We start from the raw sequence: 72089 nt of genomic DNA, 5'->3' as shown, positions 1-72089 counted from the left end.
CAGGAAATGCAGCTTTTAGATGGATGAATTGCTCACCCAAACAAAAATGGATTTCACTTTATAAAGAACATGAGGATAGTGGTATTGGAAAAAACAGTTTCAATCTTTGCTACCACTCCCAACCATATTGACAGAGATGGAAAAAACTAGACCCAAGAAATCTGATTTATTTTTTCAAGTACTGGAATTAAAATTTGAATACAGGTCGCTATAACTCTAGTCTGTCACTGCACCTTTCTCAGGGTAGGTGAATCCTCCACAAGATTTATAGTTGAAAAGACATTAATATTTGTGGCAGAAAAAGGTTGGTGTTCACCAATATTTGTGCTGTTTTTCCTGAGCAGCCAGTGATACATTTCCCATCCTCCCTCGCATCTGGTGCGTGTGTGAATGTTCTTGCAAATGAAACATAAGTACAAATGATGTGTACTGCTTCCAGATTCAGATAATTAAGGAGTGTATGTGCCTTCTCTATCCTTGCTCTTTGTCTATTCAACGCTAATGTTTTAAAGGACAATCATGACGACAACATGTTCCAGAAGGCATAGTCTGCTGGGTGTGTGAATGACTTTGCGGAATAGAAACCCCACCCCCAAATTCCCCATGCCAGAGTCCTTGCTGAAAATAAGTTTGAATTTGCCATGTTATCTGACAGAGAAGTAGATTTGGGGTTTGGAAACTGAAATTTTGGAATTTATCTATTATTGAAGTTAGCAGACTAATAACATAATAAAGAAAAGAAATGAAGTGACTTTTGTGGAAATCAGGCCTTCATAAGAGAAAAGGAATTTTGGGGGAAGAGGACCATTTCTTTACTCTCCAGATAGGTCATTTACTCTTCCTATTCTAAGCCTGGTCCTTGTGGAGACAGGAAAAATCTTACTGAAAAGGAAAAGAAGGTCAGAACAAAGTGAAGAGAAGAAAAAAAAATACAGAGTCAATTAAAAGAAATTCACATTTTAATTAATGAAAAATAATAGAGTATGAGAATAAAGTTAACTAGCAGAGCTTCCTTGGTAACTTTGCACGCAGGTATTTTTAATGTAGCTAGTTCAAATTGAATATGTGTAAGTATCAAATATACATGGGATATCAAAGACTTTGTACCAAACAAAATACAAAATACCTCATTAAAATGTTTATAAGTTTGAATATTGGATTGAATAAAATGCACTAATAAAATTAATTTTGCCTCTTGCTACTAGGAAGTTTAAATTACATAGAGGCCATTATATTTGTGCTGGACAACACAATGTTGAGAGATTCACAGGGTGTTTCATTTGTTCCTTCAGAGTGGGGGCTGGGGACCAGATATACGATGACAAACACTTGTCCAGAGAGGCAACTTTGTCAAGAAAATATGAAAGGAAATGAGAGATCAGATTGTCCTAATAGAATTTAAAGCATATTATTTATTAAATGAATGTACAAATGAATAAAGAGTACCTTTTCAAAAATACAGTTCAATGACTCTCCATAAAAGGCAAAGAAAACAGACTCTCCCCATCAAAATTTTAAAACACCACTTTGTTACATTCTGTAACCAACATTCTGTGAGTCTTAGAGCAATTTAAAGTCATTATGCCTCGGTTTCCTAGTATTTAAAATAGTGAATATTACATTTGCTTTGTTTACATAATTATGACAATCAAATTTGAAAACACGCATTAAAGCACTTTAAGAAAGCATGTAAGTGCGCTTCTATGGTAAGAAAGAAAATATCTGCAAATTAGGGGATTTGATATCTGAACTGAGAGAATACACCTCTTTCTAGATAATGTTTGAGCTGACAAGTGAGTACATTTGAATGATTTAATGGACATTTAAAAAGTTTCTTTTCTTTCTAAATCATATTAAGGATTAAATTAGACCTTTATCTTAAAACAGCAATACAACTACTTCTATGATAAAACAACATTTTAAAAAAGTGACAACATACACTTTTAGCTTCAAATTTGTTCTCTGTCCCTTCAAGCTTATTCTATCACTATATAAAACTAAGCAATGTAATATAGAACAATTCTCAATAGCCAGGTAACTTACATTTGATGTAAGCCTGATATTTTAAAACTTATAACAGTACCACATTGCATGAAAAATTATATATACAATAAACATATAATATATGCATATTCATATATATATGAATTTTTGAATGGGAAACATATTTTAGGTCTTAGAGAATATATCCCACAAGTTTTTGGGAAAGAACAATGTCTTTTTATTTCTGTATCTGCAAGGCTGATCTCAGATTTTGAGTTCTAATTTTATGTCTACTTTTACAGCCTATTGAATTATACCCCTAGTCACTGGCATTTTATGTTTCCATTTAATATAAATAATTGCATTTCTGCTTACTGTATGTTTCTTTTATTCTGTCATTCTTTGCATAAGTGTAATACAACTAATGTATAGGTATGAATGTGTCATTTTCCCCACACAGCCTTCAAAACTTTATTTTTTAAATGTCTAATCTTTGTTAATTTGATAGGTTAGATTAGCATTTTATTCAGATTTTGAGTTGCATTTGTTTAATTACCAGAGTCTAAACCTATTATTTGAACTAACTGGCCACTAAGCATATTTCTTTTATTTTTTACCTTTGTCTATTTTAATGTTTGTCTATCATTTTATTATTTATCTTAAATACATTTTATATGGAAAAGTTATCAACTCTTTTCCATCCCATAGACTTCAAATACTTTTCCAAATATGTCCCTATTTTTGTAACTTGTTTTAATCATGTCCTTACTCATATTGGAGTTATACTACTGGTACTTGACTCATGGTCATTTAATTAAAGAGTACATATTTTACTTCATCGGCTTTGTATGCCAGGTTATACAATGCAGTAGTCTAAAGGGGGCTTGGGTGATAAAATTCTTGGGTTCAAACCCCATCCCTAATATCCAACTGCTGTATGATCTTATGTGTGTTGCTTAACTCCTTCTGGTTTTAATTTTCTAATTTTAAAAGTGAAGGTAGTAATGCTGATGCCTTTATAAGAGGGCTATTTTAAGGATTAAACATGATAATACAGGTAAAACTAGAATAATGTCTTAAACACAATAATTAGTCATCAAGTGATAGCTGTTATTGTTATAAGAAACTGAATTATCATGGATATAAGAGTCAGTTTCTCATCTCTCCACTTTGTTACATTTGTTATATCTGAGGTTTAAAGTCATGGGCTGGGAATCACTGAAACACACAAAGGAAGAACACCAGATTGTTCTTTACTCAGGTGTAGATTATCTTACGATTTTGTAGAAATGTTACATAACTTATATATGCGTAAACTTCTTGAGGTCTGGGATTGGATTTTCTGCTCTCTATGCCCCAGAAACCTCACACAATATTAGGCAATATTAGAGGTGACCCATGATAACAAAACACTAATAAGAACCAGCTTCATTTCTGAGGATTGGCATAGTAATGGCAGGTCCATGAAAGTAATGTCTCCTTTTAGTGCTGCTTTTCTTTAGGTTCTAAGAGAAAAGAATTAACAAGTACATTTTTGACCATATCTGAGGATCTCCTGGTGTGTGAGAAGTTATTTTCTTAGTGAAACATAACTTTTCTTTTATTTATGTTAAGTTTGAAATTTTCCATGTTGGGCTTCCAAAATAGCAATTATTTTCAAAAAGATGGATGGCCATTCAATTACGTCTTAGCAGGAATAGAATAGTTTGCCGTTGTGTGCCATTGATGCCCTTTTATCACCTATAATATCTCCCAAGTACTTTGTCTACAAAGGACTAAGCAGCTGTGCACAATGGAAGAAGCTTGAGCTCTGATATCAGATAAGCCTGCAATTGATTTTGAGGTCAGACATCTGTTAACTGTGTGACATTAGAAAATACTTACATTCTCTGACCTCTAGTTTTATCTCATATAAAAAGGGAATCAGAATACCCACCTTACTGGGTTGATATGAGAATTAAAGATAATGCATGGTAAGAATGTAGTATGCAGTAGGTGCTAAATGAATGATAGCTAATATCAATATAAAGACTAAAATTTTCATACATTCATTTTCCTCAACTGTTTCCAGGAAAGTAATGAATTACTATATGAGAGAATAGTCTGACATATTTTTGTGGCTCCCAATGGCATCACCAAATCTAATGATTAGTGATGAAGAGAATGAGATAATTTAGTCAAAAATTTAATCAGCCCTGCATTAAATTTTATCTATGACACTGATTTTAGGTAATTATTTAAACTTTCTGAGTACTATTTTACCATCTAAAAATGAAAATAATAGAAGTATCTCATAAAGTGTTTTGTTATTTTAACACCTAAAAGGGGTTGGTACCATTAGTCACTCCCCTTTTAGGTGTTAAAATGATTAAATAAGATAATACATTAAAAGCCCCTAGCACATTTCCAGTCATATGAGCGTTCAATAAAGACATACTTACTGTAAGCTGGAGACCAAGTCATTGGAATTTCCTTTTATATGTCTACTTGTCTCCTTTTGTATGTCTAAACATTTTTAAAAAATTGTTTGGATTATCAGTGGCGTTTGAACCAGATCTACTCCATCTGGAAGAGGTGCTCAGTAAAATAAGACTGAGACCCACTGGACTGCAGTCTCAAAAGGTTAGGCATTCCAAGTCACAGGATAAGCCAGGAGGTCAGCACTAGATACAGGTCACAAAGACCTTGCTGATAGAACAGCATGAGGTAAAGAAAATGGCCAAATCCCACCCAAACCAAGATTGTGAAGAAAGTGACCTCTGGTCATCCTCACTGCTCATTATACTCTAATTATAATGCATTAGCATACTAAAACACACTCCCACCAGCACCAGGACAGTTTATAAATGCCATGACAACATCAGGAAGTTAACCTATATGGTCTAAAAAGGGGAGGAACTCTCAGTTCCAGGAATTGCCAACCCCTTTCCCAGAAAACTCATGAATAATCTATTTTTGTTTGTTTAGCATATAGTCAAGAAATAACGATTAAAACAGCCAACCAGCAGCCCTTGGGGCTGCCCTGCCTATGGAGTAACCATTTATTCCTTTAATTCTTAATAAACTTGCTTTCACTTTACTCTATGGACTCACCCTGAAATCTTTCTTGCATGAGATTTAAGGACCCTCTCTTGGGATCAGAGTTTGGACCCCTTTCTGGTAACAGGGTGACATCAGTGAAAATGGTGAATTTAAAGACTTCTGAAAGCCTGTCCCTCCGTTAAATCAGCAATAAAAATCCCTGAAAAAAAAAAAATAGTCAGAATCAACTTTTAAAAACTTTGGAAATTAACCAAAGCTTTGCAGCAACCCAAGTCATATTTAGTCAAAAAAAGAATGACTATCGGTAAGACCAGTGAGATTTCTGGTGTTTTAACTTACACGAGTCCCTTCTCCAAATCCCCAGCTCTGTGGTAGTCCTGAGTATATCAGCTCACGTTGCCGGTAATACCGGGAGAAATATCAATCTCATTATTTGAACCCACTCAAACTCACCTCCTGCTAAACACCTCTCCATTGTGGGTGGAGTAGGTCACAGAGTTTGCTGAAGTGTTTTAACATCTCTAATGGGTCAAAGAAGACATCACAGAGGAAATTAGAAAATACCTGAATTGAATGTAAAGTAAAACACAACAAAATAGATACAATGCTAGTGCTAAGAGGTTAATCTATAGTTGTAAACACCTACAGTAGCAAAGAAGAAAGATCTCAAATAAATAAACCTAAACCTCTACCTTAAGAAACTAGATATGACAGACTGAACGTAGTGGCTTACGCCTGTAATCCCATCACTTCGGGAGGCCGAGGGGGGCGGCTTCGGGAGGCCGAGGGGGGCGGATCACCTGAGGTCAGGATTTCCAGTCCAGCTGGCCAAAAAGGTGAAATCCCATCTCTACTAAAAGTACAAAAATGAGCTGGCCATGGTGGCGGGTGCGTGTAATCCCAGCTACTCAGGAGACTGAGGTAAGAGAATCGCTTGAACCTGGGAGGCTGAGGTTGCAGTGTGCCGAAATCTGCCATTGCACTCCAGCCTGGGCGACAAGAGTGAGACTCCGTCTCAAAAAACAAACAAAAGAAACTAGGTAAGAAAAGCAAATTATGTTCAAAATGAGAAAAAGAAAGGAAATCATAAAGACTATTATGGGGAAAAAATCAGTGAACTTGATGAAAAATATTTAAATGGCATTTTTATTGTTGGCACAGTATGAGCAAAACAAGTGGTTGACTGAATGTGATTTAATCTTCCACTTTTCTCCATTTTGGCACCATCCAGAGACATCCATAATGAATGTAAAGCAATAGGATTAAACAGGTCATAAAGGACAACAAAAGTCTTGCCTTTTTCCTCCGCTGGAATGTATTTTGCCTCTAAGTGAGAGTCACTTGCATTTCAAACTTTCCCTCTAGCAACTCAGGTTACTCAAGCTTAGATTTTCTGCTTCTCAAAGGTGACGTTATTCCAAGAATCTCATTAAACTTACCTGCTACAATACTGATTGAAAGTCAAGTAAATCTGCCTAACACTAAAATTTAAAAAATAAAGAAAACCTTTCTTGAGAGTGCTCAGGTTCTTAGTTGTATATTTTAAGAAGGTAGAAACTAGTATATGGGCCAACACAATACCCTTTATAAAATGACTATGGATTAAAATGTTATTTACACAGCACCTGTAATAATTTTAAATAAAATAATATTTTTATCTGAAATGAGTGAAGGGGAATGTACTGTCTATTTGCTTCCAAGTAGATGCTGGGATTCTTAGAAAAAGTCCCCCTTCTGTTTCCCAGTTAGCAATTTGACATACCAGAAATCACAGGAGCTGTGGCCTTGGTCATGTCACAAAGGAGACCATGAAGAGCTGGTCTCCATACCCCAGGCCATTTAAACAGTTCCTAAGTAAGTAGTTCTGTTACAGATAAACTGAAATCTCAATGCACAGACCTAAGAAACTCTGATATTTTAAAGATCTCTTTAAAAAAGCAGCCCTTTATTAAAAATTTACACCTTGGCAGGTACTGTCTACCCTCTAGAAATAACATCATCCAAGAACTTAAAAACTATCAAGAACAAGCTTTTCATTCAAGGTTTTACATTTATAGGTTTTAAACATATCTCTCATACTTTGTTGTCTCCTTCCAACATTTATTCATTCAAAATAAATGAGCTTAGAATAAACTATATATGCAGAAATATAAAGATAAAATGGACTTGCCATTAAGAAATTCACATTTTAGTAGATGTGTCAACAAATGACTAGAAAGCTATATAACAAGTTCTTTAATGGAACTATGGAACTATGAACAGAGTGCAAAAGAAACACAGAGAGTGGCTAACTACCTGCAAGAATGTGTCAGAGCAGAGATGGGAATTGAGCTGGTTCTCAGAAAGGTGTGAGCATGGCTGGGCTCCCCATCTGCCACTCTACTAATTATCAGGATTGATTTGTTAGATTGTGTGCAGTTCAGCACTGTCCCCTTCTTCCCACAACACAAATCTCCCCAGTAAACACTAGAGGCTTTTCTGTAGAAGAGAATAACATTCTTAAATAAAGGGAGATGGTTTTTGAAATGATGATAGATTAATACATGTGTTTCTACATTAGAAAATTCTCTGAATATTCATTTGAAAGTTGTATTGAATGATTCCTCAGGTGAAGAAGAAACAGATGGCCATTCTAAGTAGAGAGAAATATATATGTATTTCTCTTAAAGATTACAGAGAGAGGTAATAAAGGACAAAATAATTCCACTGGGCTTGGTAATCGAGAGCCCACTATAACCCACTATAAAGGGAAAGAGACAGAGTTAAAGGTGAAGGACACAGGTTGTAGGCTAAGTGTACAAAGACAGGTTGTCAGGTCCTTCTGTGACAATGGGAGCGAAACAGGTTTTATTTAAGGGAGATATGCAGTTAAGTTTGATTTTTGCAGAGATAATCATCTGGGCAACATAGGAGGTGGACAAAAGTAAGAAGGAATAGTGATGAGATCAGTTAGGAAAGGGTTGCCTTGAGGCAAGGGCAAATAGAGACATTGGCCAGATAGTAGCAATATTAACATAAAAAGGCAACTGGATTCAAAACTCTGTGGACTGGGTGACACAGGATTTGGCAACTGATTCACTGATATGGGGAGATAAAGCGGAGTCTATCCCAGACAAACTGGTGGCTATTAATCTAGGATAGTAAGTGAAAGATAAAAGAATAGATTGTGAGGGATGATGGGACCATAGTGTCGGACACAGAAATTGTTAAGTTTTAGGGGCAAGAGTGAGACCTGATGGTACACAGTAGGAAATTGAAAATATGAACCTGGAACTTCACGTAAAATTTGGAATCAGAAATCCAAATGTAAGAAGGCACAAGCATTCACAGGGTAGCCACAGTCATGGTTATTTAAGAGAAAACATAGAAAAGGAATTTAGAATGGGACAAGTAGAAGATCCAGCACAAAACTGGGGAACAACATTTACCTGGTGGCAGAGAAAGAAAATCCAATGAAGGGAATGAAAGATATCTAGTTAGAGATATAAGAAAATATAACTTCCCTTTAAAATGATTTTATCCATGGATTAAATCATTCTACAGCATTTATTATATACTTACTCTATGCCAGTTACTTATGAGGGCTGGAAATAAAATTATGCATAAAAAAACACATTTACTGCTCATATAGAGTTTACATATGTGTCTGCAAGGGAATGATGAATTCACATTTGGAGAGTCTTAAGGTGTGTAAAAAATAGAAAGGTCTCTATAAAAATATATAAAGACAGAACAAAAAAAATCTATTTCTTAAGAGACAGACGAAGAGGAAAAAATGAGGAAGAACTTTATAAAGGAAAGAATACAGATATAGAGGAAGAACTAGGAGAAATTGGTTCCCATAATATGAAGGGATTAAAGCCCTTTGTGAAATAGTGTGTTAATGAAAACACATAATCAGTGGGAATTGCTAAAGTGGAGGTTATTGGTAACTTCAGAAAGCAGCTATGATAAAGAGAAAGCAAAAATGTAGATTATTGAGTTGAAGGAGAATAGAGAAGTATGGCAATTGGACATATGTATTTGTTTCCACACCTTTCTGAATTCATATTAAAAAGGTTTTTAAAGAGGCATAAACCCACAGAGAATGAGAGAATATGTGAGAATGATAGCACCAATATTTGGTGACTAGAAAAATTCAGATGAGTGGTAGTAATTGAGCTTATCGGAGAGAGTTGACACCAAACCTGCTGGATGCATAGAAGTTTAAAAACTGATGTGGTCCCTAGATTTGATTATCTAGAGAAAGAGACATGGTGAACAATACAACATAGGGGTGTCCCTGCAAAATAAAGAATGTGGATAATTCTGTAAGAAAATTGATCTTATTTCCTCAGCAAACAAATATCAGTAAATAAAATAAATGTAGAAGAAATTGTTATAGATTAAGAGATAATTAACAGATATGTGTGGAATTTGTCTGGATTGAGACATGGACAAAATTTCAAACTCGCTTAGGAGATGATTAGGGAAATTTGAACACTGGATAGGTATTTTGTGATTTTTAAAAAAATATTTTGTAGATGTGTAATTGCTACGGTGTTAATGTTTCTAAAAGAGTTTATCTTTTACAGTAACATAGTGAAGTGTTTCTGAGTGAATAAGTTTGTGATTTCCTTTAAAGCACTCCAATAGTTTTGGTGGTGGGGCAGGGCAAAAACTGGGATTTGGAGAAAATAGATGAAAAAAGATTGGTTATATATTGATGATTATTAAAACAGGGTGCTTTGGCTGGGGTATTTGATATTTTTCTCTCTATGGTTGTGATTGATATTTTCATAACAAGAGATTTTAAGAAAGAATCAAATAAAATTATCTGAAATATACCGATAAAAATTGAGAGATGAGAAATTAATTGGGCTATTACTCTTTCTTCAAAAATATCACTAAATATATTGGAGAAGCTTAATAATGGAAGGAACAAAAACACTGGCAAAGTATAGCGTTGTTTATTTATTCATTTACATAATATTCACTGACATTCAGGCGATGTGCTAGATAGGAAGATTTAGAAAATATAATTTTATAAAAAGCAGGAGAAAGAGACATGTTGAACATTTTGAAACACTGAGAAACACTGAGAGTGAAATGTTAACAAATGCCAATGTAGAATCTAGAACTGTTCTATCTAATATGGTAGTCACTAGTCATACTTGGCTATTGAACAGCTGAATGTGGCTAGCAAAAAACTTAACATTTCATTTTATTTAATTTTAATTTATTCAAAATTTAAAACCTAAGCAGTGTAAAATACATTTGTGTTACACAACTTTATTATTTTGATAGAGCTATGTTTCACTTTATTGCATCATGTGAGATATTATTGACGTATTTTACTGCACATGTTGGGAACACTAATCACTTCTAGTATTACACATAAGCTATTCACCAATCTAGTTGGTGTCTATGGATTGATTCAGTTTGAATGATATTTCACTATGTACTGATTTAAGATTGTAGTGTTTTTATTTGAATATTTTATGCAAACAGCAGCAGTTACAACAGTACCTATGTAAACTGCAATTGATAAATGGATTAAAATATGTATTATTATTTTATGATTAATTTAAGCAAATTGCTTTTCTAGTTTGAAAAATAAATATGGCAATTTAAATTTAATGCACTGAAAAGCATATTTTCATGATAAAAACTCTCAACATATTTGGTGTAAGGGTAATATAACTCAACATAATAAAGGCCATGTATGACAGGCCACAGCTAACTTATACTCAATGGTAAAAGCCAGAAAGCTCTTTCTCTAAGATCAGGAACAAGACCAGGATGCCCACTCCTAAAATGTGGTACATATACACCAGGGAATACTATACAGCCATAAATAAACACAAAGTCACTTTTATGCAACATAATACAGCAAGTCTTATCCACAGCAATTAGGCAACAGAAAGATTTAAAAGCATCTAAATCAGACGAAAATAATTAATTTGTCTCTGCAGACAATATAATCTTACCATCTAGAACTCTAAAGATACCAACTAAAAACTATTAGAACTAATTTAAAGTCTGTAAAGTTGCAGGATACAAAAATTAACATACAAAAATCGGTAGAGTTTCCATACACTAATGATGAACTTTCCAAAAAAGAAATCAGAAAAATCAAACTATAGTAGCTAAAAAAACTTCAAAACAAAACAAACATAAAATACTTAGGAATAAGGGCTGGGTGCAGTGGCTCATGCCTGTAATCTCAGCACTTTGGGAGGCCAAGGTGGGCAGATCATGAGGTCAGGAGATCGAGACCATCCTGGCTAACACAGTGAAACCCCATCTCTACTAAAAAAATACAAAAAATTAGTCAAGTGTGGTAGCGGGTGCCTCTAGTCCCAGCTACTGGGGAGGCTGAGGTAGGAGAATGGTGTGAACCTGGGAGGCAGAGCTTGCAGTGAGCTGAGATCGCACCACTGCACTCTAGCCTGGGCAACAGAGCAAGATTCCATCAAAAAAAAAAAAAAAATACTTAGGAATAAATTTAACCAAGGAGGTGAAGAGTCTACACACCAAACCTATAAAACCTCGATGAAAGAAACTGAAGAGACACAAATATAGACAGAAAAGTATTCTATGTTCATGGATTGTTAAAATATTTCGTTATGCAATGAGATCTATAGATTCAATGCAATTTCTATCAAAATTCCAGTAGCATTTTTCACATAAATAGGAAGAAAATCCTAAAACTCACATGGAACCACAAGACACTAATAGTCAAAGCAATCTTTAACAAAAAGAACAAAGCTAGAGGCATCATACTACCTGACTTTAAAATCTACCACAAAGCTATAGTCATCGGAACAGCATTGTATTGGCCTAAAAGCAAATATCTAGACCAATGGAACAGAATATAGAGCCTAGAAATAAATTCATCCATTTACCATCAATTGATTTTTGACAAAGATGCTAAGATTACACAATGTAGAAAGGGCAGCCTCTTCAATAAGTGGTGTTGGCAGAACTGTATATGTATATGTAGAAGAATAAAATTGGGGTCAGGCATGGTGGCTTACACCTGTAATCTCAGTACTTCAGGAGGCCGAGGCAGGTGGATCACCTGAGGTCAGGAGTTCAAGACCAGCCTGGCCAACCTGGTGAAACCCCATCTCTACTAAAAATACAAAAACTATCTGGGTGTGGTGGCGGGTGCCTGTAATCCCAGCTACTCAGGAGGCTGAGCCAGGAGAATCACTTGAACCCAGGAGGCCAAGGTTGCAGTGAGCCAAGATTACACCATTACAATCCAGCCTGGGCGACAGAGTGAGAGTCCGTCTCAAAGGAAGAAGAAGAAAGAAGAAAGAAGAAAGAAGAAAGAAGAGAAAGAAGAAGAAGGAGAAGGAGAAGGAGAAGGAGGAGGAGAAGGAGGAGAGGAAGAGGAAGAGGAAGGAGAAAAGGAGGAAGAGGAAGGGAGAGGGAGAGGGAGGAGAAGAAGGAGAGGAAGAGGAAGAAGGAGAAGGAGAAGAAGAAGGAGAAGGAGAAGAAGAAGAAGAGGAAGAAGAAGAAGAAAGAAGAAGATTGGATCTTTTTCTCACACCACGTACAAAAATAAACTCAACTCAAATTGGATAAAAGATTTAAAGCATAAGGCCTGAAACTGTATAACTACTAAAATAAAACAAAGTGAAGACAAATGGACACATAAGACTACATTAAAACAAAGGTACTACACAATTTTAAAAAAATCAACAGAGTGAAGAGACAACCTACCATATGGAAAAAAATATTTGCAAACCATATATCTAATAGAGTTAATGTGTAAAACATGAAGAGTTCTCAAAGATCTCAAAATATAGCTACCACTCAATCCAGCAATCCCACTATGGGGTATACGCTCAAAGGAAAATTGTTCATTCAATCAAAAACACACACATCCATATGTTTATTGCAGTGCTATTCACAATATCAAGGACCTGGAATCCACGTAGGTGCCCATCAACAGTGGATTGGATAAAGAAAATGTGGTACATATACACCAGGGAATACTATACAGCCATAAATAAACACAAAGTCATATCCTTTCCGGCAACATGATTGGAGCTGGAGGGCATTATTTTGAGTGAACTAACACAAAAACAGGAAACCAAATACTGCATGTTCTCACCTGTAAGTTGGAGCTATACACTGAAATCACAAGAACATATAAATGGGAACAACAGACACTGGGGATCACTAGACAAGGGAACGAGGGAAGGGTGCATGCCTTGAAGATCTACCTGTTGGGTAGTATTCTCACTGCCTGAGTAATGGGATCATTGTAACCCCAAGCCTCAGAATCACGCAATTTACTCATGCAATAAACCTGCGGGTGTAGTCTTTAACCTATAATAAAAGTTGAAATTATAAAAATAAATTTACAAATAAATAAACAACATTAATAATATATATATCTACATATACACAAAACAATAAAGATCTTAAAGATTCAATAGCAAGGAAAATAGTCTAATTAAAATACTGGCAAAGGGTCTTACTAGATGTTTTTCAAAAGAAGACGTACAAATGGCCAATGGTATATGGAAAATGCTTAAAACCACTAATCATCAGAGAAATTCAAATCAAAACTACAATGAGATATTATCTCACACCTTTTAGAATGGCTATTATCAGAAAAACAAAAGATAACAAGTATTAGGATGTGGAGGAAAGGGAATTCTTATACATTATGGAAATGTAAATTAGTACAGCTATTATGGAAAACTGTTACGAAGACTTATTAAAAAATTAAAAAAACAGAACTACCACGTGATCTAGACATTTCATTTCTTGGTATATACCCAAAGAAAGAAAATCTATCTGTAGAGACAGCTGCACTCCTTTGTCTATTGTGGCATTATTCTAGAATCAACCTAAGTGTCTATCAATGGATGAATGGAGAGTGAAAATGTTTTATTTATACATACATATATACGTATATACGTATATATGTATATACATATATACACACACGGATTATTATTTGGCCTTAAAAAGAAGAAATTTCTGTCATTTATGATAACATGGATGAACCTAGGAGATCTATTGTGCAACACGGTGATTATAGTTAATAGCAATGTAGTTACGCTTGAAAATCCTAACAGAATGAATTTCAAGTTTATTTGCCGCAAATACATGACGTTTGTGAGGTACTGCATATGTTAATTAAATTGGATCTAGTCACTCCAAAATGTATACATATTTCAAAACATCTTATTTATACCAAATATATACTATTTTTATCTGTCAATTAAAAAAATAGGATGAAAAAAGACTAAAGCCTGCACAATTCTAAAATAACAAAACCTACTGGGGGAAGGGGTTAGTTTATCTAATTTTAAATTTTAAAGCTATTATCTAATTAATAATTTTGTCTTTTAGGAAGGATGTTATGTGACGTGTAATGGCATCAAAATATTGTTAAAGTCCACATAGTGGCACATCATGAGCATTTAACACTATTAATGTCATCAGTCTTTTTCCTTTCATGGTCCGCCCCTCAATCTCAGGAGACTTAATTGGTCTTATATGATTTATTCCTTAACATAGTCTGATTCCTCTTCAGAAAAAATAAATAAATTGCTTCAGCAGAGCAAAATGCAGAAGCTACTTGATTTACAAAAACAATCTTGGAAATAATAAAGAGAGCAATATCAAGTGAACATAGTAAACTTGATAGCAAATCGTATCTAAATAGCCAAAAAAGAATTGAATGAATTAATCACCTAAAATAAAAATTAAATGTCAAAAATTTATGAATGATTTTTAACAAGTTCTGAGATTATAACATTGGAGAGCTATAAAACAGCTTGGATTCCTGTGCATGCTCAAAAAGTCAGTTTTAGAGAAAAAGATGGCAAATAAATTATTAGTTCAATTATGAAAATTAAGTTAGCAAGTTATGAATAAAAAGATTTTAAAAGTTAAGTTAAAATTGAAAGTTAAAGTACAAAACAATTCCCACTGTACACCTTTCTAACAATATCAAAGATCAGTTAATTATACATTTTAAATATTGTAAATAATTTTTTTGGCTTTACAAAAAAATTACAATATAAAACATAATGCCCAATTAAATAGTTGGGCATATTTTGTTTCAATGGACTTTCAAATTTATAAGTCAATGTTGTTAACTTGCAGCCTAAAATATCAACCTTGGGGCATAGATACTTTTGAATATTTTACATATTTAAAGAATGATTTTGGCTAGATATATATATATATTTTTTTTTTTTTGTATCAGTAAACAGTGCTCTATGTTATGTCAAAAACCCAGACTTACTAAAATTTTAAAACAAGAGATTGATAGCTCCCTTACTGTGTTGTTCCACTGCATGGTACATGTTGAAAGTCTTTATGGTCTAGTTTTTGAAGTAAGCTATAAAATGTGTCATAAATACATGAATCATAACCAGTTTTTGGAACTATTGAAAGAAATAAAAGACAACATATCTAATGACCTTAAGTTCTTTGCCAGTGCTCATTGGTTGAGTCATAATTTTTAGAAATAATAATATACTGTAATTCTAAATAACTCCAATTCTAAATTTTCTTGAAATAAAAACCTACTTACCAAATATTCAGTAATCAAATAAAAATGGCAATATAATGTAGGACTTTTTTGTATCACATATGAACAAGCTAAATTTAAAGTTTCAAATAAAGATCTTATTTGTGAGCAGAGAGGTACTAACATTTATTTTGAAATGAAAACTTTCAAAAATACAATAATATTGATGTTACAAATTTTTCTAATGTGAATCAATTTGCAGAATTGACTGTGCTGTATAAACTAGCTACAAAAATACAAGGAAAACTTTTAAAATATTTTGTTCACATTGTCAAATTTGGAATTGCCCTTCAATTTATGCAGCTTTCCTTTGAGTTTAATATTAGTAATTCCAAGTTGACACAGTTAGTGAATTTACCTAATTTGGACAAATCAGTTTTAAAACTGATATGCTTTTGCTTCAAGGTAAATCCATTTTCTTATAAAATATTAACATGTTTTGTCATCATAGATATGAGTATTAAAGGAAAATTATTTCTGATAATTCAGTTCAATTACTGAAAAACTTTTATTTATGTTTGGAATGACTTGAGTATGTAAATCTAATAATTCCACTACAGATTTTATGAAATCTAAAGAGAGATCAAGCATATCCAATGAAAATTTAGCATCTGAATTCAGACAGGTTGGAGGTATAAAATATGCACCAGATTATAAAGATTTAGTACAATGAAAAAGATGAGATATCTCAATAATTTTGATATTGGCTGCATCTTGAGACACCATTTAAAACTATTCGGTTAAATAAAATATACAATTAATGTTTGTTATACCTGTATTTTTTTAATTCCCTAATGTGACTATTAGAAAATGCAAAAGTAAATATATGACTCACATTATACTTACACTGAATGGTTTTGATCTAGGAAAATGCATATTGTTAGACACATACAGCAAGACAAAACAAAATAATACAAAAACACACCAATATTAAATACCTGGTATCAAAAAATAGCTAAGAATCATCTATAATTAAAATAATACTTTTGCATAAACAGAGATGAGAGGAAAATACGAAAGAGAAGAAAGCTAAATTGTTCAAGATAAGAAATAGAGACTTGCAAAGGGATGGAGAGCAGAGAAGAGAGGGAAAGGTAGAGCAGAGGCTACAGACTATGTCCACAGAAATTTCAAAGAGACTCTAAAAAACACCCTACTACTAATAAACAATGTGTCTTCAACATGAATGTTTAACATGGAAAGCACATATTCGGCATTACAAAAAAAACTTCAGTAAATTCTATTTTATATAATAATGCTTTATGTGAATTATGTTTGTGGATAAATCAAAGAAGATTGACTGTGTTCTTCATCTGGACCAGCAATGTGTACCTGAGGTGCCATAAGTGGGATAACAGATGGCTTCTTCCTAAATTCAGAGGATGCCACAGATCAGAGCCAGAATTAACTAGAAAAAAAAAACACAAGCACTCTGCTCTTTTCTACTCAAGAATGCATAAAGAAATCAAAAAGGGCCTGGAGCCTCCAGCACACATAGTCTACATTCTCAAATCTTTGTTTGCTTCAAGAAAAACACAGTAACTCAGGTAACTTCTGTTACGCATTTCTAGCTAATTGTTTTTCCATATATGAATTTCCCTGAGTCTTGTGGTGAAATTAGTTGCCAACATTTTTAATTATCATTGACTTATTTAACCACATGCTGAAAGTATCCCAAAAAATATCTTTCCTGGAAATCAGCTCTAGAAAAAAAGTTGAGTGAGAAGTTAGAAATAGTTTGCTTAAACTTTTTGTTTTGGAATAGTTTCAGATTTAGTAAAATTGCAAAGATAGTACAGAGAGTACTCATACACCCACATCCAGTTCTCCTATTGTTAACATCTTACATGAAACAACACTGTTTTCAGAAACTTCATTCTGACGGGTAAGTAGCTAGAAGGAAAATTAAGATAAAAAGGATCTTGCTATTTGAAGAGTCATTGGTTCCTTTTCCTGGTTTTGTTTGTCTGCCTGTCAGTTTGCTTAAAGTAGGACAGACATGATAACCTAATGTTGATTGCAATAATCCCGAAGACAGAAAGAGGATGAAGATAGATCTGAGAAAAGGTGACCTCTTAGAAAGTTTAGAACTCACGTTTGTGGTTTTAAACAGAACAATTATGTTTCGGTATAATGTATACCACTGTGTCAAGAATATTCCAGGGAAGCTCTAAAGTGCTTTTCCCATTCTAAAGAATGGACCTGGGCCTTATAGCTGAAGTTATTATCATGAGCTCATGTCCACTGTGGTTACAATAGAACCACTGTGTAGTTTGTCCATATAATTTCACTTCAAATATTTCATGCCATTCCAAAATGCTACAGTTTGATAAGCTTTTATGGCTCCCCATATTCACAAAGCCTGACAACCTTTCAGCTGAGGGCGTTTAATCTTTCTCTGATGGCTTCATTTCCGTTCATATTATTATAGCAGATTAGGAAAGGACAACAGTGAAACTCAGTATTTATTGTCAACCTGAATTGTGACCAGAACATTTTGGCTTCTTCCAATGATAGAAAAATGCACCATTCAATAATATTTGTAATTACAAATAAATAAAAAATAATGCATTAAAGAATGTAATTTAAATCAATACTATGCTTTAAAAATTTTTCTTGAAGAGAAATTCTGAAAAGAGAAATCTTCAGAAAAACTGAAGACTTTATGAGGGAAGTGTTTGAGATAAGAAATGAAAATGCAGGCCGGGCGCGGTGGCTCAGCCTGTAATCCCAGCACTTTGGGAGGCCGAGACGGGCGGATCACGAGGTCAGGAGATCGAGACCATCCTGGCTAACACGGTGAAACCCCGTCTCTACTAAAAATACAAAAAAAAACTAGCCGGGCGAGGTGGCGGGCGCCTGTAGTCCCAGCTACTCGGGAGGCTGAGGCAGGAGAATGGCGTAAACCTGGGAGACGGAGCTTGCAGTGAGCTGAGATCCGGCCACTGCACTCCAGTCCGGGCGACAGAGCGAGACTCCGCCTCAAAAAAAAAAAAAAAAAAAAAAAAGAAATGAAAATGCAACAGAGCATGTCAGAAAAAAGTTCAGACAACCTAAGAGGGTAGTTCATAGCCTGAGCTTCCCAGAAGAGCTGTCAAGGACAAAGGCAGAGTGGTAAGAGAAACTACTTCCTCTCCCTTCTTATGCCACTTCTTTCATGTCAGGGGGCTAGGAGCATGAAAGCACTCCTTAAAATTGACAGTCCTAAGACATATATATCTTTCTTTTATCTAAAATCATAATTTACATACAACACAGCCAGATTTTCCAAAATATCAGAACCATAGTACTAGAAATGGCACATTTCAGTAGTTCAGGAAGCCTCACATTGTCATAATAAATCGCTTGGAAGGTGTGTGAAATTGGGGCCAAACAACCCAGCAATGTCCTTATTTTCTGCTTCACTGATCATCTTTCATCAGAACCTTTTCCATGTGTCTTATCTTTTTTCTCACCCATCTTGTACCTGTATTATTGAATGCTGATGAGAGCTGACTTGAGTCAGCTCCAGCTCCTCATTCTCAGGTAATCTGCTTGGAAACTAAATGCTGGCTGAAATTGTGAGAAAATGGGTAAGCTAAACACGACCCCACGGATCGGGAAAATGGAGGCTACCCATGAGTATAGAGTGGTTCTACAAACCCTCTCAGTTGGAAAGAGTGTAACTGGAATGTCCAGAAGACAGAAATATAACCTGAGAATAAACAACGTTGGAGTTAAATGTCATGGCTTTTCTTTTTCAGTAATAGAGTAAGCTAAGTTTAGAGAATAGCATGTCTACCACACTAGAAGGCTTATGCCAACAACTGGCAATAAAAAACCCAGGCATGAGTTTTGCAGAGAATTCTGTCAAGTTGGCTCCACATGATTCCACTTTAGGAGCACAAATCGCTCAATTTGGAGTGGAAAAAAATCTCAAGGCAAATGTAACATGGAAATATTACTCATTGTTATTCAAGTAATTTCAAACACTCCAAAGACACCTGTACACTGGAAACATTTCCTCAGATTGTATCCTTGTTCTTTCACATGCTTTTGTGTTTGTCTTTTGTACAGTCTCCGACAATAGACCCATCACTGACTTCACTGCTATCAGGGTAGTGTGGGGTAGTGTATAGAGCCCTGGAACAGTAGTCCACAGGATACAGATGCTGTGGCTGTCTCCTCCACTTAGCAAACACATAAATCTGTGCAAGGTACACATTCATCGATCCTAGTGCTGGGATTAAATATTAGGCAGGTAAGTTATTTACACCCCTATTTTGTTTAAAAGAAAGCTAAGTCCGGCAAAGATTATTATTTGTTAAAGACTACTTTTCCCAAAATGATTGGGAAAAGTCTGAAAAGTTTTGTTTCTTTTTCTCTAAATAATACGTGCTTTATCTGCTTCAAGAAAGATCATGGGAGGCATGTGAGATAATATTTGTGAAATATAAAGCATCATGTAAAAGTAAGTGTTACATGCAATGCTCTAGGTGGCTTCAAAAGGGGAAATATCCATACTGAGGGAAAGCAAAAACATCGATTATTTATTTAGCTTCTCGGTTCCCACCCACATTTCAAATTGCCATGGGCTAGGCAGAGTTGCCTCTTTGAAGGGGACTCTTCTTCTTAGAGGTAGCCAAAATTAACAACTTGTCAGTGTGGAGTATAAAGGCTTGCTCTTCACCCACTCTAAACAGCAATCCCAGCCATTTTTATCTGTGGGACTGGGTGAAAATGTTGTGTTGAGATTGCATCACTGCCAAAACTTTTCTTCTTCATAATCCTGCTTCCTTCCTTTTTATTCCAAGAGTATTGATCTGAAGAGCATTTGTAATAAAGTTACCATACATGAGCTTTTACTTCAGAGTGCACTTTCTGGAGAACCTGACCTGTGACACTGAGGTCTTTTATCAAAGACGATGAGTGTGCTTTATAAATATTGATTGGTTGAGTTCAGGTTTTGTATGTGAATGAAACTTATCGTTTCTCTTCCACTATTGAAATTGTTTTCTATAAAGAGCTGTGCACTCAAGGATAGTGACCAAATTAGTAAGTAGAAAAGCATCCTGTAAGAAAGGTATATTGGAGAATAGCTTACTCCAAAAGGCCTCAGTGAGACATCTTGTGTCCTTCTCCCCTCCAAGTCCAAGGTCACCAGGTCTCTGAAGCACACTGAAATCTGGCTTACCCAGCCAGTCACAAGTTCAGAGGACACATAGAGATTCACTGCATTTTAAAGTAAAAGTAACTAAATGAAACAGGACCCACTGATCTTTCTTCCTACAACTCCTATTTTTAAGAAGAAGGAACTAAAGCTTAGAAGAGTTAAGCAAATTATATAAAGTCCTCCCATTTTAGTAAGTAGCAGAGGTAGAGCATGACTAAAGCTCTGTCTGGTGAAAATTCTTGCTGGGTATTTCAATAAGCAGTCATAAAAAGACCTTTGTGCTTAGAGGCTGTGGCCTCATGTAGGTGCAAGAAAGTGAACCCTCATGGTAGAATCTGTGAATCATATAATAAGTCTGTTGCATAAGAAGAACTGGCTTTGAGAAAAAAAAATCAAAGGTGCTTGAGAGGCAAGTATATCCTGGACTATTCAAAAAGAAAAGTTGATATCAAAAAGGAGAACTGATATACTTAAAAACAAAACTGCCACCCCCTCCCACTATCCCACCCCAGTGATATCCTAAACACCAGGATGGAAGAAGAATTGAGGGAGAAAAGAAAACATTCATGCAAGAATGTACCTTGTTAAAGCAGGTACCTTGCTAAAGCAGAGGTGAAAGGGCCCAGAAATAGCAAAATGAACGGTGATCCCAGAACTGTGTTTCTTTTCAAGCTGGGCAAAGAGCTAGCTTTCTAGCTCCTACCAATTTTTCTCACAATGCCTTAGCCACAGTGTTTATCCATGCATCTTCAGTGAGTCGTGCCACATCGACATGCGGCTGAAATCCCAGCACATGGTCAACTATGATAATGAATTGTTCTGCATAATGATTTTGCATGTCCATGCCCCCACTAATAGAACATCATGTCACTGCTTTGTTAATCTGATTGCAAAGATTTTGTCGGGCTCTGCCAGATGTGGAGAATGGCTTCCTGAGCCCTGAGCTCTGATTAATCATATCCTGGGCTGTCAGATCTGTATCTTGAGCAGCAAGGAGACATGAGTCTCTTATTACAGGTTATAAATGCAAACACTCAGCCTATTGCTATTATCCAGTAACACTGGCCCAGAGGCTCCAGATCTTTCAGTGTGTCAAAGAAATCCAGAAATCCATATTTTCTATAGCTCATGGGTTGGATGCCATATATGGACCAAAGAAAATACATCTGTATGTGGTATCCAACCCACAGGCTACTTTACCTTACAATGTACACAGTACTCAATTGTTTATCAAGTGCTTCACTATTGATTATATCACCAGCAACTTGGAAGGTAGGTAAGATAAACACCATTCCCTTTCTATAGGTAAGCAAAATTTAATTTACGGGGGTGAAGTGATCTGTTTATAATTGTATAACTAGGGAGTAGAAAAGACTAAATGCTGATCTAAGCCCTAGGATTTACAGTCATTTCAGCAACCCTAAAGTTCTTAAACTTCCTTCTATGTCAATACAACTTGTTTCTCCTTTAATGTCATCTGTTCCCTGGTGACTGTTTCTGCTCTCTTGACCACTGCACATCTATGACACGTGCTCAGCTAAAGTTAGTGGCTTCTATCTATTGCCTGGTTCTAGACTTCGTGTTTGGCTTCAACTTATGCTTTGTTTTTAAACATCTCAAATCTCCTGGGTTTTTACTTCTAGCCCTATTCTCTACAGTTCAAGACCAGCCCAGCTGATACGCAACTAAAAATAACATTGTGTAACACATAGTTTATTATATAACTTGGTATTCAATAGTCAATGCTAATTGAATACAGAAAAGTGAGATTTAAATGCGGATTAGATAACTCATTGGTAGACAAACTCAGAAGAGGGGAGCAGAATTTATGTATAATTTGATTTACATAAACATAATTTACATGTTTGTTTTTCTTTCAAATCCTGATAAGTTCTCATAAATGTAAAAGGCCATTATTTTACTGTTTGTAGCTGCTTCAGCATCTCTGAGATGGGAAACAGTGGGTATTACTGCTTGAAAATGAAAGAATAAAATACTCACTGTATACCTCACTCTGTGGAAGGAACTTTATAGATTTTTTCATGGAGTACCTAAAACAAAACGAAGTACTGATATTTGGAAAACATCAGTCATAAGATGATATAGATGCTTCTAATTAATCATAGTAATCAAATTATCTATCATTTTCTTGAGTTTCTACATTGTGCCAGGCCTTCTACTAAGAACTATAAAGATAACATTAATCACTTACAATCATTTCCAAGATAGGTTTTAGAACTTTAGTCTATCACAGTTAATGGAATTGGGACCTAGAAAACTCACACAGAGTGTAGTGAATCCAGGGTTTAACCAAAGCCAAGTTAGAGAGGTTCCTTATAGCATAGAGGCTCCAAGGATACCACCTACCTTTCAGGTCACGTAACTTCAACTGAACTAGCTCATAGTGAGCCTCAGTTAAAACCCACAATAAACAGAGGTTTGAATTAAGTGCAAAAATTTCAGGTAAGAGAAGAAACTAATTGTTTGTTCCTGCTATGGCACAGCCATCAAGTTGATCTTTGGTGAGAATAATGAATCTATTTCTACGGCCTCCATTTTCTCCATGTGTTTATTTTTCCTTTATTCTTTTAGAAAAGGTATAGGTTTTCTTTCATTTTGTCTTCTTTTAGTTTCTCCGTTTTCTAAGTTTTCTTTCATTTTGTCTGCTTTTAGTTTCTCTGTTTTCTTTTTCTTAAAACATGCCTTTATAAAACTATAACTTTATTTTGAGTGAACATAAGAGGGGTTTGTCCCTGTTCTACCCAACGGGTTTTAGTGAGCCTAAAGAACATGTAGGGTGGAGACATGATCAGTTCCAGAGGGAGACCTGTGGTCCACTGGAAGGCAGGCACTGAAGAGACGGAATTAGAAGCAGCTGTGGTCAACTGAGTCCTTCCGTCCTACAGTTTCAGCTTTGTCCTTCCATTCATTCTTCTTACAAAGCGTAAAGTTTCATTCCTGTGCTTTACCAAGAAATAGCCAACTAACCTCCACAATTGCGTAGATTCTAAAGTTCAGAGGACAGAGCAGAACTGTGACATTTTTTCCCCTACTGTTTTTTGAAAAGGTCCCATTTTAGGTTTTATTGTATATCCAACAACATGTGCAGGGAAAAGGCAAGCCTTCAATAAAATCGTAATTTATTCCTAAAAGACCACTCTGAACTTACCCTGACTTAAATCACAGCAGTCTACAACTTCAAAAACCAAGTGGAACAAACGCACCCCCACAGGAACTTAAGAGTAATAAAAATACAGAGATTGAACCCCGGACTCCTCAGTCTTCAGAAAATAACTGTTTCAAGCAGCAGCAGGTCAGCATTTCTGTAAGACTGGATCTGTGTTATACTAGTGGATATAGAAAGGACATGTGGCTGAACTTCAGCAGTTTTCTTGTCCAGAGAATTATTGCTTCCTTCACTTTGTACAGTTGCTGAGTACTTAGAAAGGACAACTAAAATAAAATCAATTCCAGCTGGTTCTAGAGGAAATGCTTCCATGGATTCTGATATCACCATCTTATCATGAGAGGAAGGATAGGGGATATGATATCATCACAGTTTATTGACATAGAAGTGAAGTAATATGCTTTCTGCCCTGATATGCAATGAGAGGTTCAAGACAGTACTTGAGAAGTGAGAGAAAGATAGCAGACAGGAGGCAGGAGTAGCTTGCAGCTCCTGCTCAGATGGACAGAGCAGCATATGGAGACTCACATCATAAACTTTTGCTCCAAGAACTACCATAGGAACACATCAGGAAAAGCAAGAAAATGCACAGACCCTTTCAAGGAACTGGATCACCGCTGCAGGCTCCATGAGGCACTGAAAAACCATGAGTCGGCTTGCTTTCTCAATGAAAAGGGTCATGTTCTGGGGCAGGTTCTCAGCCCTGGTCACTAGCTGCCAGGAAATAGACTTGGTACTATTGGGTGGGTACAGTGGAAGTGAGACAGATCGTTAGGACTGAGGGCTCCGTGGGAGTACGGTGAAGCCTATGACTGCCAGCTTTCCCTCACTTACCTAGTAACCTGTATGACTCAGCAGAGGCAGCCGTGTCTTCCTGGGAATATAATTTCACTGGACTGGGAATCACACCCCCATCCCCCACAGCAGCCACAGCAAGCCCCACCCAAGAAGAGGCTGAGCTCAGACACGCCTATTCCTGCCCCCACCTGGTGGTCTTTCTGTACCCACCCTGGTAGCTGAAGAAAAGGTCATAATCTCTTGGAAGCTCTATGGCCCTGCCCATCACCTGAGAAACCTGAATATTTAACCAGGTATTCCTAGGGCAAGTTTGCGTTCTCCATATAGGACCACAGCTGATGCGCTCTCAAAAGCACCACCTCCTGGCTGGAGACCAACCAACACAAAACCAGTGCACTGAACAAAAACACAGCCAAGGACCCTCACAGAGTCCACTTCACTCCCCTGCTACCTCCACTAGAGCAGGTGCTGGTATCCATGGCTGAAAGACCTGAAGACGGATCACATCACAGGACTCTTTGCAGACACTCCCCAGAACCAGCCCAGAGCCCAGTAGCTCCACTGGGTGGCTAGACCCAGAAGAGCAAAAACAATCACCATGGTTTGGCTCTCAAGAAGCCCTGTTCCTAGGGGAAGGGGGAGAACACCACAACAAAGAAGCACTGTGTGGGACAAAAGAATCTGAACAGCAGTCCTTAAATTCTAGATCTTCCCTCTGATATAGTCTACCCAAATGAGAAGGAACCAGAAAAACAATTCTGACAATATGAGAAAGCAAGGTTATTTAACACCCCAAAAGATCATAGCAGTTCACCAGCAGTGGATCCAAACCAAGGCAAAATCTCTGAGTTGTCAAAAAAATATTCAGAAGGTCGATTATTAAGCTAATTATGGAGGTACCAAAGAATGGTGAAGTCCAACTTGAAGAAATCAAAAACATGATACAGGATATGAAAGGAAAATTCTTCAGTGAAATAGCATAAATGAAAAAGCAATCACAACTTGTGGAAATAAAAGACACACTTAGAGAAATGAAAATGTGCTAGAAAGTATCGGCAACAGAATCAAAGAAGCAGAAGAAAGAGACTTAGAGCTTGAAGACACAGCTTTCAAATTAACCCAATCCATCAAAGACAAAGAAAAAAATTTTTAATGGACAAAGCCTTCAAGAAGTTTGGGACTATATTTAACATCCAAACCTGAGAATAATTGGTGTCTTCCAGCAAGAAGAGAAATCTAAAGTTTGGAAAGCACATTTAAGGGAATAATCAAGGAAAGATTCTCTTGTCTTGCTAAAGATCTAGACATCCAAAAACAGGAAGCTCAAAGAACACCTGGGAAATGTATTGCAAAAAGGTCACTGTCTAGACACAGTCGTCAGTTTATCTAAAGACAAGAGAAAGGAAAGAATCTTAAGAGCTGTGAGGCAAAAACACCACATAACCTATAAAGGAAAACCTATCAGATTAATAGCAGATTTCTTAGCAGAAACCCTGCAAGCTAGAAAAAATAGAGCTATTTTAGCCCCCTTAAGCAAAACGATTATCAGCCAATAATTTTGTATTCAGCAAAACTAAGCTTCATAAATGAAGAAAAGATAGAGTCTTTTTCAGACAAACACTGAGAGAATTCAACACTATCAAGCCAACACTACAAGAACTGCTGAAAGGAGCTCCAAATCTTGAAACAAATCTTCAAAATACACCAAAATAGAATCTCCTTAAAACATAAATCTCAAAGGACCTATATAACAATAACACAATGATAATAAAAAGGTATTCAGGCAACAAATAGCACGATGAATAGAATCATACCACACATAGCAATACTAACATTGAATGTAAATGGCCTAAATGACCCACACTTAAAAGGTGCAGAATGGCAGAATGGATAAGAATTCATTAACCAAGTTTCTGCTGTCTTCAGGAGACTCACCTAACACATAAGGACTCACATAAACTTTAGGTAAAGGGGTGGAAAAAGATATTCCATGTAAACAGAGATTAAAAGTGAGAAGGAGTAGCTATTCATATATCATAGAAAGCAAACTTTACAGCAACAACAGTTTAAAAAGACAAAGAGGAACTTTATATAATGATAAAATGACTAGTCCAACAGAAAAATGTCACAATCCTAAATATATATGCACCTAACACTGGAGATCCCAAATTTATAAAACAGTTACTACTAGATCTAAGAAATTAGGTAGACAGCAACACAATAATAGTGGGGGACTTCAATTCTCCACTAACTGCACTAGACAGGTCATCAAGATAGAAAGCCAACAAAGAAACAATGGACTTTAACTATACCCCAGAACAAATGGGCTTAACAGCTATTTACAGAATATTCTACCCAACAACTGCAGAATATACATTCTGTTCCTCAGCACATGTAGCTTTCTCCAAGATAGACCCTGTAATAGTCCCCAAAACAAGTGTCAACAAATTCAAGAAATTAGAATTTACAGCAAGTGCTCTCTCAGACCACAGTAAAATAAAATCAGAAATCAATTCCAAAAGGAATGCTTAAAACCATGCAAATATGTGGAAATTAAATAACCTGCTCCTGAACAATTGTTGGGTCAACAATGAAATCAAGATAAAAATTTAAAAAGTATTTGAAATGAATGATAATAGTGACACCACCTGTCAAAATCTCTGGGATCCAGCAAAAGTGGTGCCAAGAGGAAAGTTCGTAATACTAAAAGGCTACATCAAAAGTCTGAAAGAGCACAAGTAGACAATCTAAGGTCACACCTCACTGAAGAAGAGAAACAAGAACAATTCAAATCCAAACTCAACAGAAGAAAAGAAATAACAAAGATCAAAGCAGCACTAAATGAAATTAAAACAAACAAAATGATAAGTGAAACAAAAAAAATGGTTCTTTGAGAAGATAAATAAAATTGATAGACCATTAGTGAGGTTAACCAAAAAGAGAGAAGATCCAAATAAACTCAATTAGAAATGAAGCGGGAGATATTGTAACTGATCCCACAGAAATACAAAAGATCATTCAAGGCTACTATGAACACCTTTATGCACATAAACTAGAAAACCTAGAGGAGATGGATAAATTCCCGGAAATATAAATCGTCCTAGATTAAACCAAGATGATACAGAATCTGTGAACAGACCAGTAACAGGCAGCAAGATTGAAATGGTAATAAAAATAATTGCCAACAAAAAAAGTCCAGGATCAAATGGATTCACAGTTGAATTCTATCAGACATTCAAAGAAGAATTGGTACCAATCTTATTGACAGTATCCCAAAATACAAAGAGGAAATCCTCCCTAAATCATTCCATGAAGCCAGTATCACCCTAATACTAAAACCAGGGAAGGACATAACAAAAAAAAAAAAAAAAAAAAAGAAAGAAAGAAAGAAAAAGAAAAAAAAAACTACAAATCAATATAGTTGATGAACATAGATGCAAAAATCATCACCAAAATACTAGCTAACTGAATCCAACAGCATATCAAAAAGATAACTGACAATGATCAAGTGGCTTTCGTACCAGGAATGCAGGGATAGTTTAACCTATGTAAATCAATAAATGTGATACACCACATAAACAGAATTAAAAACAAAAATCACGATCATCTCAATAGATGCAAAAAATGCATTTGACAAAATCCAGCGTCCCTTTATGAGTAAAAACCTCAGCAAAATTGGCATAGAAAGAACATGCTTTAAGGTAATAAAAGCCATTTACAACAAACCCACAGCCAACATTATACTGAACAGAGAAAAGTTGAAAGCAATCCCCCCGAGAACTGGAACAAGACACAGATGCCCACTTTCACCACTTCTATTCAACATAGTACTAAAAGTCCTAGCCACAGCAATCAGACAAGAGAAATAATTAAAGGACATTCAAATCAGTAAAGAGGAAGTCAAACTAGTTTGTCACTGTTTGCTAATAATATGATCATATACCTAGAAAACCCTAATGATTCATGCAAAAAGCTCCCAGAACTGGTAAATGAATTCAGCAAAGTGTCAGGATATAAAATTACAAATGAATAGCTCTGCTATAAACCAACAGTAACCAACCTGAGAATCAAATAAATAACTCAACCCCTTTCACAGTAGCTGCAGAAAAAAAAAAACTTAGGAATTTAGGAATATAGCTAACCAAGGACATGAAAAACCTCTACAAGGAATACTACAAAACATTGCTGAAAGAAATCATGAATGGCACAAACAAATGGAAACACATCCCATGCTCATGGATGGGTAGAATCAATATTGTGAAAATGAACATACTGCCCAAAGCAATCTACAAATTCAATGCAATTCACATGAAAATATCACCATCATTCTTCACAGAACTAGTAAAAAAATTCTAAAATTCATATGGAACCAAAAAAAAAAGAGCCCACATAGTCAAAGCATTACAAGCAAAATGAAAAAAATCTGGTAGCGTTATATTACCTGACTTCAAACGATACTAAAAGACCATAGTCACCAAAACAGCATGGTAATAATATATTGAAATAGGCACACAGGCCAATAGAACAGAATAGAGAACCCAGAAATAAAGCCAAATACTTAAAGCCAACTGCTTTTCAACAAAGTAAACAAAAACATGAAGTGGGGAACGGACATCTTATTCAACAAATGGTGCTGGAATACCTGGTAAGCACATGTAGAAGAATGAAACTGGATCCTCATCTCTCACCTTATACAAAAATCAATTCAAGATGGATCAAAGACTTAAATCTCAGACCTGAAATCCTAAAGATTCTAGAAGATAACATCAGAAAAACTCTTCTAGACAAAGGCAAAGACTTTGCCTTTGTCTTTACAAAGACTTCATGACCAAGAACCCAAAAGTAAATGCAACAAAAACAAATATAAATAGATGGGACTTAACTAAAAAGCTTCTATACAGCAAAAGAAATAATCAGTAGAGTTAACAGACAACCCACAGAATGGGAGAAGAATCTTCACAATCTATACATCTCACAAAGAACTAATATCCAGAATCTACAAATAACTCAAACAAATCAGCAAGATAAAAACAATCCCATCATAAAGTGGGCTAAGGAAATGAATAGACAACTCTCAAAAGAAGATATACAAATTGTCAACAAGCATATGTAAAAATTCTCAACAACACTTATTATCAGGGAAATGCAAATCCAAACCTCAATGCGATACCACCTTACTCCTGCAAAAATGGCCATAATAAAAAAATAAACAAAAAGACGTTGGCATGGGTGTGGTGAAAAGGGAACACTTTTACAACTGTTGGTAGCAATGTAAACCAGTAAACCAACCACTATGGGAAACAGCGTGATTCCTTAAAGAACTAAAAGGTGATTCTTTAAAGAACTAAAAGTAGGTCTATCATTTGATCCAGTAATCCCATTACTTACTAACTACCCAGAGGAAATGTCATTTATACAAAAAAGATACTTGCACATGCTTGTTTATAGCAGAACAATTTGCAATTGCAAAAATATGTAACTAGTCTAAATGCTCATCAATCAACAAGTAGATAAATAAAACGTGATACACACACACACACACACACACACACACACACACACTATGGAATACTACTTAACCATAAAAAGGAACAAAATAATGGCATTTTCAGGAACGTGGGTAGAAATGGAGATTATTATTCTAAGTGAAGTAACTCAGGAATGGAAAACCAAACATCATACGTTCTCGCTCATATATGGGAGCCAAGCTATGAGGATGTAAAGGCATAAGAATGATACATTGGACTTTGGAAACTCAAGGGATATAGTGCGGGGGTGATGAGAGATAAAAGACTACACATTGGGTACAGTGTACACTGCTCAGGTGATGGGTACACCAACATTTCAGAAATAACCACTAAAGAACTTACTCATGTAACCAAACACCACCTGTTTCCCAAAAACCTACTGAAATAAAAAAAATTTTTTTAAAATTTAAAAAAAGAAGGCAGTACTTGACACATCTTGCCATCAGTAGTAACTTTTGTTATTGAGAAGAACTTCCCCCAGCGACTTCCTCTAATAACTCCTGAAAGATGGAAAACTGTGGTTGTGAAACCCAGGGTTTAAAAATATCAAAGCTATAAAGTTGAATCCTTCTGTCTTGAGAGGCTTCTTATTCATTTATTTATTAATTTAGCATACCTTCTTGGGGGGAGTTCAATTAGGATGTAACAAGCACTGTGCTACAATATATGATGGGATTCAAGTGTGAATAACACCAAAATAGATAATGATAATAATATAAATAATAGCAATTCATATTCATTAAATGCTTACTATCTGCCAGAAACTGTGCTTAAGATTCAAATACATTTTTCATATTAAATTTCCTCCCCAAAAGCTCTGTGATGTGTATATAGTTATTTTCTTGTTTCACACATGAAGAAACATCAGCTTAAAATAGGTATCTTGCCCAAGGTTTCAAAGGTAAAAAATAATAGAACCGGGATTCAAATGCAAGTAGATAAACTCTATAAAATACAGACTTAACCACTTTATTATTCTACTTGAAGGGTTTCAAGAGATTTGACAGATCAGGGAAGATTCTGCATGCTACATTTTGTTAAGGAAAAAGCTTTGATTGGGCACAATCATCTTTAACATGAAAACACTATTGAAAGTGGTTACACACTAATTCAAATTCTCTATAATTGTATTATAAGTAAAGGGAGTTAACTCACTTGCTGACTAGGAATATTCAGTGAAAGCCTTGGTTATAGAAAGGATGAATTATAGGCTCAAAGAGTGTTAAATCTGTCATGGATATAAGAGAACTTCACATCACTAGTATTGAAATTATTACATTTAGTATATAACAAATATATCTATTCATATTTAGTTTACAAATATAAATTTATTTCATATAAAAATTTGCCTGTAGCCACATGTTTAAAAAATAAAGACACTTACAATGGAATAATTTTTGGCCATAAAAAGAAATGAAATATTGTTATATTTTGAAACAGGAAAACATGATGCTAAGAAAAAGAAGCCAGTCACAAAAGAGCACATATTATATAAATCCATTAACATAAAATTTCTGTAACACAGAACTCGAGACAGAGAACAGGTTAGTGGTTGTTTAGAGCTAGGTGGCACGTGGTATGTTAAGGGATGTATTAGTCAGGGTTCTCTAGAGGGACAGAACTAATAGGATATATATATATATATATATATATATAGGAGTTTATTAAGGAGTACAGACTCATATGATCACAATGATGAATCCCACAATAGGCTATCTGCAAGCTGAGGAGAAAGGAAGCCAGTTGTCCCAAAAACTCAAAAGTAGGGAATCGACAGTGCAGCCTTCAGTCTGTGGTCAAAGATCCATGAGCCCCAGCACTGAAGAACTTGGAGCCTGATATTTGAAGGTGGGAAGCATCCAGCATGGGAGAAAGATGTAGGCTGGAAGACTAAGCCAGTCTAATCCTTTCATATTTCTCTGCCTGCTTTTATCCTAGACACATTGGTAGCTGATTAGATTGTGCCCACCCGGATTGAAGGTGGGTCTCTCCCAGTTCACTGACTCAAATGTTAATCTTCATTGGCAACAGACACACCCAGGAACAATACTTTGCATGCTTCAATCGCATCAAGTTGACACTTAATATTAACCATCACAGGGGAGGTGATAGCCAAAGGGCACAGAGTTTCTTTTTGAGATAATAAAATATTCTAAAATTGACTGTGCTTGTGTTACATATTTGTAAATATACTAAATCCCACTGACTTCTATATTTTAAATGTGTGACTTGTATGGTACATAAACTATATCTCAATAAATCTGTTAAAAAAGAAAAAAAGAGAAGTAAAAAGCATGGAACCCCACTCTTGTAACCATTCCCTCCCACTATGAGACCCCTGAGTCAACTTCACAGAGCTCTAGTTTAAAAGGAAAAACATAACACTCTTTAAGTCATTTTATGAATGACACACAGAAGCCACTGCTAAAATCTATGAGGTAGAGCATGATAAAAACCTGATTCCAAAACCTAAAGTGTAGCATTTGTTAGCTTCTAGGAAAAAAACGCACCAATCAGCGCTTCTTCATTAAAATAACTCTAATCCCAAAGAAGAAGACTACTGATGGATGAGTCAAGTAAAAGAAGCAACGTTAGAACATGCGGCAGAGATCTGGAGTTCTCCTCCTGATGATGGGGGAAATTATAGGTTGGAGCCCACATGGAGTGTTTTCTGTTTACTTTTCTCTCTTCAGTTATTTGAAGCAGGAAAATGGGCCTGGAATTAGTTCCACCTGGAGATAACCTTCTAGAAGGAATTGAAAAAAGTCAATTTAACTTTGTCAAACACCTAAGGGAAAGTTGTCTTTCCTTTTTATTTATTTATTTATTTTTCCTTGACTTGATGTTGCTGTTTCCTGGAATCATCTGACTTGCCATTGAAGTGGTATTCTATTATGTTGTCTCCTTTCCTCTTCTCAAAGGTTTCTGAAGATGGAATATGACAATCTATATCAATAGCCCATTTCAGTATTTTATCTCTAGGACCAATAAGACAGTCTTCATGAGAGGTGAAGCCAGCTGGACTTCCTGGGTTGATGGGGACCTGGAGAACTTTTCCGTCTTACAAGGGGATTGTAAAATGCAACAATCAGCACTCTGTAGCTAGCAAGAGGTTTCTAAAATACACCAATCAGTGCTTTGTAAAAATGCACCAATCACTGCTCTGTAGCTAGCAAGGGGTTTGTAAAATGGACCAATCAGTGCTCTGTAAAATAGACCAGTCAGTGCTCTGTAAAATGGACCAATCAGTGCTCTGTAAAATATACCAATCAGTGCTCTGTAAAATGGACCAATCAGCGCTCTGTAAAATGGACCAATCAGTAGGATTCTAAAAGTAACCAATCATGGGGAGGATTGAGAAAAGGGCATTCTGATAGAACAGAAGCAGGGACAAATAAGGGAATAAAAGCTGGCCACCCCAGCCAGCAGCAGCAACAGGCTGGAGTCCTCTTTCTTCCTGTGTTCTTCCACTGTTCACAATAAATCTTGCTGCTGCTCACTCTTTAGGTCCATGCCATCTTTAAGAGCTAACACTGTGAAGGTTCGGGCTTCATTCTGGAAGTCAGGGAGACCACGAACCCACCAGAAGGGACCAACTCAGGACACGCTCATAATGTCCAGTCAAAATCATCCCTATGACCGTTAAGCCAAGTTGGTCTCCTTTCATCATCCCCAGCAATAAACAAACACATCTTGCCTGCACTTAGAGATCTTTATCCACACTTCAACTCAAAACGAAAGTGAAAAATAGAAACTTGCTAATAGACCATGCAGCTTCCAACACTCAATTTAATTTTTATGAAAATACAAGCAAAAATAGAAACTCCTGGTACCACTGAAGAATAGAACTGCCACATAGCTGAATGTCAGAATCATTACTATGTTGCCCTTAATTTAACGTTAAATACCCATTGGGGTGCTGACAGGCTTGCTTCATATCATATCAAGGTTTCATCTCATGACACAATTACTATTTTTATAAAGGAGGGGTGATAATAAGATACTTTTTGCTTTCACTGCTGTCTATACCTGACCCAAGTCTGAAAGTGCTGGATTTGTAAGGTAGAGAAGACACTTTCAGGTCTAGGGAGCTACTGAATCTGTAGGAGGCTGTTTGGATCCCATCTTTCCTGTTGCAAGAAGAGTTCCCACAGAAACCAGAGAAGCTCCTGAGATTCTTTTTAGAAAATTCCATTCAATGCATATACTCTGAAATGTCTATTAATATCTCCTGCTCATTTTTAAGTTGGAATTTCTTAATTGATTCACAGAAGTCCTTAAATATTTGGATGCTAATCTATTATAGAATATATTTGTTCTAACTATCTTCTAGTCTATGGCTTATCTTTTCAAAATTTTAATTGTGCTTTTTGATGAAGATATTTTTTTGAAATGAAATGTTGAAAATTAAGACTCCATCATCAGAGTTGGTTCAAAAGTTTAAATGTAAAGATGCCATTTAACTCAGCAATTTCACCCTGCGGTACCCACGATAAATAAATATAGATTCACATGAATACTTGCACATAAAGTGCTCGTAGCCAAATTATTTATAATAGCCTGAAGTGGAAACAACCCAAATGTCCAAAAACGGATGAATGGATAAATAAAATGCATTATTTCCATACAATGAAATATTATTCAGCAATAAAAATAAACAGATTTTTGGTACATGCTGTCATATGGATGAACCTTAAAAACATTATGCTAACTGAAAGAAACCAAAAACCATACATTGGATAATTCAATTTTTATGAAATGTCCAGAATAGGCAAATCTATAGAGACAGAAAATGGATTCGTGGTTTCCTAGTGCTGGGAGAGGGAACATTTGGGGAAAAATGGAGAGTGACTGCCAACGTATAAAAGTTTCTTGTTGGGGTGCTAAATGTTATTGTAAACGCAATATTCACCATGGGCAGAATAAAATTTGAAAAGCTTTACTTTGATTCCATTGCCTTGATGTATAAAATAGTTTAGAATTAAATCCTTTTCTGTTTTAAGCATTTACTGTTTGCAAGGTTTTTTTTTTTCAATTAATCACAATATGTGAACATGGTTCATATTTTGTATATATACTAGAAAATTTGGAGTTAAAAACTGAGCAAAATTATGTAATAAATGATCTAAAGATTTACTTAAAAATGTACAAGTTGTAGGAAAAATTTGAGAAGGTTTTTGAAATGGACCAAAAGTATTACTGTGTTTCTTTAATGGATAACTAAATATTGCCTGAGTTATATAATTCTATGGAGACTCTGTTTTTTACTATCTTTAAGCTATTTTGCAATTCTGTAAATTGTGGAACACTGATAGTAATGCAAATAATTCTTGCCCATGTAAATGGACATTGTTCATTTTAGATGTCATTGATTATTGCCATAAGGATACTGACCAATTTCACATCTTTTAAGTAAATTCATTACAGCATTTCTAATTGCCAATATATATGCTGTTTTTTTTTTTTTTTTTTATTATACTTTAAGTTCTAGGGTACATGTGCATGACGTTTATATCATGTATAACTCCCCAATGCAATCCCTCCCTCCTCCCCCCTCCCTGTTTTTTTTAAAAAAACTTTCTTTGAACTACTTGCAACATCTTATTCGTTAATTAATATGAACACATGTTAAAGATTTTAAAGTTAAAATCTTTAAAATCTTTAGCATCCGTTCTTTTTCTCCCCCCGCCCCCCCCCCCAGCAGAATCTCACTCTGTTGCCCCACTGCAACCTCCTTCCCCAGGTTCAAATGATTCTCGTGCCTCAGCCTCCTGAGTAGCTGGGACCACAGGTGCCTGCCACCACACCTGGCTAACTTTCTTGTATTTAGTAGAGACAGGGTTTCACCATGTTGGCAAGTATGGTCTCAAACTCCTGACCTCGGTGATCCACCCACCTCGGCCTTCCAAAGTGTTGAGGTTACAGGCGTGAGCCACCCTGCCTGGCCTGTTCACATTAATTTTACTCTATATGTCATGGTTTTACCTTTTTAAAAATTTATTCTTTAACAATTTTTTGTTTTGGGAGGGACTATTTCTTAACATATTATTGCCACATATGTTTGATACAGATTTTGATAGACAGTTTATCAAGCTAAGGAGATTTAAGTTTGAAAGAACTCACAATAAAATTACCTAAATTTGTTTTAAGTTTGTAAGATTTTAGGCCGGGTGCAGTGGCTCACACCTGTAATCCCAGCACTTTGGGAGGCTGAGGGGAGTGGATCACAAGGTCAGGAGTTCGAGATCAGCCTGGCCATCATGGTGAAACCCCGTCTCTACTAAAAATAAAAAAATTAGCCGGGCATGGTAGTGCACACCTGTAGTCCCAGCTACTTGGGAGGCTGAGGCAGGAGAATCACTTGAACCCAGGAGGTGGAGGTTGCAGTGAGCTGAGATTGTGCCACTGCACTACGGCCTGGGTGACAGAGCAAGACTCCATCTCAAAAAAAAAAAAGAAGATTTTAACCTATACATTCACTTTTTTTAATGGCTTAGAAGTTTTCCCTCCAATTGAGCCTATTTGAACGTTCTAATAGCAATAATATATATTCAGTTCTGCTTTACTCATAATTCCTCAGTTCGCTTTTTTGATATTTAACACATACATAATTTTTGTTATTATGTTTGACTGGTACATTGTCATTATATATTTGTAGATATTTTATATGTTAAAATAATATGTATTTTTAAATTACTAGATGCAACACTTTGTATAATTAGACCATATTTATTTATTGTGGTGTTCTTATTTTCTTCAGACTTAGTTAATTGCTTACTTATCTAATCTTTTTTTTTTTTTTTTTTTTTTTGAGACAGAGTCTCACTCTGTCGCCCAGGCTGGAGTGCAGTGGCAGGATCTCGGCTCACAGCAAGCTCTGCCTCCCAGGTTCATGTCATTCTTCTGCCTCAGCCTCCCGAGTAGCTGGGACTACAGGCGCCCGCCACCACACCCGGCTAATTTTTTATATTTTTAGTAGAGACGGGGTTTCACCGTGTTAGCCAGGATGGTCTCGATCTCATGACCTCGTGATCCGCCCACCTCGGCCTCCCAAAGTGCTGGGATTACAGGCGTGAGCCACCGCGCCTGGCCCTACTTATCTATTCTTAATTGAGAAAGATACATTAAAATCTCTCCTATAGATGAGGGGTCCCCAACCCCTGGGCTGCAGACCGCTATGGGTCTATGCCTCGTAAGGAACCCACTGCACAGCAGGAGGAGAACAGCAGGTGGGCAAGCATTACCGCATGAGCTCCACCTCCTGTCAGATCAGTAGAGGCATTAGATTCTCATGGGAGCATGAACCCTATTGTGAACTGTGCCTACGGGGGCTCTAGATTGTGTGCTCCTTATGAGAAGCTAAGGCCTGATAATGTGAGGTGGAACAGTTTAATCCTGAAACTACCCCCCACCCACAATCCACCATCCATGGAATAATAGTCTTTCATGAAACTGGTCCCTGGTGCCAAAAAGTCGGGGACTGCTGCTAGAGTTGGTAGATCCCAATTTGCCATTATTATTTGTAAAGTTTTGCTTTTGGGCCAGGCGCGGTGGCTCAAGATTGTAATCCCAGCACTTTGGGAGGCCGAGACGGGCAGATCAGGAGTTCAGGAGATCGAGACCATCCTGGCTAACACAGTGAAATCCCGTCTCTACTAAAAATACAAAAAACTAGCCGGGCGAGGTGGCGGGCGCCCGTAGTCCCAGCTACTCGGGAGGCTGAGGCAGGAGAACGGCGTGAACCCGGGAGGCGGAGCTTGCAGTGAGCTGAGATCCGGCCACTGCACTCCAGCCTGGGAGACAGAGCGAGACTCCGTCTCAAAAAAAAAAATAAAATAAAATTTTGCTTTTGTTCTATTTAGAATGTAGCAATGCATAGCAATTTAAATCTGTATGTATCTGGTACATTGGAATTTATCACAATTTAGATAATTCTCTGAAATAATGTTTTCTTTCTTAAGTTTAATGACCTGATGCCAATATGGCAACACTAGTTAAGTTAGTGCTTGCCTGATATACATCTTTTTGCTCTTTTACTTTCAACCTTTTTGTGTATTTGTTTTACCTGTGCCTCTTTTGTAAAGTGTAAAGGTGACTTTTTTGTGTCCTCATTCATATCCAACCAACCAGTAATTCCTGCCAACACGCTTTTATAGCTGTTCTTTGAATTAGTCCAGTTGTTTCCATATCTGTTGCCGTCATCCTTGTCCACTTTACTGACTTGTCTTACCTGGACCACTATGTGAGGAATAGGCCTTCCCTATCCAAACAGGCACACCGAATCCATTTTTCACTCTGAAGTACAATTGAAATTATAAAAATATAAATCTGATCACGTCACTCCCAAATTTAAAAACTCTGTACTGACCGCTCTCTAATATGTTCCCCAAACAGCATAAATTGCAGACCCTTTAGGATCTGAACTCTGCCTATCTAACCATCCTTATCCTACATCTTTGAGTTCCACTCTACAGGCATACCACATGCTTCTTATCTCTGAGCCTTCACACGTGCTGTTTCTTATGTTTCTGATATTATTGCCTCACGCCTGATCATTCTTTTTGCTTGAACTTCTAGTTTACTTACTCAGTGAAACTTTAGATGTCCCTTATCTATATTATCTATAAACACACATATCCCAAACAAAGTTAGCAATAGCAAGCCCCAAAAAGTTACCAGCAAATTCCATTTTTGTTATTAATTTGATTATGGTGCCTTATAAAATAATATATATAATTCATAAAAATACACATATAACAACTGATAAATAATGCATAATCTTATTATAAATAAAAATAATCAAACTGATAAGAAACATACAAAGTAAAAATCCAAAATTTCCCCCATATTGCTTTACTGTCTTTCCTCAAATCCTATTTCTTGCCTAAGACATACCCACTGTTAATTCATTCAGTGTATAGACTTATAAATGTTCTTTTACAGACTTTCTTTCATATGCCTCTAAACATAGAAAGTTTCGTCTGTATTTCATTTTTATAAGTAACACTATATGATACCTATTACTTTATGATATTTGTCACTGAACTGTCTGTTGTAGAAAACCTGTCTTTTAAATTAAATGTATCATCATTTATCTACTGAAAAACATTTGAGTAATTTCTAAATTTGAATTATTAGAAGCAATGCTTCAGTAAGTGTTCTTATACGTACTAATATTTCTATTAAAATACGGCTTAGGCTGGCCAGATGTGGTGGTTCCCAGCACTTTGGGAGGCTGAGGTGGGCAGAATGCTTGAGCTCAGAAGTTCAAGACCAGCCTGTGCAACATGGTGAGAAACCATCTATACTAAAAAAAAAAAAAAAAAAAAAACCACAAATTTATATATATATATATGGCATTGCTAGGTAAAGGGTATGCATTTTCTTTTTTTTTTTTTTGGTGGGTTTTTTTCCAAATATTTTTAGATATTCCTTATTTTCTCTCTTCAATTTGAACTTTATAAGTAATCTGTCAGTTCTATGACAAAACTGTTCACAATATGATTGGTAATATCACATTAAAGGATTTATTTAAGTGATATGCTAAAGAGTAATTTTGAAAGACATTTTAGATACATATTATTTAGACAGATAGATATGAAAATTGGGTAATAAAAAATTTTAAAGTATAGTGTCTAAGGGAAATAAATTTATTTATCTCTACATGCCCAGAAAAATGTATACACTAAAACAGTACTAGTGATTATAACTGGTTGATAGGGACACAGATGATTTTTATTTTCTTATATTTTTAACTCATTCTTTTTCATTTACATAGTGAATATTATAACATGCAACATAAACATTTATTTTTTACCACAATATTAAATGAAATTATGTTAACATACATATCTCTAGAAGAAGAAATGTCATTGAAATACACTTTAATAGAAGCAAATATATTAGCTTAAGTACAGAGTCTATTTGCTTTTCAGAAATAAGTATAAATGTTGGCTGCCAACTTTTATCATCCAATTTTTACGGAAATAAAATTCTTTCCTTAATGCCTGAAGATATTATTTTGGATGGCAGTAAACAAAAAAAAAGATGAAGAAGGAATTCAATCTTTTTTTTATTTCAATGGAAAACCCTAATACTGTACTACATATAAATGTGCTGACTGGTCTTACTTTAAATTTATTACCACAAACCTCAAGTGGGCCTTCCAAGCTACCTAGCAATCTTCTCCATTTCTCCACTCAACTCACTCTCCCTCTTCAGAGTTTCTCTTTCTCATTTCACTAAAGCATTGCCATCAAAAGATAGCTTTCATATGCTTACGATTCCTCCAAGTTTACCAATTTGCCTATTATTTGTCCCCATGCACTCCACCTTGCTTTCTGATAGAATCGATAAATTGTCTAGAATGCCTTACTACAGAAATTATCTCTTCTTCTTCACCCATTTCCATTGCAGAATGCTATGCATATATAAAACATAAACAACCTCAAAATAGAAAAAAATAGTTATATTTATATTCTAAATACATATATTTTGAGTATTCACAGTGAATATAGAAAACAGAACTAGCACTTGTCCTCTGTAGGGATCAATGAATTAACAAATACTGCATACAAGGAATTAATAGTCTCATCCTATTACTTGATTGGAACTTGTCTATTAACAAGAACTCCATTTGAAGCATCTCACTTCTTGATCATTTATATCTCAAATTTGCTTCTTCTAGTAACACAAATCCAATGAATTTTTAAATCCCCAATCATTTCTAAACCACTGGCCCTACCAAGTTTCACTGCCTGTCTTTCCCATCAATCTGTTTCCCCTTTGCCTTGCAAGCCTTTTCCCTGAATTAGTCCAATTAGTATTCAAACATAATGTACCATATCCTATGTTAAAAAATAAATGATTTTTTTTCGCTCATATCTCCAATCAGTGCTTGCACCAGTTCTCCGATTCCTCCTTTAGGAAAGCTGAACTGAAAATTTCTGTTTCTCTTTTTCCAGTATCTCCTCTTCAATTCTCTCTTGGATGCTCTTCGAGAAAGTTTTTGTGTCTACCTCTTCACTAAAACCATTTTTGTGAAATCACCAAGGACCTTGCTGCCAACGTCTACGTTATCAAATTCAACAGTCAATTATCAATTCCCTTCTAATTCATATTCTCAACAGCATTTGACACTGGCAATCACACCCTTTTTAGACATACTCTTCACCTGTCCTCTACCATACTCACCTGGCTCTTCTTCCTTCCCAGTTTACTATTAATATATGGCTTCTCCTTCTCTCCCAGAATCTAAATATTACAATGTCACAGGGCTTAATCTTTAATTACTTTCTAGGTGTTATCTTGATCAGTTCTACAGTTTTAAATTCCATCTACATACTAATTACTGCAAAAACGTGTTCAGTCTCAACTTGTCCTCTGAACCCCAAACTCATAAGTCCTACTGCCTTCTGAACAGCTTCACTCCAATTTCAAATTTAATTTGTCCAACACTGAAATCTTGCATCTTCCCCAATATTTTCTCATTTCTGTTCTCTATTTCAGTAAATTTTATCATGATTCACTTAGGTGCTTAAGACAAAAAACATGAAATTATCTTTAACTTTTCCAGTTCTTTCACACTCTGCATCCAATTCATTAGAAAATAAGTTGGCATTATCTTCAAAATAGATCTCATCTCCAAAAACCATCCACCACCTCAACAACAACCTCCACATCTCACACCTCAACCATTACAGGGTCCTTTGAATTCTTCTCCCATTTTATACTTCCAGTGATCCATTCTCCACATTACCATCGGAAGAGCAAGGTAAAATATAAACTAGAACATGTCACTTCTCTGCCTTCAACCTTCCAGTGCTTTCTCTACTCAGAATAAAATTCAAAGTCTTTACCATGACCGGCTCAGTTTTCTTTCCCATGTGATTTTTTCTTACTCCCGCTTACCTTGCTCCATCAGCACAGGCTAGTTTGCCATTCCATGAACACACTGAGCATGTGATATTTCAAGGCCTTTGGGCATACTAGATCACCCAGCTACTCTTTTCCCAGCATCACCTCCTAACTCCTATCATGTAGCATGATAAGCTACATCACCTCCTTGCTCCTATCAATGTAGCATGATAAGCAACGCATATTTTCTGTACCCCGCCAGACTGTAACATCCATCAGGAGATTACTATTTGTCTGTGACTGTCTTCCCAATGCCTAGATCAGTGACTGGCATTCAATAAATATTTGTTGCATGAATGAGTAAAATAAATCATGCTCTCTGTGCCACCTACTTTCTCTTAATTGCTAGTACTTTAAACTCACTAATCTCATAGCTAGCACAGGCCTTTAGAGCTTGGATATTTTACCCAAGAATCAGAAGACCATGTTAACAAGCTGTCTAGAACCTGAAGGATAATTTCTGTATATAAATTGCTCAGAAGAATTGAGAAAATAAATTAACAAGTGAGATAAAATGGCTTCCCAGAAGTGCATTCTGCTCCTTCCTTTTGGCTGGCAGTATAAAGCCTCTGGTCTTTTCAGGGGAATGCCTTTCCCCAAGGTTCCTAGTCTTTCGGCAGGCTGTAGTTATGATTTTGTTTAAACAAAATCTCAGGACTTGGGATGCTGAATTCTATTCCCAGTTCTGCTGATTAGTAACTGTATAACTTTAGCCATGTGGCTTTATCCTCTCCGGGCTTCAGATTTCTCACCTGTAAAACACAGGTAATTATCCTGACACTGCCTTCTGGGGACGCTATGAAGAACAGTTAATGATAATAACCATTTAAAAAGTGTTTCCATCTTCATTGGATATTAATTAAGTGCCACTGTGTGCAGAACTCTATTAACTCTGTAAGAAGCAGGGCGAATAGGTAACAAAGAATATATCAGACCTTGTCTTCTGCCTAAAGGAATTCCTGTTAGAGAATATAAAATGAAAGTAATAGCGTTATGCTGAAAATATCACTGCCTTGTATGTGGTCACAATTTCCTATCATCTTTTCTCTTTATCTAAAACTTTCCTTTCTCAGCGGTGAAATGGTAGAAGAAAGAAGCTATGGTGACATTTTTTTTCACAGAATTGTAAAGCCTTGAAGGATCTCAGCAGTTTTCTGTCTCTGGCTTAACATTTTTACTTTAGAGATACAGTAATTGACCACCAGAGAGATTTAAGAGTTTTCCATATTCACCTATCTGGGTTTCTAATCAACTAAGCCCCAGTTCACTGTGCTGGCTGATACAGGAGGCTGCTCTTCATTGTGGCAAAGAATAGCATGGTGGTCATATTCTATTGCAGGCAGCATGAATAGCCCCCTCTCTTTTGATGACAAGTCCAGTAGTTTAAGGCTATTAACTTACAGATAGTTTTGGCTCTAAAGATAGAATTATGATAGAAGATTCTGATATTCTGAAAAATGATAATTAAGAAGAATAACATTTTTTAAAAACCTCCTACTACATTCAATCTAAAAACTCTACTAGTCTCTTTTTATCCACTATTTTAATTCTTCCTCATGATAACTATATGAGAGGTATTATCATATTTAATAACTGAATACCAGAAAGCTTGCATAACGTGCCTCAAATTACACATTTATGAAGTGGTGGAATTAAGATTTGAGTCCAGATTTATCTAGTTCCTAAATTCTTATCTTCCCACTACACAATACAGAAAAAAAATTGTACACTATCCTATTCACTATCTACAGCAAGGATCAGCAACTTTTTCTTTACAGGACTCACTAGTAAATACTTCAAGATTGTAGGCTATAAAGTTTCATTGCATCTATTCAACTCTGCCATTTAACATGATAAGCAACGCATAAACAAAAGGACATGACTATATTTCAGTAAAACTTTATTCACAAACAAGGATTGCTTGCTTAGAGCCACAGTTTGCCAACCGCTAGTCTAGAGGTCCTTTTTGGGTTATCTGAGTCTGATTCTATGACTAATAACATTGTTACGTATAGATAATGCAAAATAGTAACTGATAGCAATGCAAAATAATTCATGCCTATAAACATGTAAATTCTGTTTGTCAGAGGCTGAATTTACTTTTTTCTCCAGCTGTGGAGCCAGCTTTGTCTTCCATTTGCACATTGATCTCAATATTCTTTATACACACACACAAAATATTCTTTATACACACACACATATCTATATATCTATATACATATATACATATACCTGTTCCTGTTCTTTCTATATATTAAATATATATACCTGTTCTTTGGATTTTCCTTTGAACTGATTTGACATCTGCTGGTCTCCTTATTTAATTAATGAATTAAAATTTAAACACATGTTCAATGTATACCTGTGTGAGAATCACGACTTTACCTTTTTCGAAAATTACTCTATTAACAACACTATAGTAGAAAGCATTAACACACTTCTACTGCACCACCACCCTAGCTTGCAAAACTGTGACTTTATTGCTTTTCTTCTTAACTTGAGGAGAAATAAGAACAAAATGTTTCTGGTTCACAGGGGTCCTCTATGCCTGACACTCTCCATTTGGCTACATGATACCATTATTTTCTTTTCACTTATGCAACATGAAAGTTACTTCATATCAACCATGTCAGTGCATGTCACAACAGAGAACATCAACACAATTTACTTGTCTTTTATGATATAAAGTTAATAGGAAGAAAGAAAGTTGCCAATTTGACAAAGTGGTCTCCTCCACAGATTTGACAGAGATATTCTCCATTTTATGCTTAGCTGGTGTGCCGAAGATAAAGCATATTGATTCTGGAAATAAACATATTCCTTCACATTTACCATCTGCCTCTCACTCTCTCACTTCTCCTGAGCTGGGTAGTTTGAAAATGAATTCACCAGGACTGGCAAATAACAGCTATTTATTAGCAAATCTTAGAATCTCAATGTTGGAAGAAACCCTTAGAGTCATCTTTTTTGACAAAAACTAAAACAACAACAGTAACATCAACAACAATATTAAGAGCTAACACCTAGTCAGTCCTTATTTATGTCAGGCCATCTTTTACATTTTTGGCTGTAGAATCCCCTGGATAGAACACCTATTTTCTTGACATAGTTATGATTAACCCCTTCTTCAATCTCAGAAGTGGCCTATTCTGAGTAACAAGTTATATCATTTCCCAGTTTATGTATGGTATCTAGTTTCATCTTCACATAATATTGTACATATAAGTATGATAAAGATAAGTACAGAAAACTAACTTGTCTAAGTTGATGCAGCTAGTAAGTAAAGGAGTTGTGATTTGAGCCTTGGAAGCCTGATCATGCCATTAACTACTTTGTTATGTTTCCATTTACATGTACCTCACACCTGAAACAGCACAGGCAAGTGGTTGTCCACTAAGAGTGAATCCACCACCTATGATAGGAATCAGTTCCATCTTCGATAATGCTGTTGAAAGTTCTTACATTTATTGTGCTGAAATCTACTCTCCCATAGTTTCAGTGCCCTGGATAAAAATTTGGAACCAAATGTAATGACCATATTATTCCATGTTTTCTGTTTGAATCTGAAAGTAAAAGGAAAGGCAGGTAAGTTAATATCTTTCTAAAGAAGGTTAAGGTCAGAGGGATTGACTGTGAATTGTGATGAGGGAGAGAAAGAAAGAGTTGTACTAATTCTGAAAATAATAATTACGATTCTGTACTCTTTTATAGAAATTAAAGTCATTGGCTTTGGTTTTACACTCAGAGTCAAAGTTTACAGAGAATCTGGATGAGCAGCTCTTTAGTGGCATGATTGCTATATTAAGAGTTGTTCAAATTTTGTTTTTCGCTAATACACAGACACCATTAAGTACAATGGTAAGTAGACATGAATTTTCTCCTGAATTTGACCAACAAGAAGTTCTGCTTATCATATAATAATGAAAACACATATATATCCATCTCTTTCTACAGTTATGGCCAGATCTGTCAGATTCATCACACTAGACATCATGTTTTGAAAATACTTTTGTTTTAGATAGGATCAATCAACTACCATGAAGTTGAACATCCACTAACAGAAGACACACAAACATACACAAACATGTGAACAATGCAATCATTAATTGGCTAATATGGATTTTTTGAAATATCTGAAATAGTTTCTCATGATGAAGCTTAAGGAAATATAAGAAAGGAGAGTGAAGCCCTGGCTTTCAAAAACATATCCCAAAGGCATTCCTCTTATTTCTTCTTAATGTTTGTAATCAGGTTATCTATCTCTAAAGTATTCAAAACAGTCCACTCAAGTGTATTTATTTTTAAAAGCATTTCATTAAATTCATTGTTTAAATTTAAGGATGAGAGAATTTTGATTGCCAACTTTAGAACCCTCTTAAAAATAACAGTTTTGGAATTCAATATAGCACAGAAGCTGAGGACTAAGCTCTGATTTTTTTTTTTTTTTTTTTAAATCTTAGCCAAATTTCTTTCTAAGGAGTCTGGGGAGTCATGTCCTACAAACCATAAATTCTCATCACATGGGTTTTATTTAACACTGTATATTGTGACTTACTTTCCAATCTGACTCTGTCATAACAAGGGAAAAATTCAAAATGTTTTGCCCCAAAATATATTTCCTTGCTATACCCTGGAATTGCCCCCCCAAAGTCTCTTGTGGGAAAAATCCATATTCTATAGAGAATTCCCTTTCCCCTTTGTTTTCCTGCCTTCCTTTCCAGATTCAGGAGGTAATTAAGTGAGAGCCAGGCATCCTTTTTTTTTTTTTTTTTTTTTTTTTTGAGACGGAGTCTTTCTCTGCCACCCAGGCTGGAGTGCAGTGGCCAGATCTCAGCTCACTGCAAGCTCTGCCTCCCGGGTTTACGCCATTCTCCTGCCTCAGCCTCCCAAGTAGCTGGGACTACAGGCGCCCGCCTCCTCGCCCGGCTAGTTTTTTTGTATTTTTAAGTAGAGACAGGGTTTCACCGTATTAGCCAGGATGGTCTCGATCTCCCGACCTCGTGATCCGCCCGTCTCAGCCTCCCAAAGTGCTGGGATTACAGGCTTGAGCCACCGCGCCCGGGTAGGCATCCTTTTAAGTCTGATAAGAAACACTTCTCAACCTGCTTTCTCTGAAATTTGCTATCTGAGAGCTTCCTCTGCATAATAAAACTTGGTCTCCACAATCCTTTTTCTTGACCTGAACATGTCCTTTGATTCCAGATCTTCAGATAAACTTTACCAATTGTCAACTAGAAAATGTTTAAATTTACCTATAGCCTGGAAACCTCCGCTTTGAGTTGTCCCGCCTTTCTGAACAAAACCAATGTATTTCTTAAATGTATTTGATTGACGTCTCATGCCTCCCTGAGATTCATAAAACCAAGCTGTACCCTGACCACCTTAGGCACATGTTTTCAGGACCACCTAAGGGCTGTGCCACAGGCCATGGCCACTCATATTTGGCTTGGAATATGATTCTTTACGTCAACAATAATCTGGCGCCCAAACACGTGGGACCTCAGAGAAGACTCAGGATCCCAAAGGAGTTGCTAGAAACCGGAGCTAAGGTGCCTGCAGAGGTCCACTGAAGTCCCACCGAGTTCTAGCTTCTCCTCAGGTGGAACTGGTAAGTCCTTCTGAGCCCCAGACCTCCCTTTGGTTGACGGTCCTTGATTTACTCTGAGATGGTTTTCTCCTAGAAAGTTGTTGTTTAAGGATCCTAATTCTAGTTCAGAGATGCATTCTAAAGGGAATTCTCTAATGCTTTTTCTCCTAAAATTTATCTTAATTCTGCTTGTCTGTGCATATTTACATGAGGAACTGAACTGTTGTTTTCATAGATAAATGAGAGACTGAGTTTTTCAGGGCATTTGCTCTTCCCAGCTGAAAGGAACCCCTGGGTGACTGGGGGCCTCGTGGGAGTGTCTGGGGGGTTGACCCCTCAAGACATGCAGTGGCCCTGCAGGGAAATCCTTAACAAAAATTAATTTTAAAATGGCTCATCCAAGAAATGCCTATCAGGGCTGATCACCCAGCATTCTGAGCCCTCTCAGAGTTCATAGACCTCTGGAGAGAGAAACTGAGGCACGAAAGAGGGTGGAAACGACTCAATAGTGACACACTGTGGAGTCCTGCCTACAAACAGCATGCATTGATCCACCACACAAAAACCCTAGGCTACAGCTCAACTGCTCCTTCTAAGGAAAAAAAAAAAAAAAAAAAGCGGGAAACAAATCTAAGAATAAGGAGAAAATCAGGAGAATGTCCCCTTTCAAGCACTCCACAGGTTTTATGGCACCTCTATTTGCCAGAGTTGATGTAAAATGGAAGTAATATGATCTTTGTGCACATTTACATTAAGGAAAATGAGTCCTTAGGTCAATCTGCAAACTAGAGTTTCTAGGTTCTATTTTCTTTTCTGCCTGCTATCATCTGCTGTTACTTTTTTTTTTTTTTTCCTGGTTAGCTCAGCTGGTATTTTTTTTTTTTTAATTATACTTTAAGTTCTAGGGTACATGTGCATAACGTGCAGGTTTGTTACATATGTATACTTGTGCCATGTTGGTGTGCTGCACCCATCAACTCGTCAGCACCCATCAATTCGTCATTTATATCAGGTATAACTCCCAATGCTGTTACTTTTCTACTGAGATAAAAACCAATGTTATCTAACAGTGAGTTTTTGTTGTTGTTGTTGTTTGCTTTTTTTCTGCAAGCTGGTGCAGTTGTGTTTGTCTCATGACTAAAGTACTGACTAATAGCTATGAGAACTCTGTGTGTGTGTGTGTGTGTGTATTTAAAGGCCTTTATAATAGATGTATAATTTTATGTTTACTTGGCAATTAAATCTACTTTAATTTCCCTCTAGCACACAGGACTTTCTCTTCTTACCCTATGATGTAAATTTGCTATCTGATTGTCACCTGAGTTGCCTGTAATATGCAAATTTAAGGCTATATAGCTAACAACTGCCTAGGGTAAGATTTTTAAAAATGGAAAAAAAGGAGGTCTTTATGATTCTATGCAGTGTGCTTCTATCATCATGCCTAATACATCTATATATTTATGTGTGTGTACACAATATTTTCACTACTAAAAATATATAAAGAGCTCTAATTAATTGGCTAAAAAATATACAAAAGTATTTAAAATCAGGTACTTAAAGTGTTTAAAATCAGATACCAGTCAAATGCTTTTTCAAGTTTACATGACTTAACTAAAACACTTATCAAATAAGCCAGCTTTAACATTATTGGTAAAATAATATCAGCAATATCTTTAGAATTGTTAGCATTTTGTTTACATCCATTGATCATGTAGTTTCATGTTTATTCCTACAGAATACTATAAAATTTGCAATAAGGGTTATAAACAATAAAACCCAGCCCAAGACAGAATAATCTTTGCTTGTATGTGCTTATGAAATATTGTTGTCTTAAATGAAAACAGCTTAAACACTGAGTTATTGGTATAAATACTCTTAAATTTAATCATATGTTTTATTACTTAAGTACCTAAAATTCACAGCTATAAAAATGATAATTAGGAAAATAACTAAATATTGGCTCTCACAGTTTTTCTGTAAATAATCTAGGTAAACTACTAAATTAATCAGGAAAATGTAATACAATAAATCTTTGTAAGCAAACTTCTCATAATTTAGGATCTAAAGTTATTAATTGATAAGTATCTGAACAATTTGCAATATAAGAATTATAGAAAAACTTTTGTTTTTAAATGTTCTTATTAAAGGTAAAATGTGTTTGTCTAATTCAAAGCTTATTTAAGGGTTATATATAAAACAAGGTAAAGAAGGCAATAAGAGCTATAAAGAAAGTTAACTATATAAAGAGGTATTTTTGGTAAAGCAGGTAAAAGGAAAGTAATTTTATATAGTAAAGAATCATGTGTAGTGAATTTTTGCCCTAAAATAAAATAACTGGGTTGTTCAAGAAAGAGAGATATTTAGGGTAAAACAGAGTGTCTAACCATTGTAAATGTTCTATGTAAATCACAATAAGGTTAGTAAGAAGGAATATTCAAAGGGGTTACATAATTCAGTTGGCTGTGATTAAAGGAAATCATAATAGTCTTTCTAGAGATGGGTCTTTCATATTAAAAAATGCACTAATACAAAACTAAATCATTGGTTAAAACAAGATTTTATTACAAATATTGACTTATTTTTAATGCAAGAAGTTTTAGAATTTTTAAATTCTATAATCAGTTTCCTTTAACATTCTTCAGATTGATATCTTAAAAGTGCAACTCTTTCTCTTTTGAAAAGGCCTTGAATTCTGGCTCTCTCCTTCACTTTTTGTTGGCTTCTGTAACTTTTACTCATTATCTAAAGTAAGGGAGAAAAATTGTTTTTGAAAACAGGCAAATCAAGGCTTTTATTTTGCATGCCTGTTATAGCTCTATTTTTATATGTGTAATGTAGAAGTGATATTTCATACCAAACCACATATAAGAGCTCTAATCAAGTAACTTAAAAAATGTAAGTGCTTATCAGATTGGTAAAAGCTAGCTCAGATGCCTTTTCATTTATATAAACTTAGTAATCTTTGGTAAAAATTAAGTTGGTAAATTTAATCTCAAAACTCTCCAGTAATTTAACAATTTTAAAGTCATGTTTAAACCCTCAGTTTTTTTCCCCACTGGAAATTTGGGTTACTAAAAGTTAAAATAGTAGAAGCATAAAATATGCTTTTGTTAAAATTTTATAAATCATAATGTTAATTTTCCAAAAAATGTGAGGTTTTTGGTTAAGAACCCATTTAAGAATTGCTTTATAATGGAGGAAATTATACAGATAAAACTAAATGGGTTTTTATTTAAAAAAGAAAGCTAGGGCAACAAAAGTTAACTCTGAGCCCTGTGGTCACCAAGAAAATAGTCGATATGGGGAAAGGGTAAAACCAAGTAACTATTTAAAACCAAAGAGTGTAATGTAAAGGAATTGTTCCATTTTGTAAGTTGGTATCATTCAGTTTCTTTAAAGAAAATTCTTTACTATAGCAGATCATAAAAATAAAATTCTTAATTCTAAATACTATAGAATTTAAGAGCTTGTTTGAATTAATGCAGTACCCACAGCTCATTACTAAACAGTCACTGAATATATGTCATACAAATGCACGGGGGGTTATTCCTGAGAAAGCAATTAACCTGGTGGGCCAGATAATGCCATTATAAAGCCTGTTTGCCCTGAGAAGGGACTGCCCAACTCTCCCTGTAAAATACCGAGTGAAGTACCACAGAGGATGCAGTTAATATGTTTCATGTGCAAGCCATGTTGGACCAGCTTTATGATAACTTTATGATATCCTCCTGTGGCAGGCCAGGCCTCATTAACACAGCCCTCCTTTACAACTGTCCCAGCACTGACTGAGTAGCTAGGTTAAACATTAAAAGCTAAATTGAGCCAGTGTCCTTATATAAAGGCTGGAATATAACAAAGAGCCCACCAAGAGTTTTGCTTAGGCTTTTCCTGGTGCTTTAAGTATGACAAAATAACAATGGAATTCTTAACAGGACCCTTTTAGGATTAAACAAGTTTTATTGGGGGTCTGAAGAAACTCCCCAGGCCTCCACAAACAAGTTTATTGGGGTCTAAAGGAACTCCCCAAAACCTTTATGATCTAGCAGGAGATGAGATAAGGGTAATCACCCCCGCAACTAGACCCATTTAGATGAAGTAAATTTACTGAGGCTCCAGAAGAAGGTCTTTAGGACTCAGACCTTAATTATAGATTAAAAGAAGTCAAGCACTTATGTCTTCTAACTGAATGCACCCTTACACATAGACATATCACTTAGAAGGTATATAAGCTCTGGAAACCTTTGTAATTTTGAGTTGGTCGGTGATAATTTCCAGGCCTTCTCCCTGTAACCAGTTGCAGAAAATAAAAACTCTCTTCCTCCCCAGTTCATCTGCATCTCGTTGTTGGGCACGAGAATAGCAGTCCAACCCTCAGTTTGGTCCAGGAACACTCCCACCAAATAATGTCTATTACCTCTGCCATGGTAAATTTGGGGGTTAAGGGAGCACCTTTTACATGGTGCCCCACAGAATCATAGGTCTGTTTAAGAAGCCTTATCAAATCTTCTGTCCCTCATAGGTCTTACAGCTGCAACTCCCTCCTGGGAACCCAAACCCTTTTCACCAGAAAAGCTAAAATGGTCTGGGGGTCAAAAAGGCTTCCTGGGAAGAACATGAAAACATACAGGTTAATAAATTTATAAAACGTAAGATGTTTAAACAAGCTTTATGTCAGGTAGTTGTAACCCCCTTTACCTAAATGTCTTATGAAAATGGGTACTATATCTAACAGGGGAATGTTTTCCCCTTTCTAGTACCATAAAACTGAAGACATGTGAATCTGCTCATGTAAATCCTCCACTGTGTAACTTTTGTGTGGAGCATTTATCTGGGCTGATGGCAAAAACTATGAGTACTTTTCAATAACGACTGAGCTAGAGAAGTTCTGCTTGATGGGGCATTTACTGTCTTGCTATGGAGTATTAATTGAAACTACCCCTATACTAATGGAAACAATGCTTCCCAAAAAGTTCCATGACAAAAAAAATGGCTTACATAAAATCTTGCTACCTAATAGGCAGAGAGCCTCTTTTCTAGGACTAATTGTGAGCAGCTGCTAAATTCTACAGTAAATGGCATTTCCAAGGTAAACAAACATTATTGTTTTAAAAGTTGCTGCTTTGGTTAAATTAGGGTAAAGAACATCTTTCTAAGTTATTTGTGTACAGTATGTTTTTGTAGACAAATTTACCTTTCTGAGTCTTCCAAAATTCAGATTATAATTTTATGGCAATGTAGTTGCCTGCATAAGTTCAATAATAGTTTAAAAAAAAACAAAAAAAAAAACAATTGGAGACATTGGTTATTTTACCAAGACTGGAACTACAATAGCCTATTTTGAGGTAAAGTTTCGGCAAAACCAACTTTAAAAGGAGACTCAATGACCAGTCACTTTCTTGCTGCATTTTATGCATATAATCAGACACGCATAATAAGCCTAAAACTAACCTTGAACACAAATTGGCCATGCTATAATATTCTCTTTAATAAAAGAGGCGACTAAAATAAGTATTTCAAGGGTAAAACGTAACACTTACTACTAGATTTCAGCCCTAACTTTTTGAATGCAGATTAAAGCATTATTTCTTGGCTACAATAATTCCCTAGAAAAGTACCAGATTATAATTTTTCTTCATATTTTTAGTTCATGCCCTAACAGAATAGGTTACTTTTCTGTTATGACATATGAAGTACTCTTAAAACTGTCAAACTATAAATGTTATTTGTCTCTTTTTGTTTTACTTCCAAGGAAACCAAAATCATAGTATTCTAAAGACCAGAGATATGAATCTCCATCATTTAGCATCTCACTGGGTCTGGTCTGTTTCACCGCTAATGCTCTGCTGCTAAAACTGTACAAGCTGCCTCGCTCTTGGCCCAGGGACTATTGCAGAAGAGGTGGGTGTGTAAGATTGTAAAGGCCAGTTTTGGGGGACAAAATTAGGACAAGATCAAGCCCTCTAAATCAAGAAGGGGGTACGAAAAATTCTTACACAGCTGGTAAAACAAGTTTAGTTGCCATCTAAACGATTATGTGTCACTTTTGCATCCACCCTAACCATACGAATTATCTGCTTACTATAAAATTAAAGGAAAATATTTACTAACAGGATAAAATACCTTGTAACAAAGCCTCCTGGATATAATACGCCAACTTTGAGTTGTGACGATAAATCTATCTTTATATTTGTTTTAATTTTTCAGAACAATGCTTATGCTGTGTATAGCTAATTGCTATAAGTCTGTAACAAAAGCCAAGCTCACAGCAGCTCAACACATAGAAGTTAAAAATAAGTCAGTCTTGTAATTTTTCCTTTTGGTTTTTCTGTCAGCCTTTTTACTTAAAATAGTAATTTTAAGAAGTAACAAATATCTGTCTACATCCATTCCTATCTGGCCCAGAGCAATTAATTGGCTATAAGTCTTTTGACTCTTACGACCCTCAGCCACAGAAAGTCCTGCTAAGGAAACATGACACTGTAGAAAGATATGACTTCTCCTGTGACAAAACCTTTTCTCTCCCAAGTACCAGTATATGGTGCAATACAAAAGGGACGGGAAAAATAGATTTGTCCACTGTTAACAAGTCCATAACAATTTAGGCATCAAGGACCAGACATTTCTCACATTTAATTTATACCCCCTCGGGGGGCTACACCTATAGTGACAAATTGGCCATAAGAGAGATTAAATTTATTAAAATCCAATTTAATGTTAGTCCCACAATTTTCAAATCAGATTTATCATAGGGTTCAAATAACTCCTAATAAGGAGGGTAAACACATTGTAAGTCTAAACAAAGAATATGATGATGCATGTGGGGTTTTTATTTTCTGGCTGACTGGGTTGTTTACTGCCCTCTGATTCTACCTAAAACCTCGGACAGCAAAATCTTCACTATCTTTATGATATTTGTTATTATATTAACATTAGACATTTTCTTGTAAATATTATGCCAGATACAGCAGCATGAAAGGCACAATTAAAGATCTGGAAGATGATAGCCCAGAAAATAGATCTGATCCAGGATTTTTTTTTTTTTTTTTTAGATTTAACCTAGGCCTGACTCCATCTCACCCCTTAAATAATTGGCTATTACATCAGGTCAGTCCACGTCCTTTCCCCATTATCCAAATAACTAATATTTAAAACTATTACCATCAAATCAGAGGACTTGAGGGACAAGCCTTCCTAGCACTATGGGACCTTTCCAGATGGCCAAATCAGACAACCCTAGAAATGAGCCTTCCCAGCGCTGAGGGACCTGCTGCTATTGTTGGCCTGCACATGCATTCTATGGAATGCTTTTTGGCCATCCGAGGGCACTGAGGACTAAGCTCTGATTTTTTTTATCTCGTCCAAACTCCTTTCTAAGGAGTCTGGGGTGTCATGCCCTACAAACCATAAATTCTCATCAGATGGGTTTTATTTAACCTTGTATATCGTGACTTACTTTCCAATCTGACTCTGGCAAAACAAGGGAAAAATTCAAAATGTGCTATCCCAAAATGCATTTCCTTGACATACCTTGAAATTGCTCTGCAAAGTTTCTTGTGGGGAAAATCCACATTCTATAGAGAATCCCCTTTTCCCTTTGTTTTCCTTTCTTCCTTCGCAGATCCGGGAGATAATTCTAAGAGCCAGTTTTAAGTCTGATAAGAAACATTTTTCAACCTGCTCTCTCCGAAGTCTGCCATCTGAGAGTTTCCTCTGCACAATAACATTTGGTCTCCACAATCCTTTATCTTAACCTGAACATTGCCTTTGATTCCAGGTCTTCAGATAAACTCAACCAATTGTCAACAAGAAAATATTTAAATTTGCCTACAGCCTGGAAGACCCCGCTTTGAGTTGTCCCACCTTTCCAAATGAAACCAATGTATTTCTTAAATCTATTTGATTGATATCTCATGCCTCCCTAAAATATGTAAAACCAACCTGTACCCTGACCACCTTGGGGACATGTTCTCAGGAGGTCCTGTCACAGGCCATGGCCATTCACATTTGGTTCAGAATAAATCTCCTTAAATATTTTATAGAGTTTGATGCTTTTCATCACCAAAGCTTTTAAACTGCATGTTCCATTTGCCTTGTGGCTACATTTGACTTCTTCTCTCAAGCCTGCCATTTAAATTTCTACTTTATTTTCCCCATAGGCTTGGAAACAAGTCAACAATTATTTTTAAATAAAAATCTCTGTAATATAAATATCACAGTCTCTTATTTGGTTACAGAAACATTTTACCTTTAATGAAGTTTGTTGTGAAAATCCATGTTTTTAATCAAAGAGAAAACATGCTGTGTAGTTTGAAAAGGTTTCATTTTTAGAGAAGGTGAGGTGTTAAGGAATATTTCAGAGAGGTTTGTGGAATGTGCAAAGGTAACTTGTTCCATTTTGGCATAGGTATTTGCTTCTATATAGTTTAAATATCAGTGCTACTATTTTGCACAACTGCAAGGAGCACAATTCTTAATGTATTCTTTGTACTTCAGAGGATGAAATATAATGTTGCCTGCTTGGACTTAGCAACTCACTGTAAATATTTTGATAGCCTTAGCTATGATCAAAATTGCCAAGGTCATCATAGAGGAAGACCCTAAGGTAAAATTATTAAGGAAATTAATTGCAAGGAAATGTGCACCTTACATTATTGGACAATGATAAAGTTTGTGGTTTGATGTAACCGAAAATCTAATTTTCTGACTTTTTTTGGATCCTGAAGTTGAGTTATCTTGAAGAAAAAAATGCTTTTAATATAGAAAAATTGAAGACAATTATTGCTGTTAAAGAATCAAATTCATTATGAAACCTAAGGAAAAACTTATCACTAATCTTGGTTAAAAACTTAATGAATTCTGGCACTATCTTCTTCATTTTTTAGAAGTTAATTCTTTTTCTTGCTCACCAGTCCACTTGGCCTAGTAGAACTGAGCTCATATTCAAAATAGACTGTACAATGATTCCAAGTTATTCCCCAAAATGTCAACTTTTTCTTTTAAATTCTTGGAGGATCCATAATTACAGAGGACTTTAAATGACTGTCATTTCTAGCCTAGTGACTTGTGTTGTCTATTAGAAACACTTGGCAGATGTGTTTGAAGTTTGTACAGAATGACTGCTCTAAAGCAGGTGTTTACCAGAATAGGGTAATAGTTGTATTGCAATTAGGGATGCCAAGAGTACATTTAATACCCAGCTCATGTCTAGTGCCAATTAAAACACACTGATCTAACCAAAAGTCCATAACAAATTGATCTCACAATGTTCAAATAAATGAATTTGACAGAACATGGCCATGAAATAGATGCCTATTTTAGCCTATGAGCATGCTCACAACTACCTCAGAGCTAGTAGGTGTTGAAAGAAATATCATTAAGGAGGAGAACTCCAGATGGTCCCAGGGAAAAGGTTTGCTCTATTGTAATAAACACAATAAAAGGCTGACAAGCTCCATGAATGACAGACAAAAATAACAAGCAATAAATGAGATGCTATGATTGGTGTCTCATGAGAAAAGTCTGAACAGCTCTGAGAAAATATGGCATATAAAAAATAAAGATTTTGTTTCTGGAGAAAGATGAATTTTAAAATTCCTGAGTGCAGACCTAGGGAAAAAGACAGGATAGGTTTGTTTTTCCTGTGTGCTATGTGTGCACTCTGCTATTTTCAAGATCGGCATATCTACTTACCATTGTTATTATTTTAACTTTTTATTATGGAACACTTCAAGCATATACAAAAGTGGATGGAATATTAAAATGTCCCTTCATATACCACCAACCAGCTGTCACCAATTCGTGGTCAAATTTGCTTCATCTGATTTTCACCCATTTTCCACATCTCCAATTTTTTAAATCAAATATTAAACATCATATAATTTCATTTGTCAAAATTTTTGTATATCTCTAGAATATTAGAGCTGCTTTTTTAATAGTTACATTATGAAACTTCCAAAAATTTAACAATCTTTTAATATCATCAATTGTGCAGACAGCTCAAATTTTTATTCGTCCCATAAATGTCAAAGATGTTTTCTTTTATGTTTATATTTTGTTTTTCTGAAGCAAGATTTAAATAATGCCTACATAGTACAATTACTTAATATTTTAAAATCTCTTTTCTTATCTCTAGGTTCTCTCTCTCTCTCTTCCTGTCTCTCCACTTCTGTCTCTATCTCTTTTCTTGGAGTTTATTTGTTTAAGAAATGTTAGCTGGGTTCTGTGGCTCTCCTCAACCCCATGATCTCAGCTACTCAAAAGACTGAAGCGGGAGGATCCCTCGAGCCCAGGAATTCGAGGCTGCAGTGAGCTATGATCACACCACTGCACTCCAGCCTGGGCAACAGAGTGAGATCCCCATCTCTAAAAATTTAAAAAGAAAAATATGGTCCTCTAGAATTGCCATAGTTTAGATTTTGCTGTCTACATTCTTATTAAAATGGTCTTCACTACTCCAAATGTCCTATAACATGAAAGCTGAATGTAGAATCCTGATCAAATTCGAAATTATTTTGATTTTGGTTTGGTTTTTGGCATGACTACTTCAGAGAATATGAGTTTTTTTTTTTTTTTTTTTATCAGGGGCATCTATATCTTGTTACCTCTACTTTTATGTTATTAGCAGCTGTTGATCTTCAAGGCCTAAATCCTGCGAGTCCTTAAAGGTTGCAAAATGGCATATAAAATGCGTATATATTGGCATGTATATATACAATAGCATATACTCAGCAAAATTGCAATATCCTAATTCTATTATTCTATTTTCATTTATTAGCTGGAATACAGTTGACCCGCGAACAACATGGGTTTGAGCTGCACGGGACCACTTATACATGGAAAATAACACAGACAGAAAGTATAGTAGTGGTGGAAAGGAAGCTCATGTATACAGAGGACTGACTTTTTGTACAGTAAAGCGGGTTCTGCAGGGCTAACTGACTGTGGGACTTAGATATTCACAGATCTGGCTATGTGCGGGAGGAGTCTTAGAACAAATCCCCCGTGTATAAAGGGATGACTATAGTTCTTTAAAGAGACACTGTCTTCAATTATTTGTTTACCCCATGGTACAGTTCACATAGGAAGGGAAGGATAAATGCATGATTCTTTCCCCTTATTTAACAGCTTTAAAAATAATATGTTGATTTACTATCCTTCTCTAATTGTTGGCAATACTTCTCAAATGATTGCCAGACGGATTCCATGGATAAAACACTTGAAATTCTGAATCTCTTATAGTTGTTACTTGCATAGAATCACAAATCGTCTTAATTTTGAATTGGGAACCTCTTTCAATTTGTCTTTTAAATTCTTTTGGCTCAACTCTAGTGCTCTTTGATAACCTTCTTGCTATCAGATCTGTAAAATTGTTCCAGACCTATACACTTGCTGCCCTCAATCTGAAATCAGCAGTTTCTCCAAATTCCTTGATTCCTTATGATGTGATCACAATCTGGGAATTGAATATAATCTTTACTTTTGAGTTATTGTTGTTTTAGCCTCCTTCATTGGATAGATCGATAAAAATTTTAGTGATATAATAATGTGTTCATGTGTATATTTTAAAATCAAAGTCAGGATTAAAGACTTTTACATAACTTCTTGTATCTTACATTTTCATCTACCTTCTTCAATGCTGAAAAATCTCAGTTGGCAAAAACACTGCAAATACTAGAATTAAAATATCACATAATTACTCATTAATTTTATCCCAAATTACAAACAAGGAAACAAAATTATACTACTGGCATTACTACTAATATTATTAAAAACTATATAAATTTTTATTTTGCAACTTTTCTTGTACTTCAGTGTAACACATTATCAAATTAATGTGGGGTTATTATCAAATCAATGTGTTCAAAATCACTTAGAATAGTCCCTTTCTATGCCTTGAAGTACATGCCAATTTAATTCATTTTAATGTTAACTTCAGAAATTTTAAAAATATTTAATGCTCTATATTTACATAAAATATTTACACAGTTCCAAGTCTAACTTATAAACTAAAGCATATTTAAAGAATTTCAACCTCTTTCTCTGTTTCCTCTATGCTATTCCCTTTCACTTTTACATGCTAAATTATTGTTTGACTGATTGATTGTTTTATCATTTTTTCCTCCCATCAGTTTTTAAGAAAAGTAAACATCTATACAATACCACCCTTTAGGTAGAAAGTAGCGTATCCTATTGTAATATATGGTTTGTTTTATAGATTTTTGTGTTTTTATTTTTACATTTAATAACGACACCATTTTATGATATCCCTTTATTAATTATTTTCTCCTGGTTCTTTACTGAGAACAAGATCGAAATCAACAAATAAACTTTTCTTCCCCTGCTCCAACCTCTTACACAGCATATAAAGTAAAATTATTTTACCTCCAGGTAATAATTGCTATTACATATTTTGACAAACTCTCCTTATTCTTATTTTGTAATAATTCAACTATATCTTTTGTCAAAGCAAATATGTTATAATTTATTCTTCTAGATGATGCACACAAAAACACACATAGATATTAATACATAAATAGGTAAAATAGATATGTAGATAAATATAATACTTATAGACTTTTAATCTATATCTTCCCAAAGTTTTGGGTAATCTGAAGCTCATTCTCTGGCAGATTCATTAGAAGAATCTCATGGAAATAGAATTTTCTGGGATTTTCATTTTCATAACTACAAATGATGCTTTTGAGAATCAGTTTAGAAGGATGTAATATAATTGATTCATTTATTCTTTCTACGAATATGTCTCCTTGGTTAAGCATTGGCACTTGACATAACTCCAATTTAAAAAGTTTGATGACATGATAATTTTATCTTCCTTACAAGTGATTTCCTCTTTTTGTTTGGCTATCTAAGGACTAATTTTAAAGTTTATTGTTATTTTTTACTACACTAAGTTTCCTTGTTAATCATGCTAGTGACTTTCCAGTTTCCTAAAGTTTTATTATTAATATTTATTTCCTTCGATTTTTTCTTTTTGAGAATTTGCATTATATATATATGATTTTCTTTGAATAGACAATTCCTTTGCTACTTTTGTTAATGCTTATCTGAGATATTTCTTTTTTGCTTTTAGGATTCTTTCATCTATGCATCTTTAAATTACGTTGAGGAATGATCTACTGTTTTAATTCTCTTTTTAGTTTAATATTGATTTTTGAAATATTTTCCCTTTAATTATTTTTTTATTTTTGTGATTTCATTTCTGAGTTTTTACCGATGGTAATCTGTATTGTTCTTTCATGTTTTCTCTTTATTTTCTTGTCCATTTTAGCCCATTTCGGAATAGTAGGTTATAGTTTCATCTGTGTGGTTTCATTCTTTTTTTGTCTACAGGTTTGTTATGTGGTTTCTTTCTTCTCCAACTTCTTTCTTGCAATATGTTTCCACAGTAATCAAACACAATGCTTTTTATTCCCAAATTCTATGTAATTTTAATTTTCCTACACTTTAAGAAGAAGGGTTGGATCAAGATAATTGTTTAGCTTTACACTTCAACATTATCATTTCTCTTACTTTTGTGAAGGGATCAAAAATATGGTTTTATTCTTGCAGATACCTCCAGGTATTTGTTTCCTTCCGCATTTTTGTCTGAGCCTTTTCCTTCTTTTGTCGTATGCTGTTCATATAGGTCCAAATTTCAGCTTTGAAAAGATAGTCTTGGCTCATGGTTTGGACACTTCATAGGGAGAGCATAGATTGCTTCAGCTCCTTCAGACCTTACCATGAACTTCTTCCAGTGTGCAACAGCCTTTTAGTGTCAGCTACTGTATTCAAATGACTTCCCTGATCTTTGCACTGAGTGCCTGTTTTCTGCCTGGGTTCTGTTAGCCTTAGCTTCTTAAGATGTCTTATTCATTCTTTCTGTTTCACACACACAAATATTTATAATACTTATTTAACCATTACTGCTTTGTTTTCAATCATTTATATTTAAGTTTCATTGAGATATCTTTCCCTCAAATTATGGATGCATATGTGTTTTGTTGGTTTCTTCATCAATATTTCTGGGGATTTTAAATATAACACTATCATCTCTCTAGCAGTCCCACTGTGTGTACTTTTAAGAAAAACTAGAGAATTCCTAAATCTGAGAAAAGTCTTTCAAATACCCTAATATTGATCTCATATCAGGGTCTTTGGATTATAATTTACAAATAATCAAAAAGTATAACACTGTAATGAAGTAGCCATATAGAATTATGTGTGTTGGCTCTCATGTAATATCATAAAATATAAATTCCAGATGAGTTGAATATTAAATATGGTATGTAAAACAATAAACCATTTGTAGAAAAACAGAAGACAATTTTCTTAATGTGAGAAAACATTTCTTAATAGGTCCCCAAAGTTCTATCCACAATGGGGGTAAAATGTAAATGGCTACATTATACTGAAATAGTTTATATTTATCAAAAGACATTATTAGTAGAATTAACAGGCAGCCCATGAAATGGGAGACTATATTCACTATTCTTATATTTAACAAAAGACCCATATTCAGAATAAAGAACTCTTACAAATCAGTGTTTTTAATGGGCCAAGGAGATGAGCAGATATATCACAAACAAGAATATTCAAATATAGTTGTTAAACTTCACTGGAAATGCAAATTGAGGCCTCAATTAGAAACCACTACACACCTACCAGAATGGCTAAAATGAAAAAGTCAGAAAGTAATCAGTCTTGAGCATTACAGAACAAAAATCAAATTTTTAGTTTCAAATTTGAAATAAAATTAGAGCCTCTTGTCTGAACATTGTTTCCCTCAAATTCTTGGAAAAACTATTTAAAGACTGTTTTAGAGTGATTTTGGAGGAGCTAAGTAAAAAAATTGGTTGTCCCATCCAATTAGTTGGCTATCCTAATTGAAGGATTGCTCATGCTTTTTAGTGGAATAGAAAAGCTAGTTCAAGTTGGGATTCTGCTTTTGAACTTAGAGCTCATATGAATATTATTTAAGAAGTGGATCTCACACTCTTTTCTTAACATGATTCTTAACCCCCATACTAAGAAGTATTTCTATTGATTTGCTCAGTTCAATGCTTCTGACTCTCCAACTTACCAGACCCTAGTCTTAATGACCCCAAATTATACAGACAGAAATCAATAAAACCCTCTTACAAAGTATGTAAATTATGTAAAACAAAATTCCATAAAATATTTCACCACATCATTACTCATCATCTCTTAGACAGCAGTGCCCAGGATAAGGTTGCAGCCTATAGTTGTTGATGTTTGATCAGCTAGAGCTCAATACCGATGTCAGGGGAACTGCTCATTCCAGCAATAAATCTCTGTGCACTCTGACTGTCATCCCAGGGATATCTGGGTGTCCACTGCTGTGCATGGATTCATAGTAATCACAGCACTAGAATTTTTCCTGATGTGACTAACAGTTCATCTTTCTTTCAAATTTGTCTTTAAAAAAATCTCTGCCCTCAAACTCAGTTGGCAAACTAGAGCTGCTTCTTTTTCAAAGTGTTCTTCCAGGAAAAAAAAAAAAAAAAAAAGATTCATTATGGTAATTAGAAAGATTGCTGACTAGAGATATCAGATGCCAGTTGTTCTCACAAAGAAAAACAAAGATCATCACTAGATAATTTTAACTCCAAAAGAATATCAAGAACAGAATACTAGAGCGCAGTGGAGAATTCACAGGAAAAAACCTGAGGCACAGGAAAAGAAGGAAATGAGAGGCCAACTCAGCTGGCAAAGATTGATGGGAGCCCCAGAGGACTTAGTGCTGAGTGGAGAAAGTAAATGAGACTATTTTGACTCCTGTCATCCTAGCTGTGGACTGCCAGTATCCAAACTGTGAGAGAGCTCCTCTACCCTTGCACACCCGAACACTAGTGTTGGCAGTGATTTGGGGATGTCTGGAGGGTATTACACCAGACCATAAACACACCCCAAACACTAGTATTGGCAGTGATTTGGGGATGTCTGGAGGGTATTACACCAGACCATAAACACACGTTGTGTTGCTCACTCTGCCCCAACACTTGAGTGGCTGGGCCAGGATGCCACTGTGAGAGCACAGCCATAAGGAGACTGTATCTTGCTCTGAGAACGTCAACCTTTGTTGCATATCCCAGGAGGTTCTGCTGACATTACCCAGTACCCACTCAGATGACTGCAGCAGCACAGTGCTGGCTGGAATCAAGGGAGCTGCAGGGTTTCCAGTAATCTAGCCCTCAGGGAGTGCCACTCCTATGGGAAGGGAAAGTGTAGTGCACCAAGGGGAAAATTCCTGGGACAAAGGAAACCAAAACATACACTTTCCAGTGCCTGACAGCTCCCTGCTTGGGGCTGTGAAGGGTGGCCCCACTTCCAACAGGGACACAACTCTGTGCTTGGCTTGGCAAATGAGAAGGAAATCCCATCCCACCAGCCAAGTGGACTCTGTGTTCAAAACCGAACTTAAGAGAGGGGAACTTCTCTTCCCACTTGCCACACTGCTGGAGACATAGCAGCTACTGCTCCCATATGAAGTTGATACAGGCGAACTGGAAGGAAGCCTATCTGGGGCTATGAGGGGAGACTGCAACCCCTCTGTCAGAGTCACCTTCACTTCTGGACTTGAGTGAAGGGAATGGTCCCTCCCTGCCTCTGCACACAGCTGCAGTGTTGCTGCAATGAAAAGCAGGAGTACCAGATAGCTGTGTGTTTGGAGGTGTGGTAGAAGACTCTGCACCACAGCCACTACCAGATGGCACAGAGGTTCATTGTTGAGCCACGGAGCTGGCGTTTCCTACAGCTCTTGGCTACATTGCAGCCTACAAACAAACAGCAGTGTCTGATTAAACTGATATACCAAGTGCTGGGATGGGGTGTGACAGGAAGATTGGTAACACTCCCTCCTGCCTAGGCTATGGTGCTAGAGCAGCCCCTCTCTTCACCATGCAGAGACCTATGGTTATTTCACCAGGGACGTGATGACTTCCCTGCCATTCCTGTGAGGGCAGGTGCTTGCACCTGACACTGGGAAGCCTGAGTGTGAGTTTGCCTGGTCCAGCTCTGCCCAGCTTCACCCTCATTCTTTGAGGCTAAACATGGGACACAGACCACTGCATGTTCTACAGATCAGCTCATTGCCTAAGGCACCAGAGAACTTCTTCTGGTAAACAACAATTAAGCATAAACCCCACAGGTACCACAGCAGCCAGGTCTTACCTGTGAGTGCCACCTATTATCCTGGAAGTCAAGCTGAACAATCCACTACAAATTCTGCAGACACAAATGCACAGTGCTTAGGAATGAGATAAGCTTCTCATGACCTCCACTGTGGAGTCTCAGGAGGCTATGAGTCTGCTCACCCATTCAGTACAACAATAATACAGCTAACATTTGAGAAAGTCACCACATGAAGGCTATCTATAAGTAAAACAATTTTTACACACTTTTTTCCACTGAGTACATACATCAGCAAAGCAAACTGTACTACTTAAAATATATTATAGTTGCATTCTCAAGAAGAGAGGAAGAAAACAAATCCTGTCCATATGAAAGTAAACTCAAAAATAAGAAGTGGCTCTTTCTCCATATGCGAAAATAAAAGAACAAATGTAACAATACTTGAAGTATGCAAAAGCAGAGTGTTACGACAATCTCAAAAGATCACACTAACTCTAGCTGTGGATCCTAATCAAAATGAAGTTTGTGAAATTCCAGATAAAAATTCAAAATATTTATTTTAAAGAAGCTCAATGAGATCCAAGAGAAGACTAAAAACCAGTACATAGAAATCAGAAAATCAATTCAGGATATAAAGATAAATTTACCAAAGAGATAGATAGTCTTAAGAAAAAAGAAAGAACGAAAACAAAGAACGAAAAAGGACTCTGGGAAATGAAAAAGCCATTGAAGAAATTACAGACTAAAAGTAAAAGTTTGAACAATAGGCTAAACCAAGCAGAATCTCAGAACTTGAAGACACGTCTTTTGAATTAACCCAGCCAGACAAAAGTAAATAAAAAAGAGCAAACAAAGCCATAAAGAAGCACAGAACTGCCTAATGACCAAACTTAAAATCACTGGTATTACTGAGTCAAAAGCAAAACATTTGAAAACATATCTAAGGAAATAACTGATAAAAACTTTCTTGCCTTGAAAGATATATAGACATCTAGATACAAGAGGCTCAGCAAACACCAGAAAAATACATTGCAGAAAAGACTTCACTATGGGATATAGTCATCAAACTGTCTAAAGTTCATGTGAAGAAAAAAAATTCTAAATTCAGCAAGAGATAAGCATATAATAAGCTATAAAGAAGCACCATCCAACTGACAGTGAACTTCTCAGCAAAAACCTTACAGGCCATAAGAATGTGAAGTACTATTTTCAGAGTTCTTAAAGAAAAAAGCTATCAATCATTCAAATTTTATATTATGTACAATAAGCTTCTTAAAAGAAGGACATATAAAATTGTGCCCAGACAAATAAATGCTGAAGGAATTCATCAGCACTAAACCAGTCATACAGGAAAGGCCAAAAGGAGTTCTAAACACAGAAATAAAAGGTCAATATTCACCATCATAAAACTACAGAGAAGTATAAAATTCAGAGGTCTTATTAAAAAATTATACAAAGAGGAATAAAAAGAAATAAAATAGCAGCATGACAGAACTCCATGAAACCAGAAAGACAAACATATAGAAGAAAAAAAAAGGATAAGGAACCTATGAAACAATTAGATAGAAATTAACATTATGATAGGAATGAAACCTCACATATAAATATTAATCTTGACTGTAAATAGATTAAATGCTCCATGTAAAACATATAGATTAGCAGAATGGATAAAAAATAGTTTGAACAAATTATATAAGTAATAATACAGCATTTGACAATATTCAGCATCCTCTCATAAAAAAAAAACTGTCAACAAGGTAGGCATAGAGGGAACATAACCTAAAATAATAAAGGCCATATATGACAAACCTACAGCCAATATCATACTGAATGGGGAAAAGCTGAAAGAAATCCCCCTAGGAACTGGAACAAGACGAGGATGTCAACTTTCACCACTCCTATTCAACATAGTACTGGAAGTCCTAACCAGAGCAATCAGGTGAAAGAAGGAAATAAAAGGCATCCAAATTAGAAAACAGGAAGTCACATTATCTCTGTTCACAGATATGATCTTATACCTAGAAATCCCTAAGGAAACCTCCAAAAACTCTTAGATATGATAAATGAATTCAGCAATGTTTCAGGAAACAAAAGCTATCCACAAAATTAGTAGCATTTCTATTCACCAATAACAATCAAGCTGAGAATCAAATCAAGAACACAATACCATTTACGATAGCTACAAATATAAATACCCAGAACTATATTTAACCAAGGAAAATCTCTACCAAAAACTGCAACACACTGATGAAAGAAGTTGTACATAACACAAACAAGTAGGAAAATGTCCCATGCTCATGGATCAGAAGAATTAATATCACTAAAATGACCATACTGTTCAAAGCAATCTACAGATTCCATGCAATTCCTATTAAAATACCAAAATAATTATTCACAGAATTTTAAAAAATTCCTAAAATTCACATGGAACCAAATAGCCTGTATAGCCAAAGCAATTCTAAGCAAAAAAAAAAAAAAAAAAAAAAAAAAATCATAGCTAAAGTTATCATATTACTGACCTCAAATTATTCTACAAGGCAATAGCAACCAACAAAGCATGGCACTGGTATAAAAATAGATACATAGTTCAATGGAACAGAATAAAGAATCCAGAAAAAAGTCATTTATATCAGCTATTTATAGTCAGCTGATATTTGACAAAATTGACAAAAACATACACTGTGGAAAGGATACTCTTTATAATAAATGGTGAGGGGAAAATTAGTTTGCCATATGTGGAAGAATAAAACCAGACCCCTATTTATTACCATTACAAAAATTTACCATTAAAAAACCAGACACCTATTTATTACCTATTACTAAAATTAATTCAATGTAAATTAAAGACTTACATGTAAGACCTGAAATTAGAATAGTGGCAGAAAACCTAGGGGAAATTCTGGATATTGATCTAGGAGAAGACTTCATGACCAAGACCTCAAAAGCAGAGGCAACAGAAACAGAAATAGACAAATGGGACTTAATTAAACTAAAAAGTTTCTGCACATAAAAAGATATAACAGAGTGAACAGATCACCCTCAGAATGCAAGAAAATATTTGCAAACTATAAATCTGACAGAATACTGATATACAGAATTTATAAGAAACTCAAACAACCGAACAATAACAAAAATCAAATAATTCCATTAAAAAATAGGCAAAGGATATGAATAGACATTTTTCAAAAGCAGACATACAAATGGATGACAATCATACGTAAAAATGCTCAACATCACTAAGAGAAATGCAAATTAAACTTATGATGAGACATCATCTTCCACCAGTCAGAATAGCTGTTATGAAAAAGTCAAATAATAACAGATGTTAGCAAGTATGCAGAGAAAAAAGAACAATTACACACTTTTGGTGCAAGTGTAATTTGGTACAACCTGTATGGAAAACAGTATAGAGATTTGTCAAAGAACTAAAAATAGAACTACCATTTGATCCAGCAATTCCACTACTGGGTATCTGCCCAAAGGAAAAGAAATTATTATGCCAAAAAGATACCTGGACTCGTATATTTATCACAGCACTATTCACAATAATAAATATTTGGAATCAACCTAAATTTCTACCAATGGATAAATGGATAAAGAAAATGTGGTATGTGTGTATATATATACAAATGTATGTATACACATACACATATACATACATGCGCACACACACACAGTGGAATACTATTCAGCTATATAAAGGAATGAAATCATGTCTTTTGTAGTAACATGAATGGAACTAGAGGTCATTATCTTAAGTGAAACAACTGAAACAATTCATAAACAGAAAGTCAAATACTGCATGTTCTCATTTATAAGTGGAAACAAAATAATGTGTACCCATGGATGTAGAGTATAGGCTAATAGACAGTGGAGACTCAAGAGGCTGGAAAGGGGGAAAGGGATAAGAAATTACTTAATAGGTGCAATGTACATCATTCACATGGTGATTACACTAAAAGCCCAGACTTCACCACTACGTAATATATACATGTAACAAAACTGCACTTGTACCTCTTCAATTTTTATAAATAAAAAAATAAAGAAATAGGATTATTCTTCCAGAATGTTCTTGTTATGACTCACAATAACCAGTTTACTGTGAACTCTAAATGTCTAAGAAAGGTCTCAGTTAATTTAGCAAGTTTATTTTGCCGAGATTGAAGACGTGCACCTGTGACAGACTCAGGAGGTCCTGATGACACGTGCCCAAGGTGGTCAGGGCACACATTGGTTTTATACATTTTTAGGAGATATGAGACATCAATCAACATATGTAAGATGAACATTAGTTCAGTCTGGAAAAGGAGGATAACTCAAAGCAAAGGTGGGAAGACTCAAAGCGGGGAGTGGGTTTCTAGGTCATAGGTGGAGAAGAGACAAATGGTTTCATTTTTTTGAGTTTCTCATTAGTCCCTCCAAAGGAGGCAATCAGATACGCATTTATCTCAGTGAGCACAGGGGTGACTTTGAACACAATGGGAAGCAGGCTGGCCCTAAGCAGTTCCCAGCTGACTTCTCCCTCTAGCTTAGTGATTTCAGAGCCCCAAGATTTATTTTCCTTTCATGTTTCCCCTCCTTTTAAGAAAATCTTTCTGAGAAAGCATTTTAGAAGAAAATGAATCTCTGGTCTTAGATTTCATCTCATCTCTCATGGCTAGGATGGTTTAATTCCTCGATGGGTATGTCCCGAGTTATTAGGAAAGCTCGTTTTTAGTAGATTGTGAAGTCTCATTGTCTGTGAAGAGAAAATAGGGGGAGGAATGGAAAAGAACAATCCTGGAAAATTGATATAGGCTACATTACTCTGAGGTTCATACATCAGTAGGCAGGTATGAAGGTGGTTTATGTATGTAAATAGGTGGCTGTTATTTTCTTCTGAAGTTTAAGTTGTCTAGCTTTAGTTCACAGGGCTTTACAAAAGTACAGATTAGATTTTGGTGACTCCAAGTTACAAAAAAATCAGGAAAAAAGAAGGAAAAAAATTGAAAACATTATTTTTCAGACTTGTAGCTGAGAAAAATTAGAAATCAGTCCAAACTGTAGAAAATAATACAAATTGAAAAACATAGGCAAGACTAGAATCTAACAACAGGTGTACTATAGTTTTTGGGACAAAATTTTTCTCTCCAGTTTCCCATTTTTACTAAAGACAAATCATGGTAGGATGAATTTGCTGTATTATACTTGGCCTGATTATTTGTATACAGTGCAACAAGAACAATTATTTTTCACATAAGCTGGTAAATTGGCTTTGATGGAACTTTGTTCCATAGAAGGAATCTCAGATAAGACTTTTTTAAAGCCTAGCCCAGCCATAGGTTTGTACCCTCAAATACCAATGAGTTGGGTGAATTCCTCTCCTCTTGAGTTTCCAAGATAAACTTGGGGCTCCTGGGTCTGTCCGAAAGTGATATTCTTTACTTATCACAGGTCAGGAACCCTGTACAGGGACTGGGTAGACAACGTATGAGGTCAGTTTTCCCCAGAGGCCTTTATTGGTTCCTTAAGTCAAGTTTGATTTCTTAAAGACAAGCATTCTATTCCAGTCAAAGCCTTGATAAAAAAAACCAGTTTCTCCAATTGTGTTACAAATGAAAACAGATTTATTTATTTATTTATTTGAGACTGAGTCTTGCTCTGTTGCCAGGCTGGAGTGCAGTGGCGGGATCTCGGCTCACTGCAATCTCTGCCTCCCGGGTTCAAGCCATTCTCCTGCCTCAGCCTCCCGAGTAGCTGGGATTACAGGCACAAACCACCATGCCCAGCTAATTTTTGTATTTTTGTAGAAACAAGGTTTCATCATATTGGCCAGGATGATCTCGATCTCTTGACCTCGTGATCTGCCCACCTCAGCCTCCCAAACTGCTGGGATTACAGGTGTGAGCCACCACATCCAGCAGAAAACAGATTTTTATTGCAGTTATGCAAATAACTGTATTGCCATAAGTTAAGAATACTCAAAAATAGTTTCCAAATTCTGCAGTCAGGTAGAGAGAAACAAATATTCTCCAAATTTTGTTCATATGAGTATATTAAATTGTTAAAAGCTGTCAACAGCTCAAAAGAAAAGTTTTATTGACTCTGAAAAACAAAACACAGGATCAGTACATTTTAAGCAAAAAGTCAAAAAGATTACTTCAGTCTTGCATTAGTTCAGTCCATGCAGTTAATTCCTGTTCTGCTTGATATTCATGAAAATTTTAGCTTTCCATGAGTCCTGAAAGTTTTTCCTCTATTCTGATGTCATAATCTCAAAAATCATCAGAAATCTGCATTCAAGAGCACATGTTAGAGTTTTATAGCTGATTTTAAAACCACCTTCTAAGGAGGACCAAACAAGACAACAATTGTCTGTAAAGGACACAAAGTTTTAGGGCAGTCATAGTCAAAGACACAATTGACAAGGATGTTTGTTACCTCTGTGGCACACAATAATTTAACATAACAGTTATAATTATTACTGATAATGTACACTAAGTCATATCAGAATTATAGGAGTTTCCCATGATTTTGGAACACATACCCATAACATATTTATACAAATACAGTGCAAAGAAAACCAAATACCATTTTACATTTGACAATGGTTTCTCCCCCACCAGACCTCCTTTTTCTCCCTCTTTTTTTTGGTGGAAATGTAAGCACTTCAGAGGCCTTGTTCCCCATAATTTGGAACTTTCCTTAAGATTTGATCAAGTCAGATAGAGTTGATCAAACCCAATGGGGAAAAAACCAAGACAACAAAAAACAGAAACAAACAAACAATAACAACAAAAACAGTTATGCAAAACAAAGTATCACACAACTTATATTGTTACTGGGCACTCTATTGGTAAGGAGAAATTAAGAACAGCTGGTTATTTAACGTTAGCCAAAATAAAACACCAATTCAGCTACTTGCCTAGGGATAGGTCTCAGGCTGATGTCTGCACTGTACCATCCTAGAAGCAGGAAAAAAAAAGCAAACTCATCTTCCCTGCTGGGAGTGAGCTCAAACTGTATAAAGGAGTTACCTGCCTTCCATCATCATGAAAGCAGGAAATTTTGTCTTTCTTGTTGGAAGCAAGTAAAACTCCAAAAAGAGAGGAGTTGTACAGCAAAATAAACCTTAGACCTCAGCCTAATGTTGTGAGATCAGGGATTCTCTCTAGGGGGTGCTCCCAGACCTCAGCAAATTGTCCTATTGGTTTGAG

General features: G+C 35.6%; 1 long non-coding RNA gene across 1 annotated transcript; it reads right to left on the bottom strand.

Moving 5' to 3' along the window:
- Window positions 1–40983: 40983 nt before the first annotated feature.
- On the bottom strand, window positions 40984–55651 carry LOC117077752. Its single transcript, XR_004434836.1, has 3 exons — window positions 55270–55651; window positions 42801–42805; window positions 40984–40996 (listed from the first exon to the last, which is right to left on the bottom strand). It is a non-coding gene; the product is annotated as an uncharacterized LOC117077752 (long non-coding RNA).
- Window positions 55652–72089: the final 16438 nt, after the last annotated feature.

This window comes from Trachypithecus francoisi, unplaced genomic scaffold, assembly GCF_009764315.1.
Source record: "Trachypithecus francoisi isolate TF-2019V2 unplaced genomic scaffold, Tfra_2.0 Lachesis_group0, whole genome shotgun sequence".
Classification (NCBI taxonomy): domain Eukaryota; kingdom Metazoa; phylum Chordata; class Mammalia; order Primates; family Cercopithecidae; genus Trachypithecus; species Trachypithecus francoisi.
This window is presented reverse-complemented; position numbering and strand designations above follow the sequence as displayed.